The sequence below is a fragment of the Oryx dammah genome, unplaced genomic scaffold, assembly GCF_014754425.2.
Source record: "Oryx dammah isolate SB20612 unplaced genomic scaffold, SCBI_Odam_1.1 HiC_scaffold_11077, whole genome shotgun sequence".
Classification (NCBI taxonomy): Eukaryota; Metazoa; Chordata; class Mammalia; order Artiodactyla; family Bovidae; genus Oryx; species Oryx dammah.
The window spans coordinates 8,245,615-8,317,703 of NW_024080471.1; the positions used below are offsets into that span (position 1 = coordinate 8,245,615).

The 72,089-nt window shown below is 45.9% G+C and overlaps 1 protein-coding gene and 2 pseudogenes across 1 annotated transcript; 2 read left to right on the forward strand and 1 right to left on the reverse strand.

Annotated features, from left to right (window-relative positions):
- Positions 1–2,294: 2,294 nt before the first annotated feature.
- On the reverse strand, positions 2,295–19,299 carry LOC120860443 (putative thiamine transporter SLC35F3; the record flags this gene model as incomplete). The annotated part of the gene is made up of 5 exons (XM_040236242.1): positions 2,295–2,530; positions 7,465–7,554; positions 9,083–9,275; positions 11,820–11,945; positions 18,994–19,299. Coding segments are annotated over 5 exons (951 nt in total), but the record flags the coding sequence as incomplete, so codon positions are not given.
- Positions 19,300–23,729: 4,430 nt separating this feature from the next.
- On the forward strand, positions 23,730–28,381 carry LOC120860444 (annotated as a pseudogene).
- A 43,299-nt stretch (positions 28,382–71,680) lies between these two features.
- LOC120860445 overlaps positions 71,681–72,089 on the forward strand; it is an 883-nt pseudogene continuing 474 nt past the window's right edge.

Below are 72,089 nucleotides of genomic sequence, written 5' to 3' on the forward strand. Positions count from 1 at the left end.
GGTCATATGTAGTACCCTGCTTTTCCTCCTGACATGATACTTTTGCTTCAGGCGCTTCAAAAATGGCAATTGGGTTTTTTTGGTTTATTTTGTATCTTCTGTCCATAATTTTGCCCTAACTGTGCATGTGCACAGTTATTTTTAGTCCCATACAGGTGTTTTTTTTTTTTTTTTTTTTTTGCTGGAGGAGAGGTTTGTCCAGGTGCAGGCACTTCAGCAAAAGGTCTCAAGTCCAAGCCTGCCTCACAGTTCACATACCCTCTTAGAGAACATGGCCTTCTGTGGCCAGAGGATGAGAGATGTAAGACCTCAGAGCCCCTGGCTGCAGCGGCCTGGAACAGTGATACACACGTTACTTTAAATTCCTTCTAGAGCCAGGCAGAAGTCAGGTGTGGGAGCAAAGCTGAAACGACCAGGTCAATTTAGGGACTGAGGCTGCCGCTCTGAGGCTCAAGTGCAAGGAAGCCGAGGGACTGGGTTGCACAGGACACGGAGGCAGAAGCCATACCAGAGATGCACAAGGGGGGAGGCAGGTGCCCCCGGAGAGGGGCGGGTGGGGGAGGAGGATAGGAGGAAACCCTGCCTCGAGACATTTCCTTCCAGGGCTGGACCTTTGCCCTGCATTTCACTTTTGTGAAAGCAAAGTGTGTTAGTCATTCAGTTGTGTCTGACTCTTTGTGATCCCATGGACTCCAGCCCATCAGGCTCCTCTGTTCACGGAATTCTCCAGGCAAGAATAATGGGGTGGGCTGCCATGCCCTTCCCCAGGGGATCTTCCCAACCCAGGGTTGGGACCCAGGTCTTCTGCATTGCAGGCAGATTTTTTTTTTTTTTTTTTAACGGTCTGAGCCACCAGGCAAGTTGTGAAAGCAACTCTGTCTGCATTAAGAACTTTCTTTCCTTGAAGTGGCAGGATGGCTTTCTGTGCCTTGAGGGTGCAGGAGGATGGGACTTGCTGGGAGAAGAATATCAGGTGAGGAAGCCAGAAAGTCAGACCTACCTAGTGGGAAAGGAACAAAGTTGCCGCCAAGACAGCACAAAATGCTTCTTTTTTTAAATAGTTTATTCATCTGTTTGGCCAAACAGGTAATGGAAACTGAGAATAATAATTTGCTAAAAAGTTTAAGTCATGAGTACTCCTTTCCCCTAGGAAACAAAAGACTCCATGGTTACAGAGTGCACCATTGGGTTATGACAACATTTCAAAATAAGGTTTCCATTTCGATATGTAACAATGTAAACTTCAAAAATAGTAAACTCTAACCCCCTCATCCCTCTTTACAGATCTATCACAGATAGAATTTTCTGGCAGACCTATAATGTGGAAGTAAACAGCCTGGTGCTTAAAAGTTTCATAAAAAGGTTTGCAGATTCAGTAAATAGTTTTTCGGTCTTAGGAAGTAAAAGCAACCAGTGATTCATCTTCTGCGGACTCTGCCTCATATACACACCGTGACCTGCGGTCTGTGACACTGGTCATCAGCTTTGCCGTTTTTGTACATACAGACATATATATAGTATTTTGTTTGTTTCTAAAGATTTCTACATCTAAATAATAAGACGGCGCCGGTGACTTATAATGTCACCTCGCTTCACATAGGTAAAGACAAAAATTCTGTAGAAGGCACTGTAATTTCTCTTGCACGATCTTACACAGACATGTGAGGGCAAGCCAGCTGGGGCTAAGACTTAACTTCCCCTTTCTGTTACCCAGCTTGGCCTGTCCTCCTCTAATCATCACCCCCAGGTCAGCCACAGTCGATGGTTTTCCAAGTCCATTTTCCTTTTCTGCTCCAGCTCTTCACATCCCATCTACCCACCCATCCAGAAATCCATTTATCCCAGTTAACTCAGAGTGATCTTTTGGTTCATTGAAATCCCTTAAAATTAAGAGTGCAGCTCTGGTATAAAACAAAATATGACCTACCATCGCTGAGAAATAATCACAGTGTGCAATGTAATTTTTAGTTGCAAAGATTTGAAACATCTGCCCTGCCATGTCGAGAACACCTGTCATCTCAAGCAATCTAGGCAATCATTTTAAGCTGCTTTACATTCATGTAAAAAGAGCGGAGAGGTTCTTCTTTTCTCTCCCGTATTGAATCAGTACCCTTAAGTGAAAGATCTGATGTGAAAAAAGTGCAAGCAAGTTGGACATGCCAATAAATACCATATAACTTACCGCAGATTACCAAAACTGTACAGGTATGTACACCTCACTGAGGTTCCCCCTGCCAGGAAGAGATTCCGAACCCCCCTTGTGAGCGGTTGCTGCAGAGTCCTAGAGCAGATGGTCAGCGGGCGAAGGAGGGCCGGGCCCTTCTGCTCTTGCTCTGAAGCCCCAAGCCCAGGTCCGCTCCACCCTCAGCCGCCTCCTCCTTCTTCCTCACTTTGAGGCGAGTGAGCAGCTTAATCAACCAGATGTCCCACTCCTCAGGCAGGAGGAGGAGGAGGAAGCCCAGGCCGATGATGATGATGGCAATTACCCGGACGCTGTTGAAAACGATCTTACTGGTGTAGTGATCAACCACTGCAGGAGACAGAGAGCGGAGGTTACCCAGGGGCCGACAGGCCTGGGCAATCAGGAGGTGGGGTTCCTGCCAGGCCAGGGCCTGGGGCAGCCCTTTCTGCGGGGTGGACACGGTGCTCCCTTGACCAGGCAGGCAGAGCTGCCTCCAGCAAATCCCCCTTAGCTTTAGAAATGCTGGCTGGCGGGAGGCCTTGCACCGTGTCTCACTTTCCCAAACTGACTTGACCTGGTACCTTAGTTTGGACATCGATTTGGCTGAGAGACAAAACAAAACCCAAGGGGCACTTAGAGACATGTGTGTGTGCTCAGTTGCTCAGTTGCTCAGCATGTCTGACTCTTTGCCACTCGCTGGACTGTAACTGTCCAAGCTCCTCTATCCATGGAATCCTCCATGCAAGAATGCTGGAGTGGATTGCCACTTCCTACTCCAGGGGATCTTCCTGACCCAGGGATCTTGCATCCCCTGCATTGGCAGGCGGGTTTTTTTTTTTTTTTTTTTAACCACGCATGCCACCTGGGAAGCCCTGTATATATACTGGTTGGCCAAAAAATCCATTCGGGTTTCTCACACGCTCTCCTGGAAAAACCCCAGTGAACTTTCAGCCAATCCAGTATAGACCAAAATTGATTGTGGCCACCTCTGGGGTGCCAGGCCAATTAAAATGTTATTGCCTTCTTTCTACTCTTGGTGCTTTTCACATTTTAAAAAGATTTTATTCATTTTTACGTTTCTGGCTGCACCCCACGGCATGTGGGGTCCCAGCTCCCCAACCAGGCATCAAACCCGTGGCCCCTGCACTGGGAGTGCAGAGTCTTAACCACTGGACGGCCAGGGAGGTCCCATAGTTTTATGTTCTAAAGACCAAACTCAACCTGGTTCTTTGAAAGTAATAGATACAAACTTTTACTCCACTCCAGGGTATTATTAGCATGAGGCTCTAATGCCACCTATGTCATCGCTGATTATGAACATTTATTAAAGGCCAGAAGCTCATTTCTGACAGATGAGGTGAGGGAACAAAATGAGAACAGGATTCATATCAGTTCATACAAATCTGGATCATCATTCTCTTCATAACTAAAGATCAAAAGTGTTCCAAAGTTGGTTTTCTTTTCCTTTTTCTGCTTTATTTTTCTCTTTTCTTAACTAAATCAAACAAAGCAAATTTGGAGGCAGGCCTTCACATCAAATAGTTGTCTGAGGAGGCCTTACAAATAGCTGAGAAAACAAAGAGAAGTGAAAGGCAAAGGAGGAAAGGAAAGATATACCCACCTGAATGTAGAGTTCCAAAGAATAGCAAGGAGAGATAAGAAAGCCTTCCTTAGCATATTTCCAATGCAATTTTTGCATATTTTCCAATGCAAAGAAATCGATGAAAACAATAGAATGGGAAACACTAGAGATCTCATCAAGAAAATTAGAGATACCAAGGGAATATTTCATGCAAAGATGGGCACAATAAAGGACAGAAATGGTATGGACCTAACAGAAGCAGAAGATATTACAAAGAGGTGGCAAGAATACATAGAAGAACTGTACAAAAAAGATTTTAATGACCAGATAACCATGATGGTGTGATCATTCACCTAGAGCCAGATATCCTGGAATGCAAAATCAAGTGGGCCTTAGGAAGCATCACTATGAACAAAACTAGTGGTGATGGAATTCCAGCTGAACCATTTCAAATCCTGAAAGATGATGCTGTGAAAATGCTGCACTCAATATGCCAGCAAATTTGGAAAACTCAGCAGTGGCCACAGGACTGGAAAAAGTCAGTTTTCATTTCAATCCCGAAGAAAGGCAATGCCAAAGAATGCTCAAACTACTGCACAATTGCACTCATCTCACTTGCTTTATTGATTACGCTGAAGCCTTTGACTATGTGGCTCACTGTTGTGGAAAATTCTTAAAGAGAAGGGAATACCAGACTAGCTTACCTGCCTCCTGAGAAACCTATATGCAGGTCAAGAAGCAACAGTTAGAACCAGACATGGAAGAACAGACTGGTTGCAAATTTGGAGAGGACTATGTCAAGGCTGTATACTGTCACCCTGCTTATTTAACTTATATGCTGAGTACATCATGCAAAATGCTGGGCTGGATGAAGTACAAGCTTTAATCAATATTGCTGGGAGAAATATCAATAATCTCAGACATGCAGGTGATACCACCCTTATGGCAGAAAGCAAAGAGCCTCTTGATGAAAGTGAAAGAGGAGAGTGAAAAAAGCTGGCTTAAAAGTCAGCATTCAAAAAACTAAGATCATGGCATCTGGTCCCATCACTTCATGGCAAATAGGTGGGGAAAAAATGGAAACAGACCGTTTATTTTCTTGGGCTCCGAAATCACTGCAGATGGTGATTGCAGCCATGAAATTAAAAGACACTTGCTCCATGACAACCTAGGAGCTCTGACCAACCTAGACAGCATATTAAAAACCAGAGACATTACTTTGCTGACAAAGGTCCATCTAGTCAAAGCTATCATTTTTCCAGTAGTCATGAATGGATGTGAGACCATAAAGAAAGCTGAGCATAAAGAAGAATTGACGCTTTTTGAACTGTTGTGTTGGAGAAGGCTCTTAAGAGTCCCTTGGACTGCAAGGAGATCCAACCAGTCCATCCTAAAGGAAATCAGTCCTGAATATTCATTGGAAGGACTGATGCTGAAGCTGAAACTCCAATACTTTGGCCACCTGATGCAAAGAATTGACTCCTTAGAAAAGAGCCTGATGCTGGGAAAGATTGAAGGCAGGAGGAGAAGGAGACGACAGAGGATGAGATGGTTGGATGGCATCACCGACTCAATGGACATGAGTTTGAGTAAGCTCTGGGGGTTGGTGATGGACAGGGAGGCCTGGTGTGCTGCAGTTCATGGGGTCACAAAGAGTCGGACACGACTGAGCAACTGAACTGAACTGAACTGAACTCCACACAAGGGAGAATCAGGTTGCTTTTTTGAACACCTCAGTTTGTGAAAGAGTTTCTTCTGACTTGCATGTGCCCTTTTGGAAGCCTGCGTGCTGTCCCTCCCTCTGCGCCCCCTCCCCCGCCTCGTCTGCCCCACGAGGGGGCTGCTCTGTCATCCCCTTCCTGTTCCTTCAGTCCTCCTGCCCCATCCCCTTCTTCCTGCACTTCTCGCCTCCATCCAGAGGCTGGGCAGAGAGGTAAAAGACAAAGCTGAGAAAAACATTTTGTTAGCAGTTCTTTTGTAGAATTACAGCACCTCTTTTATCTTCCTCAAATTCAGAAACACTTTAATTTTTAATACCGGCAGATCCGGCAGAACAGCCTGTTAATTTACAAATGAAAGAAAGTGAAAGTGTTAGTTGCTCAGTCATGTCCGACTCCTTGCGACCCCATGGACTGTAGCCCACTAGGTTCCTCTGTCTATAGAATTCTCCAGGCAAGAATACTGGAGTGAGTTGCCATTTCCTCCTCCAGAGGATCTTCCAAACCCAGGTCTCCTACATGGCAGGCGGATTCTTTACAGTGAGCCATCAGAGCCAGTCAGCCAGTCCCACGAGCTATGCTAGAGAGAGTGTCAGAAAGCCCAGCAAGGGCTCTGCTCTGACAGGTCAGAGAACCACCGACTCCTCTGCTCCTCATACCCTGGAGAACTGACTGTCATTGCTTCCTCTGATACACTGCTGACCTTCTTACGTTGCAGAGGATTCTGATTAACCTCTCTCATACTGGCTGTATGATACAGTTCAAGTAGCTTCTATACGAGAGTCACCTGGAATATGCCTCCTTGAAATAAGAATGCTCTGTGACTATAAAGACAACCCTAAGATGCAGTGGGGGTATGCTGATGAGTTATTTTTCTGAAGCCTGTGGTGTGTGGACACAGACAAGCTGGACCACTTTTCTACCAGCTCTCCAGGTGTTTAGGGGCTTCCTGCCTTTGGAAGTTCTGCCTCATAAATCATTTCATGTGGTCCTCCTATGAACCAAGGTGATGACTCAGGGACAACCTTCATTTTTAGGGGATAAGTAAGGGCCCAGAGAGGTTATGAGAGGGGACTGGTCACCCTCCCTCTGGGCAGGTGCCGGGCCCAAGGAGTCTGGGACCAGGGTAAGACATATATAGACCGTGTGGAATGCAACGCAAGGAAGACCTCTGGAAGTTGACTGTGGTTTTACTTATGCTTCCAGGCTTATTATCACCAGACTGAACAGGATATGGGGTTGCCATTCCTTGGGAGCCTAATCCTCTAAACGCCTAGAAGTGGGCAGGTCAGGAGATGGCTTTGGCAGGAGCTGTGCCAAGATCAAGGGGGTGAGTGCTTTGGGAAGTGATTCACAAACAGATTCTACAGGGAGGTTGGGTATAACTCAGGGAGATTCTGGGAGGAAAACCCAAAGTTCATAGCAGCATGAGCCAGGAAAGGGAAGGAGGTGAGGGGCAGGTGGTGGTGTGCTTTAGAAGAATCGACTGAGTGTGCTGGTGAGTCCCCAGTGAAAAACAGAGCGGGGTCCTGAGCGGCTGGATGAAGGGCTCTCTTCTGGGACTCCGGGAGCAATGTCTACACTCCTATAGCTGTGGATGTGTCTCTATCTCATGCCTGCCATACCCTGAGCTAACTTTCTCTTCTAGAAAGCTCCTTATGAAAACTAAAAAGCTTTTTTCTGCTACCTATTCATCTCTACTTATTAATAATATTAATGGTGTTCATCTCTGATCTCCACACTGGCTCAAATAAAGGTGATTTTAGACCTTCTGTACCTTGGTGTTATAGGTGAAAACCAACCCCCTCTGAAGAAAATACTCATGTGTCGCAAACGTCAACATTTTTACCCAAGTGGTTTCTTTCTATGCAGGAGGTTAAACCTGTACACTGTACCAGGCAAGCATATGTGAGTATGTGTGTGCACGTGTGTGCCTGTGTGTGTGTGTTTACAAGCAGATACAGAGAGCCACAGAAGTTTACCTGCATTCACAGGTACGCTGAGGACGATTCCAAGAGACATCAGAGTAGGATATGTAACAGCAATTCCAAAATTTAATACAATATTGAATGCTGAAATAAAGAATAAAAAGATAGGTGTTATGCATGACCAGCCCTGACTTTCCATCCTTTCTGGCCTATCCAACCCCAGCTTCTCTGAGGAGGCTGGAGTCTGGGGGTTTTGCTCTTTATTCTGACTCAGGGGACCTGGGTTCCTGCAAGGGCTCCAGGACTGGGGATTAAGGCCAAACATCCTGATTACTTAGGTCTCTTCTCTTCCCTGAGCTCTGAAGAAGAAGAAAGAAATTTTAAAAAACTAACCAGTGAAGAAGGCACTAGAAAAGAGGATGGAACTATCCTATTTATCTGACTAACTTTGCTTTTTTCTGCTGCTGGCAGTGATTCTGGGATGACTATGATTAGGAGCTTTGGGATGCACATTTTAGATAGAAATGGGTGAGGCTCCTCCTTGGGTGCTTCCCTGCAGAGGACCAGCCTTACAGCAATTACTGGTGATGAGGATGGTGATGATAATGAAGCAATGGTGATGATGACACTACTAGTGATAATATTTACTGAACATCATCAGGCAGTGTTCTAAGAGCTCTGTGTGGATTGTTAACCAACTCGAAGCTTGTACTGCTTGCTGCACGACAGGCCAATAATTGAAAGGTCAGTTTCTGGAGCAAGGAATAATAACTTTATTCATAAAGCTGGCAAACTGAGAAGATTGTGAGTTCACGTCCCAAAGAACCATCCAATCTGGGTTAGAATTCAGGCTCCTTTTATACTAAAAGGGGAGAGAGTAGAGTCAAACACTTCCTGGTTCCCATCAGTCTCCAGAGAGGATGTGTTAATTTCTTCCTCTCTACAGTCATTCACAAGCAGGTCTAGTCAGGTTATTTCCTGTGAGCTAAGCAAAGGTATTTTAGCTTAATGCACATTACTTGGGGAGTATTATGTATAATTTAAGCTTGTAGGTATCATCCTTTTAGTGATATTAGAATACAAAAGTTTCTTCCCTATTATAGTATTAATCTACCAATTTCTAACCAGCCCTATATTCAATGGAAGGACTGATACTGAAGCTGAAGTCAATACTTTGGCCACCAGATGTGGAGAACCAGCTCACTGGAAAAGACCCTGATTCTGGGAAGGATGGAGGGCAGGAGAAGATGGGGGTGACAGAGGATGAGATGGTTGGATGGCATCACTGGCTCAATGGACATGAGTTTGCACAAACTCGGGGAGATAGTGAAGGACAGGGAAGCCTGGTGTGCTGCAGTCCATGGGGTCACAAAGAGTTGGACTGTCAGTCCTATAAGTAATGTACTATTATTACCCTTGGCCACCAGATTATTACCCTTGGCTGCACTGTTCAGAGCAGCCGTGACAATTCACCACCCCAGCGACCGAAGTCCTGGAATTAGAATTAGTGTCATCATTACACAGGCTTCCTTTGTGTGACACAATGACCCAGAAAACCATGGAGAACTTAAGGCTAATAATAGGCTTGGTTTTCTCCTTCAGGGCATGGGTTTCCGGATCCCACTGTCAGTCCCTGTTTTCTGGGGATTCTGGCAGGGTAGTCACCACTTACTCAATAAGAGGACTGAAAATCCACAAAGGTTTCCCCATGGAATGTCATCAAAAGAGCTCCAGTATTCCACTTTGGTAAAGTAGAGGATGACAGGAATACAGGTGATGAAGAGGATGTTAAACACACCCAGAATGGAAAGAAATAAGGCGGCTTCTCCAAACTTAGCACTGCCCAGGAGGAGTTTGAACAGGACCTGCCGGAGAGAGCAGAGGAGGGGTGACAGTTCGCCTCGGACTCCAACTTGCCACGGAGAAGCGAGTGCACTTGGTAAGCTGGGGCTGGACCCCGGGGCCCACGGCCATGTGATGGTAAATTCCACCTCACGTGGCCTTCAGTGAAGGGCAGTAGGATTCCTCCATGCTCAGTAGTGTGGCGATGGAGAGTTACTCCTCAGGTACACAGAGAGCATTTTCAGGAATCATGGGTTTTCACACCGCGCTTGAATCCTCTGTGCTGTATCCACGACACCACATCGCAGACTCATGGCATTGAAGATGAGAAAGGCACTTAAATTAGAAGTATCTGCCATGATTGAATGGGCTTCCAAGTGGTGCTAGTGGTAAAGAACCCGCCTGCCATGCAGGAGACCTAAGAGACCCGGGTTTGATCCCCAGGCTGGGAAGATCCCCCAGGAGGAGGGCATGGCAACCCACTCCAGTATTCATGCCTGGAGAATCCCATGGACAGAGGAGCCTGGAGGGCTGTGGTCCATAGGGTTGCAAAGAGTCAGACTTGATTGACGCAAGCCACAATTACACTTTCCTTTCAGGAACCTCTAACATTCATCCCTGAACAGTTTGAAAACCACTGCCCCACCCCGCAAAAAGGGATCTGGCTACAAAGACATTTCCTATAAACCAAATGGAGAGGTTTTACAACACTCACAGCTTACCTCTGCTCCAGTCCACCACCCACATTCCAGACATGGCATGGGGTTTCAGTGGAACACTCCCGATGGATTTCTTGCCCCTGTGTGTACACATCTCAGATGCATGAAAAGCCAGGAAAGGGACAAAGGTGGCTGGAGAAGGCGGGAAGCTGAGCTCCCAGGGGAAGCAGGCCCCGTCCAGCCTCCGAGTTTACTACATTGTTCACAGTTACAGAACTGATGGTCCAGTTTCAGCCTCTGCTCTCTGCTCCTCCTTCTTCCTCTTGCAGTCATTTCACATCTCTTTGGGGTATCTCTGGACATTTCTGGGCAGGAAGCATGCAAAGGGAAATGAAGTCAAGTCCTTTTACCCTTCTGCCCACCAGCCTGTCTGGATAAAGATCAGCCAGTGGAGGAGTTGGAAATGTAAGTCTAAATTCGTGGTGGATGGAGTATCTATCCATTCTGCTTTCCATTAGCATGCAGCTCATTGAAGAGAGCAGAGTATTTAAGTATTTTCTGTATTTGGACAGTGGCTCTGGAGTCACGAATGGGGCTAGACTATCACATCCTCTGGGTGAGATGTATTCCTCATGGGCTGTGTTTCTCTGAGGGCAAAGGGCAGGGAGCTGATGAAGGATAAGAAGGTACAGTTGGGATTTCCCTGGTGGTCCAGTGGTTAAGACTCCGAGCTTCCAATGCAGGGCGGGTTACAAGTTCGATCCCTGGTCAGGGAACTAAGATATCACAAGCCTCAGGCCAAGGCCAAAAAAAAAAAAAAAAGGTATAGTCATTTCATTTTACAAACGCATAAATGTGTTCCTCCCCATGCTGGAAAAGTTCCTTTTCTTAGAACTTTCTACAGTCGTTTATTTTCTCTGTCTGACTATCTGGATCCATAAAGGGCCATTAAAACTCAAAGCTAAAATGTAATTTTTCATTGAATCTTCCAGGTCAGTTTCCCAACATGGAGACCAGAAAATATTTGCATTCTTGACTAAGGATCCGAAGAGAAGGGGAGGCAAAGCGGGAGAGCAGCTGAGAAGTGTGATGGAGCAGAGAGGGTGAGAGATAAGTGTGGGGGAAATAACTGTCTTCTCGAGACATGCAGTTGGCACACACACACCTCCAGTGGTTCCCAGCATTTTGTCAAAAATATTTTATAATTCCATATGATAGTAATTGTGCTTGTATTTATTCAGTCTAAAGCAATACTTGAAACGCACATGGATTCATGTTGAGTCCTGGTGGCCTCAAAAACCATGTGATAAAAGATTTCAAAGCTGCAGGAGATATTCCAATTTTCATTTCCAATCTGACGGGAAATTATCTGACCAAACACAGAAGCAGGCAGTTAGGGCCCCTGATCCTTCTCTGTGCAGGGGTGCTAAGTCTCCTCAGACCTGTCAGACTTTTTGTGACCCCATGAAATGTAGCCTGCCAAGCTCCTCTGTCCATGGGATAAGGCAAGAATACTGGAGTGGGTTGCTACACCCTCCTCCAGGGGATCTTCCCCACCCAGGGATCGAACCCACGTCTTTCATATCTCCTGCACTGGCAGGCTGGTTCTTTATTACTACCATCACCCGGGAAGCCCAGTTCTCCCTTGTCGGACCAAACAAGGAAGTCACTCATTGAATTCAGTTGATCCACCTATCCTTCCACCCCTTTTATCCCAAATGCTGCAAATGTATGGCCATCGATGGAAAGGTCTGGAAAGCCAGAGCCAAGAGCTGCTGCACGTCTCCGGCACCGTCAGGCTCGCTGTGCCCGGTGCTCGTCTTCAAGCACCAGCTCCATCCAAGGTTCCCTCAAAGCACCGAGCCAGCCAGTCCAGGAGAGCCCAGAGGGCCCGCTCCCCGCGCCTACCTTGTAGAGGGCGGACATGGATGCCGAGCCCACCACCAGGGCTATGCCGATGACGGAGTGGCTGTGGAAGCCATCCGCGTAGGTCATCATCACGATCCCAGCGATGGCGAGGATGGCGGCCACGATCTGGGCGGAAGGAAGACACGGCGGTCAGAGCAGCGGCGGGGAATCGGAGCGGCCCCTACGTGCCACAGGGGTAGGAATGTCTGCGACGGTGCTGTGGAGGGAGGCAGGGCCCCCTTTCAGTCCTTCGGAGACCACGCAAAGGCTGCTCTCCTGTCTGAATGTTTGTCCCTGCTTGGAAGGGGGCACTCGGCAAAGCCTGGCGTGACCCAAGGACTGGAAGTGGTCGACGGCAAGGAGCAGAGCCGCGTCATGTCTGGGGAGGGCCGGCCATGTGACTCCTGGGGCCGCCGGAGAGGGTGGTCACAGGCGCAACGACAGGTTCTTCGGTCCTGACTATGGCCTGTTCACCACCCCCTCTCAGTTCCTTCCCAACTTTCCGGAGGTGCCTGTCTGCTGCTGCTGCTGCTGCTAAGTCGCTTCAGTCATGTCCAACTCTGTGCGACCCCATAGACGGCAGCCCACCCGGGCTCCCCCATCCCTGGGATTCTCCAGGCAAGAATACTGGAGTGGGTTGCCATTTCCTTCTCCAGTGCCTCTCAGGGTCCTGCTTTTATATATTACACATCTCAACAGTGACCACGACCACGGATCGTGGCCCTCTTTTACACACCAGCAGTAGAACCTTCTGGAAAGGCATGTGTCCCTGGCCCATCAGGGCTACATACAGTGTCTTAACCCTGGCCCTGCAGTTCCTTTCCTCAGCTACTGGAGGGCCCACCGCTCCAGCGAGCCCCCCTCACCCTCCCGCTCCCACTCCTGCCCCGGCTCCCAGCCCTGTTCTCCAAATTCCTCAGGTGGAATAAGGGCTCCAGGGATCTTTACACATTCCTGTTGTGCAAAATCAAATCGTCAGACTGCACAGGAGAGAAACTTGGGATAACATTTCCTAAAGGAGAAATGATATAGCACTGGGTAAGTACCCGTTCTAACCAGAGGTGGTCCTGGAACTACATAAAGGTCGCTGGGAGGCAAGTGGGAGGAGCTGCTGGAGGCAGAACAAACGTGGGCGGAGCAAGTTCTGACAACTGGATTTACTGGAGTTCTCCCTCTTACAGACTGTTCAAATGACCTCTGCTCTCTGCAAAAATATCGGGTGGCTAACATTTACTGAGTGATCAGGGATAAGTGTTTTCTGTGTACTTTCTCATTTAATCCTCAGACTAGGTAGATATTTCAATTTATTTCATTTTATAGACATGGGCACTTAATCTCAGTAACTTGCTGAAAGTCATAGAGCTGGGATACACATTTCAGGTTTAAGTGCAAAGTCAGTGTTTCTATATATAAATAGAAAGTAGGATTCACCTCTGAAGCCATTGCCATTTCTACTCTGATATCTGAACTGAGGTTTCGTGCAGGGTTGAACCATGTTGTGTTTAGGTTGGTGAAAGGCACTGTGTCAGGGCTCAGCAGTTTGAGCTGCAGTGCATTCCCCAGGCAGTGTAAAGACACACGCGCCCTCACACAGGGGCCCCTGAGAGGGCAGGTGGTCATCCTTTCTTGGAGAAGTGCCAGCCCTGCTCTGTCTACCAGCTCTTTCTGGTTTCCTGCTTCACTTTTTATCACTCATCATCACGTAATGCGTATGTTTTATGTTCAAATGCTACATGTACTGTGTACGGCTCTTCATTGAGAAAGAAGAAGAGGTACAAGAGGAGTAAGGGACCTTCCCCACCAGGAGAACAGGGATAAGTGAAAAGCAGGCAGGGCGGGCTTTGCTCCAGAGGGCCTGCACAGTACAAAAATGCAGCACGGGGCAGCTGGACCTGGCTAGGCAGCTGGGTAAGCAGAGAACCAACTGGAAAACGAAGGAAATGGAGTGGGCGGGGAAGAACACAGCTCCACTCCGGGCGCCGTGGCACGTCTCCAAAGGCCCCTGAGTCTTTCCAAACATAAAGGTGAAATTCAAGGAAGTGAAGGGGAGCCAGGGTTATTCTTCCCTGAAGATTTAGAGGGCAGATTTCGGACCTCCTCATTCTCCTTTCTCTATTGATCAAATCCTAAATAGCTAAACGCTTCCATCTGAGCTGTGCTGTGCAGAAGAGCTGAGGGGAGGGGCAAGAAATAGAGAGTGTGGGTGGCCGCTGGCTTCCCGGTCAACATTTGCCAAGTCCAGACCAGCGAGCTCATTCTGGCAGATGGCACTGCGGACAGTGCTCACGCCCCAGCTGCTCACATCCAGAGCCTCTCCTCTTGGAGGTCCTCTCCATGAGTCACAGGTTTAAGCAACTTGATTCCAGGGCATACTGTCTGGGCATCGGCAGCTCCCTGGGACTCCCGACCCTGAACTTGGGCTCTGACCTCCATGCCAGAGGGGAAGCTGGTGGTTTTCCTTGCGTCTGATATCCCTGAAAGCAGAGCAGAGTTGAAACGTACACTACCATCTCAGAGGAAGACCTGAGCATCCTTTCCCAAGCCTGAAATTCCTTTGACGATGCCAGATCTCTTTAAAAAAATAAGCGTGGAGTTCACACTTTGTACTCTAAAATATCTGGCTTTTGGTTTACATGTGGAAATGTTTCCCAGCCTATTTCCTGTTGTAAGAGGAACTCTCCAGTAAGGCTGGTCCTGCGTGTTCTGTGGTTTCACATAGTCATCTTCTAGATCCCAGCCTCCCTGGGGGAGAATGCTGAGTCTCAGGATGGAATAAAGTGGACATTCCTACTTCCCCTCACCCCTGCTTTCTCTTGGGGATCCAGACAAATGGCTGGCAGTGGCTTGAGATCAAGAGGAGGGGAACGGCCATCTCTACTCTGGGAAAAATGAGCCGGAGAAGAGGAAGAAGCATGGGTGTGGGAGACCCCGAGGCCAGCATGTTGCCGTTTAGCCTCTGGATGATGGTCTTGCCCGTGTGGTTATAGCCTGCCCCACCCCCAGCAGCTCCCTGATGCACCCGTACCCTCACGGGCACACTGCTCCCCATCAGACGTCAGGCCGAGAGGAAAGGGGCACCACGGAAGGCATGAGGCAGGGGCAGCCCTTGGGGGAGGCTGCATGCCTCTCCGACCAGCACTGCTTCCCACTCCCGCTAGAAATGTGATGGGCTGCATGCCCTCTGCCAAGCAGAGCCTCGTTTGTGGTGGGTTTTAGATTTGTACAGTTTGGAGAAGTTTAAAAAAGGGAAAGGACAGGCTAATTTTTACGGATATTTCTCTCAGCCCTCTCCCTCCCAAGTCCTGCACTGCCCTCACCGATGCCAAGAGAGTCTGGAGGAATTAGGAGACCCTCTAGATCACCCTGCTTGTTTCAGAGGCTGGGAAGGCGTCTGGGCCCTGAGCCCCCCACCCCACACTCCCCCACACTCTGTGTGCCCTGTGCCCTTCCCCAGCTGTGCTTGGGTGGTGGGGGACAGCCTCCCCAACAGAAGGTGGAGTAGAAGTCAGCACTAGGGGTTACCGTTCAGGGCTGGCACTGAACCAAAGGCTGCAAGGGGGCGAATTATGGAAAACATCAGCTGGGGTCAGACCGAGGTGGGGCTTGCTCTTGGAAAAGGTCCAGGCTCCCCAGGACCATGCTGCTGGGGGTTGAGTCCACTCGGATGACCCCTTGGCTGCCCTCCTTGCTGCATCTCCACTCCTCCTGGTTTGCACGCTTTAGCTGGAGTGGGTGGTTCTGAATAGCTGAGAATGCCATCTGCCCTCCCCTTTGAGATGCGGACTGGGGGTGGCATGGCCTTTATCCAGCTGCTGACCACAGCTGGGTGGCCTCTGGCTTAGGAGGGGCCATCTCTCCTACCTCCAGAATTCTACTTGCTCTCATTCTCCCGCTGCTTTTGCTGCATCCAACTGCCTTCCTAAGTGTCTGTCAGCCTCTGACACTATCACCCAAAGAAGTGGGCTGGTCCATCAAACCCCTCTACTTGAGAAGGAATAAGAAGAATAACAACAGTGAGAGAAGATAACATTTATGGGGTTTCATGTGTCAGGCATGCATCACTTTATTTTATTCTTACAACTATTCTATAAGATGAGTACTAACATTCTATTTTATTTTTTGGCCTCCCTCCATGCATGTGGGTTCCTAGTACCCTGACCAGTGATTGAACTTGTACCCCCTGCATTGGAAGGGTGGAGTCTTAACCACCAGACTACCAAGGAAGTTGCCAACAACTTTAAAATGAGGTCATTATGGCTCAGAGACGTTAAGTAACTAGCTTAACATTCAACAGCTTATGAGAGTGGACCCAAACCCTTGTCCCTCAACTCTAGGATTTAGCACCTCCTTGTTATGTTATGACCCCTGAGCCTGGAGAGCCAGGACACATGTGAAAGCAGAGTCACGGGGTGACATGGGGGCCAGATTGGGCTCCTCTCAAACACTAGCGTCTGATGCCATGTGTGGCCACAACCTGCCCAGCATTTGAAGATGAACATTTGCTCTGCCTGGTCTGTCCGCCTGACACAGACCTGCTGCTGTTTTCCAGGAACCACAAACTCTGTGGTCTCAGTCACGACCTTAATAACGCAGGCCCTCTATGTGGCCTGCTCCACAAACATCTGTTCTCTGTGTCTGGGTGACTCTCAGCCCAGTGTGCTCAGCCATCGGATGGAAATGAGTGTCCGTTCCCTTCAGTCTCTGGCGACGACCCAGCAGGTGGTGGGCAGCTAACCTAGCAGTCCGAGAGAAGTCTCAGAGAAGCGTGCGTGTTAAGCCTCATCCTGGGCTCAAATCTCCATCTGTTTCCCCAGGGTGACCCCTGTCACTCTGCCCAGCTGCTGGTACCTTACATATTGTTTTCAAGCTCTCTGAACTCCTGACGATAAGAAGAGGGTGCCCCACCTTGGCTTGGAGTGGGACAATCTTAGAGGACATGTCACTTCTAGGAGGGGTGACGATTATCAGAGAGACTTAGAACTGCATGGTGCTTTACAGGTTGGTAAATTCCATCCCCAACACCGGCTCCTGGGTCTTTCTTTCAGTGCTGGCCTCGTGCCGAAGGCCTCGATATGAAAATCTGCTCAGTCCGCAGTGGTCAGTGCAGACCAAGCAAGTGGCCAGGATGGCAGGACCGAATCACAGCTCAGGGATGTGAGGGGATCTTGCATAGCAATGAGATAGAGATCTGGGTGTGTCACTCTGTTCTCTGTGAGTCAGCATTTTCACACCTCCTTCTCTTAACCTCAAAAACATTTTCTTCTGCACGATGCACAATGAACCTTGCAGCCTCTTTCCCCAGTAATGTCCCCATCCAGAATCTGCCTTGGACTTTTACAGGCACGCCCTGAGAGTGCTCCACCATGCATTTTCTTGGCTCTTGGCCTCAAAAGAAAGCCACCATGGGCCCCAGCACATCTGAATCTTCAGTATCCAGTCAGGCAGGCTGTTGGACAGATTGCTGCTGGCTGTACCTCTTGTGGAGATGTATTCTATAGTTTATTTGCTCAAAGCTTTTCTGGGTGGTAGCACAGTGAGCTGAGTTCTTATTCCAAAATTAACACGAAGCCTCAAAACAAATTTTCCCCCTACTGCAAGCTAAAAATACAACTCAGCAGTTGACTCACGTCCCCACTGCTGTTTGAGTAACTAGGTGGGCGTGAAGCCACCATGAAGGTGATGTCATTGTTCCCAGGACAGTGAGCCAAGGACACAAGCAGAGAGCCTGGAATCTGCCCCTTTGCTAGGTGCCAGCGGGGTTCCCTTAATGGGACTGCTGTCCAAAAGGACTCAGCTTCCTGGCTTTCCTATATGTTCTGAGGGTGCAGGAAGGAGTAAGTGATGCCTTCTGACTACCAGAGATCTAGCCTGCTCAAATCCTTTCTGTCCCTGTTTGTGACCAAGTGATAGTGCGGCAGTGGTAGCTTCTGGCCACCAGAGGGCGACAAGCAGAAGGCAACAGGATTCTGTCCCAAGGCCTGCCTGCTCAGTTCCTTAGTCCTGTCTGACTCTGCACCCCATGGACTGTAGCCTGCCAGGCTCCTCTACCCATGAAATTGTCCAGACGAGAATACTGGAGTGGGTTGCCATTTTCCAAGGCTACATGTCGCCTATTCCTTTCTTTTTATTTATTTATTTAAAATTTTATTTATTTATTTATTTATTTTTTATTTTACTTTACAATTCTGTATTGGTTTTGCCATACATTGACATGAATCCACCACGGGTGTACATGCATTCCAATCCTGGGTGGACTCCTCTATCTGTAGGCTCATGTTTCATACCAGATTTATCATATTTCACATAATTGTTCTAAAATATGACTAGCTAAGTTTGACTCTATTTTAAGGGAATTTACTCAGTCTCAGAGGTGACAATGAGAGGTAATTCAGGGGGTATCATTTCATTCTCCCTTCCTCTGGGGTTAAAGCAAGTGAAACTGTCCCTCCAAAATTTGAACTGAGCTTTAGTGGGTCTTAAGCGTGTTCAGAATTTGAACTGGGCCTCCCTGGTGGCTCACTTGGTAAAGAACCCACCTGCAATGCAGGAGACCTGGGTTTGATCCCTGGGTGGGGAAGATACCCTGGAGGAAGGCATGGCAACCCATTCCAGTATCCTTGCCTGGAGAATCCCCATGAACAGAGGAGCCTGGCAGGCTACAGTCCATGGGGTCGCAAAGAGTCAGACACGACTAAGCAACTTTCACTTTCTAAGTGTGTCTGGCCCACTTGGGCATTGAATGCAGTGTCCAGATAAATGGCCCACCAAGAGGGCACGTCCATGTGGATGAGGACATTGAGTTTTAGATATCAGTGTTATGGCAGTGTTAGCTGAGGGCTCTGGGCTGCAGGGACTGTGAGAGGCAGGCTGAATACACCACCCCTTCCCTAAGGGGGGACCCCAACCGGCACACACTTTAGGGAATGCTTGTTGAAATGCTTGAAATGAAAGGTGCTTTAATGAATGCTTGTCTAGAATGGTTCGCAAGCAAGAAGGTTTGCAAGGCACCCCAAGAGCCTGGCCCTTGGCTGGGCTCCTTTTCTGCTGCAAATCAGAAGGAGAGTGGTTAGCAGCTTAGGCTGAACGGTCCAGCACATGGAGATAAGCAAGCCGATGGGCAGGTTTTGGCTGGCATGACTGAGTGAGGGAGGAAGACAGAGAATAAGGAACTTACCCTCACTCCCATGAACCTGTCCCTGAGAACGATCCATGAGAGCAAGAACACAAAAGCTTTGTTGCAGCAGAACAATACGGAGACATCCGTAGTGTTTATTTTCTTTATTGCATGTAAGTACAGGTAGTTTGTGAGAGTCCAAAGAACACCAAAGGGTGCTGCCTTGGTAAAAAACACCTTCAAAGTCAAGCCATTGTCTCCAAAAAATCGACAGCACTCCCTAAAACAAGGAAAGAGAGGCAGTGTTATTATCTTCTTGGTTTGAGACAGATCATTTTTATCCCCCTCTACCCAGTTTTTTTCTGTTTGTTTTTAGCAGATGCAGTAACGTCCTCCTACCAAAGCCCTTCAATCTAGTCCACTGAAGAAAGCACTGCATGAGACTCTCAGCACCGGGATTGGCCACTGTGGTTTATTCCTTTGGTCCGTGGTGGGTATGGAATGGTTGGTTTCGGAGAAGGTCATGGTGGGTCCATTTGATCTGAAGAAGCCCCAGTTCCACGGTGATCACCTAAGGGATTCTGCTACTTGGTTAGTAAAAGAAGGAGGTCTCTAGACCAGGACGTCTCTAGGCCTTTCTTCTCAGGGGCCTGGACACTCAAAGAGAACCCCCAAAACATATTTTTTTAAAATTTGCCTCCAAATGAAGTTGTCTCTGGGATCAGGCAGTGGCATTCATTTCTTGGGCACATCTAATACATTTTGACTATTTTATCAATGGTGTTAACTGTACATTTTCTCCATGAGGGCCTTTTTAGCTGGTCATTTCACATGTGGAAGGTCCTGTCCCCACGTCATCTGAGAGGTGATCACAAGAAGGATGAGCAGATCCAAGAGCTCAGCGGCTTAAGAGAGAAGGAGCTGAGGAAACACCTGCAGACAAATGTTTTCCAACATCACCTTTCCAGAATCTAGGGGAAGGATCACTGGTATTTGAAAAACTGCTTGAGGAAAAGAAAGCCAACCTTGCTCAGGCAGAAGAGGATGGAGGGGAGGAGGTGGAGGGGCAGAGGGTGTGACCAGAGGACTAAGTGGCTGGCTCTGCAGACAGCTGCCCACTGCCCTGCCCAGGAGCAGAAAGCATCATTCTGCTGGGCTGGATGAGCCAGGCCAAGGAGAGGGACGTGAGAGGACATGCCGCCATAGCCGTCACAGCCCAAGCTCACAGCAGGGCCCAGTGTGGCCCAGACACCAGCAAGTGAGCAGGGGAGAAAAGAAGGAACTAGAACAAGTCAAATACACCAAGGTGGAGAACAGCCACAGCCCAAGCCACCTATTAATAACATGAAAATGCCACAATCAAGGAAAAAAATGAAAACAGGAGTCAAAGGGGATTGGCTGCAATTGTAAATTTAATTTGATTGTTCTCTCCATCAATCTAAAATGCAACTTGCCTTTGTTCATTAAATCCATAGAAGAAACGGAAAACTCATCGCTGTTTGCTGAACTCTATGCTGCTTCTAAACCAGCAACAGGCAAAACAGTCAAATCACTAAATTTACCAAGAAACTGATTCAACTGAATTGACTCCATTTTGGCTTTCTATGAATGGATCTTTCATCTAACTGACTTGATATTTCTGTTTGCCCTTTAATTTTCATACAATAGTTCAGTTGCACTTTCCATGCACTTTTCTCCAGCCCCTATTTGCAAAAGAGTCTTCCCTTCTTTCCAGAGAAGAGCAAGGAAAGATAAGGCCTTCTTCAATGAACAATGCAAAGAAATAGAAAAAACAACAGAATGGGAAAGACTAGAGATCTCTTTAAGAAAATTAGAGATACCAAGGGAATATTCCATGCAAGAATGGACACAATACAGAGCAGAAATGGTAAGGACCTAACAGAGGCAGACGAGGTTAAGAAGAGATGGCGGGAATACACAGAACTATACAAAAAAGATCTTAACCCAGAGAACTATGATGGTGTGGTCACTCATCTAGAGCCAGCCAGACATTCTGGAGTTCAAAGTCAAGTGGGGCTCAGGAAACATCACTACAGACAAAGCCAGTGGAGGTGATGGTAATTCCAGCTGAGCTATTTCAAATCCTAAAAGATGATGCATTAAAGTGCTGCACTCAATATGCCAGCAAATTTGGAAAAACTTAGCAGACCACAGGACTGGAAAAGTCAGTTTTCATTCCAATTCCAAAGAAAGGCAGTGACAAAGAATGTTCAAATTACTGGACAATTGTGCTCATTTCACATGCTAGTTAGGTTATGCTCAAAATCCTTCAAGCTAGCCTTCAGCAGAATATGAAAAGAGAACTTCCAGATGTACAAGCTGGGTTTAGAAAAGGCAGAGAAACCAGAGATCAAATTGCCAACATCCACTGGATTACGGAGAAAGCAAGGGAATTTCAGGAAAACATCTGCTTCATTCATTATGCTAAAGCCTTTGACCGTGTGGATCATAATAAACTGTGGGAAATTTTTAAAGAGATGGGAATACCAGACCACCTTACCTGTCTCTTGAGAAACGGGTATGCAGGTCAAGAGGCAACAGTTAGAACCAGACATAGAACAACAGACTGGTTCCAAATTGGGAAAGGAGTACGTCAAGGCTGTATCAGTTCAGTTCAGTCACTCAGCTGTGTCCGACTCTTTGTGACCCCATGAATCACAGCACGCCAGGCCTCCCTGTCCATCACCAACTCCCGGAGTTCACACAAACTCATGTCCATCGAGTCGGTGATGCCATCCAGCCATCTCATCCTCTGTCGTCCCCTTCTCCTCCTGCCCCTAATCCCTCCCAGCAGCAGTGTCTTTTCCAAAGTCAACTCTTCACATGAGGTGGCCAAAGTGTTGGAATTTCAGCTTCAGCATCAGTCCTTTCAATGAACACCCAGGAATGATCTCCTTTAGGATGGACTGGTTGGATCTCCTTGAAGTCCAAGGGACTCTCAAGAGTCTTCTCCAACACCACAATTCAAAAGCATCAATTCTTTGGCGCTCAGCTTTCTTCACAGTCCAACTCTCACATCCATACATGACCACAGGAAAAACCATAGCCTTGACTAGACGGACCTTTGTTGGCAGAGTAATGTCTCTGCTTTTTAATTTGCTGTCTAGGTTGGTCATAACTTTCCTTCCAAGGAGTAAGCGTCTTTTAATTTCATGGCTGCAGTCACCATCTGCAGTGATTTTGGAGCCCCCCAAAATAAAGTCTGACACTGTTTCCACTGTTTCCCCATCTATTTCCCGTGAAGTGATGGGACCAGATGCTATGATCTTAGTTTTCTGAATGTTGAGCTTTAGGCCAACTTTTTCACTCTCCCCTTTCACTTTCATCAAGAGGCTTTTTAGTTCCTCTTCATTTTCTGCCATAAGGGTGGTGTCATCTGCATATCTGAGGTTATTGAGATTTCTCCCATATTGTCACCCTATTTATTTAACTTATATGCAGAGTACATTATGCGAAATGCTGGACTGGATAAAGCACAAGTTGGAATCAAGATTGCTGGGAGAAATATCAAACACTTCAGATATGCAGATGACACCACCCTTATGGCAGAAAGTGAACAGGAACTAAAGAGCCTCTTGATAAGGGTGAAAGAGGAGAGTTAAAAAGCTGGCTTAAAACTCAACATTCAAAAAACTAAGATCATGGCATCCAGTTCCATCTCTTCATGAAAAATAAAAGGGGAAAAAGTGGAATCAGTGACAGATTTTATTTTCTTGGGCTCCAAAATCACTGCAGACGGTGACTGCAGCCATGAAATTAAAAGACCTTTGTTTCTTGAAAGGAAACCTATGACAAAAAGCAAAGATATCACTCTGCTGACAAAGATCTATATAATCAAAACTATGGCTTTTCCAGTAGTCTTGTACCAATGTGAGTGTTGGACCATGAAGGAGGCTGAGTGCCGAAGAATTGATGCTTTTGAACTGAGGTGCTGGAGAAGACTCTTGAGGGTCCCTTGCACTGCAAGGAGATAAACCAGTCAATTCTAAAGGAAATCAACGTGAAGATTCATTGGAAGGACTGATGCTGAAGCTGAAGCACAAGTACTTTGGCTACCTGATGCAAAGAGTTGACTCATTGAAAAAGACTCTGATGCTGAGAAAGACTGAAGGCAAAAGGAGAAGAGGGTGGCAGAGGATGAGATGGGTTAGATAGCATCACCAACTCAATGGACATGAATATGAGCAAACTCCAGGAGATAGTGAAGGACAGGGAAGCCTGGTGTGAGGTAGGCATGGGAGTGCCCAGAGATGGACATGACTGAGAGATTTAACAACCACCTCCTTTTTGGGGGGATGGTGACCAGGGCTAGCTTCCTTCATGTTTGTGATCATGAAGGCTCACAAAACAGTGATTATCAGTCCCTTGAGTATGATCAGTAGGAAAGACAAGTACTTAATGTTATTTATATCAGTGGGCTTCCCAGGTGGCACACTGGTAAAGAATCTGCCTCCTAACACAGGAGATTCAAGAGTTGCTGGTTTGATCCCTGGGTCAGGAAGATCTCCTGGAATAGGAAATGGCAACCCATTCCAATATTCTTGCCTGGGAAATTCTATAGTCAGAGGAGCCTGGTGAGATACAGTCCATGGGGTTGCCAAGAGTTGGACACAACTGAGCACACACACCTTGAAATTAAACGTAGAGGTTAGCTTTCCAAAGGGAATGTAACACAAGGAGGACTTCCAAGTTTCCCCTGAATATTATAAAAAATGATTCATGTTGTGGCAGGGGGCCATACAAAGTCAACTCAGATATCTCCTCTCTGAGAATCGATGTTTGGCTCATCCGAAGTGCAATGGCTGTCTAAGTGGCAGATGGGGAACAAGTATGGCTGGGTAATGAACAGTGCAGGTTGCCAATCGGAAGTAGGGAGGAGAGAATGCCCAGATGGCATGTTGGTAAAGAATCTGCCTGCTAGTGCCGGAGGTGCAAGAGATGCCAGTTCGATCCCTGGGTTGGGAAGATTCCCTGTAGTAGGAAACAGCAACCCACTCCAGTATTCTTGCCAGGAAAATCCCAAGGACAGAGAAGACTTCTGGGCTACAGTCAATGGAGTTGCAAAGAGTCAGACATGACTAAGCACACACTCAGAGTGGGACTACATCCCAGAGATGGAAAAGGCATGATTTCTAGGCCAAGCATAGCTCTGTTGGCCCTTTGAGGATTCATGGTCGGGGGATTACAGATCAGGTGGGTAGATTTTGGTTCTAATGAGCCTAAGATGATTGGCCCCTGAGTCAGTAAACCTGAGTTGTTTTCAGATCAAAGACTATGTACTAAGCCATGTCAGCTGGCTTGGGTATATGACCCACATACACCCTTGATAGGAAAGGGACCCAAGACAGATGATGAGCACAAATCCATTTCTGCCAAAGACCTCTTCTTGGTACACCAAGAATAGAGGATAGTAGACACTCTCTTGACTGCTTCCACTTGGCTGACACGACAGTCTAACACCATTCATTCCCGGCAGGACAAAGGCCTGAAGCTGGCAAGTTACTCCCTAGCACACCCAAGCCCTTCAGGTCCTACCACCCTGAATCATGTTGGGAAAGATTTCAGTGTGTTTGCTTCCAATCCTGCTTGTGTCCATTGTTCTTGGTTGTTTCAAGTGCATAATTCAATTAAATATTTCCTAAATCAATGAAGCATGACTGAGAAAAGAAAGTTGTGCTTTGCCTTTGAAATTTATGTTGAGAGCCTCAGGGAACACTTAATAAAAGGAACTCACTAAAATATCACTGCTGAATTATGTGTAGCGGAAACAACATTCAGAAAACTAAGATCATGGCATCTGGTCCCATCAATTCATGGCAAATAGATAGGGAAGCAGTGACTGACTTCATTTTTTTGGGCTCCAAAATCACTGCAGATGGTGACTGTAGCCATGAAATTAAAAGGTGCTTACTCCTAAGTTATGACCAACCTAGACAGCATATTAAAAAGCAGAGACATTACTTTGTCAACAAAGGTCTGTCTAGTCAAAGCTATGGTTTTTCCAGTGGTCATGTATGGATGTGAGAGTTGGACTATAAAGAAAGCTGAGTGCAGAAGAATTGATGCTTTTGACCTGTGGTGTTGGAGAAGACTCTTGAGAGTCCCTTGGACTGCAAGGAGATCCAACCAGTCCATTCTAAAGGAGATCAGTCCTGGGTATTCATTGGAAGGACTGATGTTAAAGCCAAAACTCCAGTATTTTGGCCATCTGATGTGAAGAGCTGACTCATCTGAAAAGACCCTGATATTGGGAAAGATTGAAGGTGGGAGGAGAAGGGGACGACAGAGGATGAGATGGCTAGATGGCATCACCGACTCATTGGACATGAGTTTGGGTAAACTCCGGGAGTTGGTGATGGACAGGGAGGCCTGGCATGCTGCAGTCCATGGGGTCGCAAAGAGTTGGACATGACTGAGCAACTGAACTGAACTGAAACACCGTGAAAGACAGGGAAAGCTATAAAAATCTGTAAGTTCTACACTTACATAATTTTAAAAATACTTATGTTCTTGGTGCTCTTTAAAGAACTCTCACTGGGATGGGTTGGTTTGGTGGGATAAGGATGGCTTATCATTTAGTTCAAATCAATAAGCACCTGTTTATCACTTGTTATAGTCACAATTCTAGACAAGGCACTGTAGCTAATGCAAAACAAGTAAATAGTCCCTCTTTCTGAAAGATTACGGTAAAATTGGGGAGATAAGACTGATTCCCAAAAGGAAGTAATGCAAGTTTAAATAAAATTACCTATTAAGTAGTTTGGAATATAATAGTGCTATAGAATTCCTATCTAGTGGCAAGAGTTGGACTGATTGGAGAAGGTCTAATAAAAGATAAGGTTTTGAGTTGAACCTTGAAGGATAGTTGACATTCCAGGTGGTTCAGTGATCATGAATCTGTCTACCAAGCGGGAGATGTAGGTTTGATCCCTGGGCCGGGAAGAGCCCCTGGATTAGGATTTCCTACTCCAGTATTCTTTCCTGGGAAATCCCATGCATAGAAAAGCCTGGAAGGCTATAGTCCAGGGAGTCACAAAGAGCTGGACATGACTTAGCAACTAAATAACAGCAACAACAAAATTGAAGGATAGTTCGGGTTAGGGAGGTGGTAACATCCTTAGAGAAGAGAAGAAATTGCATCCATGACACAATAATAAATGGTTATAAAAATGGCAGTAATTTTTCAAATTAAATATAGAGCAGCCACATTTAAAAAATTAACAGAAGGGTTAGAATATAAAGTTGATTAATCTCAAGGAGGGGGAGAGAGTGAGAGAGAAAAACAAAGAAAAAAAAAGATAAAATGAGAAGGTCAAGCTAGAAGGTCTAATATTGAACTGAAAAGAACATTAGAAAGAGAAAATGGAAGAAATGAAATGGAGGAAATTACAAAATAAATAATTCAAGAAAGTTTTTGGAACTATAGGATGTGAGTCTTCATAATGAAAAGGCTGATCAAGTACCAAGCAAAATGAATGGAAAACCACGACAAGGCATATACTCGTGGCAAAAAAGGGATAAAGATAAGACTTAAGTCTCCCTAGAGAAATAAAACTGGCCAAAGGATGTGCTCAGTTGCTCAGTCGTGTCTGACTCTTTGAGACCCCATGGACTGTAGCTCACCAGGCTCCTCTGTTCATGGAATTTTCTAGGCAAGAATACTGGAGTGGGTTGCCATTTCCTTCTCCAGGGGATCTTCCAGACCCAGGGATAGAACCAAAGTCTCTTGTGTCTCCTGCACTAGGAGGTGGATTCTTTACCACTGTGCCTCCTGGGAAGCCCATATGCCTGAAACTAATACAGCATTCCAGAATACTGGAGTGGGTAGCTGTTCCCTTCTCCAGGAGATCTTTCCAACCCAGGGATAGAACCCAGGTCTTCCACATTGAAGGTGAATTCTTTACCAGCTGAGCCACAAGGGAAGCCCAAGAATACTGGAGTGGGTAGCCTATCCCTTCTCTAGGGGAACTTCTCAACCCAGGAATTGAACCGGGGTCTCCTGCATTAAAGGAGGATTCGTTACCAACTGAGCTATCAGGGAAGCCCTGGGGCTAAAGGATAGGAAATCATAATAGTATCAGACATCTCAACAATAAAAACAGAAGCCAGGCAATAGTGGCCTTAACAATTTTTCAAGGAAAATACTCTTCAAGTCAGAAGTCTCAAATCAGCCAACCATCCATCCATCAAATGTGAGAGTGAAATAGACATATCCTCAGTTGGGCAGTGCTCGAAACACAGTCTCGCAAGCTACAGGAGGATGGGTTACATTAAAACCAGGGTGCAAACCAAGCAAGAGGAAGACAGGGCAGCCGGGGACAGGCTCCAACACAGGCAGGACTGGGCACTGGTCCTGGGATGGCAGACCAGGGAGACACAGAGGCCCTGGGAGGGGAGGCTCCTCGTTCAATCAGCACAGGGAACACGCTGACAGGTTTTTGAGGTGGTGGAACATTTTCAAAAAATAGCAAGCATTAATGGAAATCAAGGTAAAGGCAACAAAAAGAGGCAAATACTGCTGGCAGGAGAAACGGGAGTTCCTGGTAAAAGGAGACAGTCGATGAGTTAAATTTGCCCACTTATAATTAGCCAAAAACTGGGATAGCATTATGAGAGAACAGACTCAGGTGAAGAGGGCATGGGGTCTAACAGAAATCAGTGCATCTAATGATCATAAATATCCATAAGAACTGGGAGTGACTGAGAGTGAGCAGGTGTGGAGCAGGAGTTGTTATTTTTATGATAATTCTTTTACTGTTATTTTGCTTTTCCAAGATATGTACACATATCAGTATTAAGTTGCTAAAAAATAAAAACTGTTTGAAAACACACGAGAGGTTGCTGTGGCTGAAGCTGCCCCGATGAGTGCCCTGAGACAGCTTTGAGGGGTGCAGTTTGAAAACCATAGATAGAGAGAAAACCTACCCTATTCTTTGACTGAACTCAGAAAATTTAGAGCTCCTCAAGAGTGCTGAACGAGGATGGGTACTCCTTTACCATCAGGGACAAGATCCTCACGGATGACGTAAAGCCTGGTTGAAGGCAGGGCACACGTATCACCTTTGAGAAGGAAGGGGACCAGAATCCCAACATCATCTCAGCTGACATCATCTTCATCATAAAGGAGAAACTGCACCCTTGCTTCCACAGGGAGAACGACAACCTCTTCTTTGTGATGTCCATCTCCTTGAGCAAGGCTCTGACCCACTACTCCAAGGAGGTGAAGACCCTAGACGACTCTCTGCTCAACATCCCCACCAGTAACACTGTCCACCCCAAGGACTACAAGAAGGTGCCAGGTAAGGAGATGGTGTTGCCAGAAAACCCCATCAAGAAGGGGGATGTCTTCATTTTCTGCACCAGCCAGTTCCCTACCTGTCTCACACCCCAGCAGAAGGAGATGCTATGCCAGGCAATGCTGACATGACTCTGGTAGGCTGGGGCCTGGAGCAGGGGAGGTGAAGGCCAGCTGGGCCTGACCAGCTCAGCCTCAGGGTGTGCGGTGGAGCCAGCCCACTGCACAGACATGACATGAGGATGGGATGGCATGGAACTTTTAAACTGACACAATGATGTTTTTGTTTTTGTTCAGTTGCTAAGTCATGCTCGACTCTGCGACCTCACGGACTGCAGCATGCCAGGCCTCTCTGTCCCTTTATATTTAAGGAAATAAAGTGGTTTTTTTTTTTTTTTCCTTTTTAAAAAAAGATGCTCTAACTCAGACAGATTAAGTGATGCTCTCAAGTTCAAGTTTGACTGAACTGCAGCCTGGGCTCACTCTTCAGTGAACACTCCCAATGACCCCTTTTCTCTTCTGGATCCTTTCCATCACCATTAAACATATCTAAGCCTCACCAAGCTTAATACTAACAAAATGCTCGCCCCCACCCAAAGCAAGAGCAAGCATCTCATCAACCCCTTTTCCTCTCTCCAGCCCTCTTTCAGAGCCAAGCTTTTAGAAGAGTCCTGGCACTCACGTCCCCCGTGACCACCTCTCTCACCCTCACCTCACCCTGATTCAATGTCTGCTCCCACCACTCACCCAAACCCCTAGATCAGTTACCAGCGACCTTCTGTTGTTAAATCCAATAGGCACTTTCAGGTCTCGATCTTACTTTTGGAAACCATCACTGACTGTTCCTCCCTGAAACACCCTTTTTGACTTCCAACTCAGCACACTCCTCTGGGCTTCTTCCCACCTATCCACACCCTCCCAAGGCATCCTTGGTATCTTCCAGGGTTCTCTTCTAGTCCACTCTCTTATTACCCTGCAAACAATGACTGAGGCAATCTCATCTACAATCAAGGTTTCAAAGGCCAGCCAGTCACTGTCTAGTGAAGAAACTTCTCCAATCTGGTACCATCCTCATTCTGGATGCCAGAAACTGAATATTCAGCCTTTCCTAATGAATGCCCTATCTTTCCCCTCAATGCTCAATCACCATAGTCAGTTCAGTTCAGTCACTTAGTCGTGTCCAACTCTTTGCAAACCCAAGGACTGCATCACTCCAGGCCTCCCTGTCCATCACAAACTCCCGGAGCTTGCTCAAACTCATGTCCATCACATCGGTGATGCCATCCAACCATCTCATCCTCTGTTATCTCCTTTTTCTTCCCCCTTCAATCTTTCCCCAAATCAGGGTCTTTTCAAATGAGTCGGTGCTTCGCATCAGGTGGCCCAAGTATTGGAGTTTCAGCTTCAGCATCAGTCCTTTCAATGAATATTCAGGACTGATTTCCTTTAGGATGGACTGGTTGGATCTTCTTGAAGTCCAAGGGACTCTCAAGAGTCTTCTTTAACACCACAGTTCAAAAGCATCAATTCTTCAGTGCTCTGTTTTCTTTACAGTCCAACTCTCACATCCATACATGACTACTGGAAAAACCATAGCTTTGACTAGACAGACCATTGTTGGTAAAGTAATGTCTCTGCTTTTTAATATGCTGTCTAGGTTGGTCAGAGCTTTTCTCCCAAGGAGCAAGCATCTTTTAATTTCCTGGCTGAAGTCACCATCTGCAGTGATTTTGGATCCCCCCAAAATAAAGTCTGTCACTGTTTCCATTGTTTCCCTATCTATTTGCCATGAAGTGATGGGACCGGATGCCATGATCTTCATTTTCTGAATGTTGAGTTTTAAGCCAACTTTTTCACTCTCCTCTTTCACTTTCATCATGAGGCTCTTTAGTTCTTCTTCACTTTCTGCCATAAGGGTGGTGTCATCTGCATATCTGAGGTTATTGATATTTTTCCTGGCAATCTTGATTCCAGCTTTTGCTTCATCCAGCCCAGCATTTCACATGATGTACTCTGCATAGAAGTTAAATAAGCAGGGTGACAATATACAGCCTTGATGTACTCCTTTCCTGGTTTGGAATCCATCTGTTGTCCTATGTTCAATTCTAACTCTTGCTTCTTGACCTGCATACAGATTTCTCAGGAGGCAGGTTAGGTGGTCTGGTATTCCCATATCTTTAAAAATTTTCCACAGTTTATTATGATCCACACAGTCAAAAGCTTTGGTGTAGTCAATAAAGCAAAAGTAGATGTTTTTCTGGTTGGCAATTTGATCTCTTGTTCCTCTGCCTTTTCTAAATCCAGCTTGAACATACTGTTAAAGCCTAGCTTGGAAAATTTTGAGCATTACTTTGCTAGCTTGTGAGATGAGTGTAATTGTACGGTAGTTTTAACATTCTTTGGCATTGCCTTTCTTTGGGATTGGAATGAAAATTGACCTTTTCCAGTCCTATGGCCACTGCTGAGTTTTCCAAATTTGCTGGCATATTGAGTGCAGCACTTTCACAGCATCATCTTTCAGGCTTTGAAATAGCTCAACTGGAATTCCATCACCTCCACTAGCTTTGTTCATAGTGATGCTTCCTAAGGCCCACTTGACTTCCCATTCCAGGATGTCTGGCTCTAGGTAAGTGACCACACCATCATGGTTATCTAGGTCATAAAGATCTTTTTTGTACAGTTTTTCTGTGTCTTCTTGCCCCCATTTCTTAATATCTTCTGCTTCTGTCAGGTCCCTACCATTTCTGTCCTTTATTGTGCTCATCTTTGCATGAAATGTTCCCTTGGTATCTCTAAGTTTCTTGAAGAGATTGCTAGACTTTTCCATTGTATGGTTTTCATTTATTTATTTGCATTGATTGCTGAGGAAGGCTTTGCTATCTCTCCTTGCTATTTTTTGGAACTCTGCATTCAAATGGGCATTTCTTTTCTCCTGTGCCTTTCATTTCTCTTCTTTTCTCAGCTATTTCTAAGACCTTCTCAGACAACCATTTTGCCTTTTTGCATTTCCTTTTTGGGGGGATGGTCTTGATTACTGCCTTCTGTACAATGTCACGAACCTCTGTCCATAGTTCTTCAGGTACTCTTATCAGATCTAATCCCTTGAATCTGTTTGTCACTTCCACTGTATAATCACCATAAAGAAAGTGAAAGTGAAAGAAAGTGAAGTCACTAGGTCATGTCTGCTCTTTGCAATCCTGGGGACTGCAGCCCGCCAGGCTCCTCTGTCCATGGGATTCTCCAGGCAAGAATACTGAAATGGGTTGCCATTTCCTTCTCCAGGGGATCTTCCCAACCCAGAGATTGAACCCGGGTCTCCTGCATTGCAGGCATACACTTTATTCTCTGAGCCACAGGGAAGCCCAACAGGTACCACAATTGCTAGACACTTGGGAATCGCTCTTCACATCTCCTTTTCCCCTTTCACATCTAATTCATCACCAAGGTTTATTTCTCCCAAGTTTCTTATTGTTGTGACCACACTTGCCTCTGTTCCTTCTCACCTGGACCACGGCTGCTGGGAGCTTCCCTTCACAGTTGCCTCTCCTCCAATTCAACCCATTCCATACTCCATGCTACAATCAGAGAGAGATCCTTCTTTTCCCTCACTTTCATTTAGGATGAGGGCCAAGCTCCCCACAGGCTTACCAGGTGCATCCTGAACTGGCCTCTGCCCATCCCATAGCTTTACCCATCACTTCTCCTTCACTACTCGGAATTTAAGCCACTTTGAACATGTTTCGGTCACTTGGCTTCAATGCTCTTTATTCTGCTCTGGGTCTCATTGGATTCTCTATTCCCTCAAAATACTCTTCCTCCTTCTTTAGGTGGTTTTTTTCCAACCACTGGGTAGCAGCTCATACATCCTCTTCAATGAAGTGCCTCACGTATGCTTCCAATGACCTGGAAGCCTCATCATAGGTGTAGGACCCTTTATTGTAACTGCTTATTTAATCACCTGACTTCTTCACTAGAACGCAAGATCCACGTGGTCATTATATTTCTGCTTCATTTTATATCCCTAGAACGTAGCCCATAATATGTGTAAATAATTTTTTTTTAACAGAATGAATGTGTTTATTCCTTTCTGGGGACTTCCCTGGTAGCTCAGACGGTAAAGCATCTGTCTACAATGTGGGTGACCTGGGTTCGATCCCTGGGTCGGGAAGATTCCCTGGAGAAGGAAATGGCAACCCACTCCACTGGTTTTCAAGCACTGATGCACACACTATCAGTCTTAGAAATCTCAGGGAGCTTTTAAAAATACAAATTGCTTGGATTCGTCTAAGGTCCATCTAGTCAAGGCTATGGTTTTTCCTGTGGTCATGTATGGATGTGAGAGTTGGACTGTGAAGAAGGCTGAGTGCCAAAGAATCGATGCTTTTGAAGTGTGGTGTTGGAGAAGAGTCTTGAGAGTCCCTTGGACTGCAAGGAGATCCAACCAGTCCATTCTGAAGGAGATCAACCCTGGGATTTCTTTGGAAGGAATGATGCTAAAGCTGAAACTCCAGTACTTTGGCCACCTCATGTGAAGAGTTGACTCACTGGAAAAGACTCTGATGTTGGGAGGGATTGGGGGCAGGAGGAGAAGGGGACGACAGAGGATGAAATGGCTGGATGGAATCATGGACTCAATGGATGTGAGTCTAAGTGAACTCTGGGAGTTGGTGATGGACAGGGAGGCCTGGCGTGCTGCAATTCATGGGGATGCAGAGTCGGACAAGACTGAGCGACTGAACTGAACTGAACTGGATTCGTCTCTAAACATATCCAATCATACTGTTCCTCGAGGGGCCTAGGATTCAGTCGAGAATGGTGCAGTTTAATGAGAGTGACATTTCTGACAGCATTCCATAATGCAAAATGTATATTTCTTGATGTATTTCCCACAGTAGCACTGTGTTTCTGTCTGCAACTCATGTTAACACTGCCACCTGGCATTTATAGTTCCCTCCGAGTTGAAACTGTGATTCTTGTTTAACTGTTAAAATCTCAAGGAGTCACATTATTTGAAATTTTATGCATAAATGAAACATTAGTCATACCTGTATTTTGTTACTGCAAATTTGCATTAAAATGAGACTGTGCTGTATTTAAAAATTTCCAAATGATTCTCAGGTGCAGCTAAGTTTGGATCCCAAGCTTCATGCTGTCTGTCTGTCTGTCTGTCTCTCTCCCTCCTCTGTTTGCTTTATTTCTTAAAAAAATTTTAAAAATCATGGTAAAATCCAGATAACAAAAGGCACCATCTTAACCGTTTCCCCTCCTTTTTCCCCATATGAATTTTTTTCCCTCGTTGAATTTTGATCACATCTATGCACTAGATTCTTTATAAAAGTATTTATTTGGCTGCAGCAGGTCCTAGCTGCAGCATGTGGGATCGAGTTCCCTGAACAGGGACTGACCCCGAGTCCCCTGCATTAGGAGTGTGAAGTCTTAGCCACGGACCATCAGGGAAGTTCCCCATCTTAACTATGTTTAATTATTTAGTTCAGTGGCGTTAAAAACATTCACATTGTTAGCTAACCGATCTCTAGAACCCTTTTTATCTTACAAAACTGAAACATTGTACTCTAAATGACCACTACTCATTCCGTCTCCTACAGCTGCTGGCAACTGCCATTCTACTTTCTGTCTCTGTGAACTGTCTATTGTATTAATAGGTACGACAAGTAAGGAGGGTCATACAGTATTGATCCTTTTGTAACCTGCTTATTTCACTCAGCGTAATGCCCTCAAGGTTGATCCATGTTGTGGCATGTGTCAAAATTTCCTTCCATTTAAGGCTGAATAATATTCCTTTGTGTAAAAAAATATTCCTTTGTGTGTATACATCACATGCTGTTTATCCACTCATCTATTGATGGACACTTCGGTTGCTTCCACCTCTTAGCTATTGTGAATAATGCTGCTATGGACATCGATATACAAATACCTCTTTGAGACCCTGACTTCAATATCCTTTTTTACATATACCCCAAAGCAGTATATAACCCAGAAGTTGGACCGTAAAGAAATCTGCGTGCCAAAGAATTGATGCTTTTGGACTGTGGTGCTGGAGAAGACTCTTGAGAGTCCCCATGGACAGCAAGTAGATCAAACCAGTCAATCCTAAAGGAAATCCACCCTGAATACTCATTGGAAGGACTGATGCTGAAGTTCAGGCTCGAGTTCCAATATTTTGCCCACATGATGCGAAGAGCCAACTCGTTGGGAAAGACCCTGATGCTGGGAAAGATTGAAGGCAAAAGGAGAAGGGGGCGGCAGAGGATGAGATGGTTGTATAATGTCACTAACTCAATGGACATGAACTTGAGCAAACTCCAGGACATAGTGAAAGATAGGGAAGCCTGGTGTGCTGCAGTCCATGGGATCACAAAAAGTCAGACACAACTTAGCGACTGAACAAAGACAACAAGTCCGAAGTAGAATTACTAGATACTATAATTCTACTTTTTTTTTTTTTTTTTTGAGGAATTATCACACTGTTTTGCCTAGTGGTCATATCATTTTACATTCCACCAAAAGTGCACAAGGGCCCCATTTTTTTCACATCCTTGTCAACACTGGTTGGATATAAGGTGATAGCTCATTGTGCTTTTGATTTGCATTTCCATCATAATTAGTGCTGTTGAGCATCTGTTCATAAGCTTGTTTGCTATTTGGAGAATGTCTATTCAAGCCCTTTACGCATTTTTTCATTGTTTATTTTTGTTGTTTAGTTGTAGGAGTTCATATGTTCTGGATATTAACCCCTTATCAGATAAATGATTTGTAATTTTTTTCCATTACATAGATTGCCTTTTCTTTCTGTTGATTGTGTCCTTTGATGCAAAAGAATGTTAAATTTCGACGGCGTCCGATTTTTACTTTTGTTGCCTGTGTTTTCAGTGTCATACCCAAGAAATCTTTTCCAAATATAATGCCAAAAAAGGCCCTTGTCCTTTTTTGAAGAGTTTTATAGTGCTACCTCTTGGAAATTTGATTCATTTAGAATTAATTTTTGTATAGTGTAAGAAGTTAGGACCTAACTTCTTTCTTTTGCATGTCAATATTCAGCTTTCCTAGCAGTATTTGTAGAAAAGACTGTCCTTTTCCTATTGGATGGTCTTGGCACCTGTGCAAACATCGTTGCCCATATATGTGAGTGTTTATTTCTGGGTTCCCTATTCTATTCTGTTGGTGTGTACGTCTATCTTCATGCCGGTACCACATTTCAAGCCAATTTTAATGACTATGCTTTATAAGTTTTGTAATCAGGAAGTGTGAGACCGCCAACCTTGCTCTCATTTTTCAAGATTGTTTTGGCTATTTTGTATCCCTTGAGATTCCGTATAAATTTTAGGGTAGATTTTCTTATTTCTGAGAAAACATGCTGTTGGGATTTTGATAGGGATTGCATTAAATTTGTAGATAGCTTTGGGCATCAGTGATATCTTATCAATATTAAGTCTTCCATCCATGAACACTGGATGTCTTTCCATTTGTTTGTGTCATCTTAAATTTTTTTCTTGTATATTTTGTAATTTTCTACATGTAAGTCTTTCACCTCCTTAGTCATGTTTACTCCTAAATACTTTATTCTTTTTGACAATATTGTAAATAAAATGTTTTAGTTTTTTTTTAGAAAAATCTTTAAAAATATATAACATATATTTAAGTGCACAGAAACATACAGTTTAATTTTTATAAAGTAAAACACATATGTTACACCATCTCTACCAAGATACAGAATATATACCCACACCCCAGAAGCTTCCCCTGAGCCCTCTCCTAGTCATTATCTACCCCCTTAAGTATTATACAATCAGTATGGAAAGTTTTATCTCCATATTTATTTTTTTCATCTTAATAAAGTTGGAACTATACATTATGTACTCTTTAGTGTTTGGTTTCTTTTACTCAGTATTATGTCTGAGAGATCATATCCAGACTGTTGTAAGTACCAGTAATTCACTTGCTATGTAGCATCTAACTTTATTTATTCATCCTACAGCTGAAAGACATTGAGTGGTGTGGATTATGAGCCATGTTGCTATGAACGTTTACATATATTTGGTGCACATTTGTAAGCATTTATGTTGGATATATATCACAGAGTGGAAATGAAGTTTCCAAGGATATCTATATACTTGTATATAGATACACTCCTCCCAGATGGCGCTAGAGGTAAAGAACCCACTTGTCAATGGAGGATGTGGTTTGATCCCTTGGTCGGGAAGATCCCCTGGAGGAGGGCATGGCAACCCAGTTCAGTGATCTTGCCTGGAGAATCCCACGGACAAAGAAGCCAGGCAGGCTACAGTCCACAGGGTTGCAAAGGGTCGGACAAGACTGAAGTGACTTAACATACATACACATAGATACACACACATACGAATAATGGTTTTCAAAATTAGTTGTGCCAGTTTATACTTCCACAAATCTTTTAATCAAGACTTTAATTTATTTACATTTAGTGTAATTAATGCTCCATTTAGTTTTAATTCTGTCATCTTACTATTTTCCATTAAAAATATGGTGATGTGTTATTTCTGGGAGGACACGCAGGACACCCCCAGCTGATACCAGGCAGAGATCCCCCACATTGAGCGCAGTGTGGTGCCAGGGGGATGCAACTCAGTGCCAGGGCAGGGAGCTCAGGACATAGCTTAGATCCCTAGGAGTGAATCCAGTGTTGAGCGCTAGGAAGAAGACTACTGATTTTCTTCTTGGATCTGTCTATATTGAGAGGTTCTGGTGTGCTTTTGTACTTGCGGCTCAAATCTCTGTACTAGGTTCTTTCTTATCAGAGTCATTCGAATAATTCCACCAGACAACGTTTTTGATCCCAACCACCCCTGTTCACCCCCGCCCTCCTTGTGGTTCAGCTGGTAAAGAATTTGCTTGCAATTTAAGAGTCAGACACGACTGAGTGACTTTCAGTTCACTTCACTTCATTCCTGTCCACAGTCTGTATTAAATAAGCTTGCTTTCATGTTAATATATATTGATGGTGATAAAATGTTATCCAGTTTCAGAGAAACACACATACACACATAGTAGAAGATCAAAAATATATAGATTTGGGTAGGTCAATAGATTGGAGGAGGAAATGGCACCCCACTCCAGTACTCTTGCCCAGAAAATCCCATGGACAGAGGAGCCTGGTAGGCTACAGTCCATGGGGTTGCTAAGAGTTGGCACAACTGAGCGACTTCACTTTCACTTTTCACTTTCATGCACTGGAAAAAGTTAGCTTAAAGCTCAACATTCAGAAAACTAAGATCATGGCATCCAGTCCCATCACTTCATGGCAAATAGGTGGGGAAACAGTGGAAACAGTGACAGACTTTATTTGTGGGGGCTCTAAAATCACTGCGGATGGTGACTGCAGCCATGAAATTAAAAGACACTTGCTCCTTGAAAGAAAAGTTATGACCAACCTAGACAGCATATTAAAAAGAGAGACATTACTTTGCCAACAAAGGTCCATTTAGTCAAAGCAATGGTTTTTCCAGTAGTCATGTATGGATGTGAGAGTTGGACTATAAAGAAAGCTGAGTGTCAAAGAATTGAACTGTGGTGTTGGAGGAGCTCCAATACTTTGGCCACCTGATTCGAAGAACTGATCATTGGAAAAGACCCTGACGCTGGGAAAGATTGAAGGCGGGAGAAGGGAATGACAGAGGATGAAATGGTCGGATGGCATCACCGACTCAATGGACATGAGTTTGAGTGAACTCCGGGAGTTGGTCATGGACAGGGAGGCCTGGAGTGCTGCAGTCCATGGGGTCACAAAGAGTCAGAGACGACTGAGCAACTGAACTGAATTGAACTGGACTGTAGCCCACCAAGCTCCTCTGTCCATGGGATTCTCCAGGCAAGAGTACTGAGTGGGTTGCCATTCCCTTCTCCAGGGGATCTTCCTGACCCAGGGATGGAACTTAGGTGTCCTGTATCACAGGCAGATTCTTTATCGTCTGATCTCTCATGCCACAGTGTAACTAAGCTGGATTGTCATAACGAAGATCCCGCATGCTGTAACTAAGACACAACATAGCTGGGTCTTAGTTATTATTTAAGTAACTAAGTAAGTAAATAAATAAATATTTTAAAAAGAAAGAAAATAAATCCTTTCTACCAGGCAAAAGTCAGAGTAGCATCCACTACAAGTCACGAACTACTGGGTAAATGTTTATTTCCCACCCTCGACCTTTTTTTTTTTTCCTGCGTTTGCCTTCACTTAGAGCTTTAAGCTGACAGAGGCAGTAAAGACCATTTAACCAAACTTATGAATTAGGCTTTAGTTTAGTTTTAACATTTTAAGACATCTTTGGGGAAGTTTTAAGTAAAATGGATTTTACTATGAGCCACTATGGCTCATAAGTAGGTTAAAATGTGTTTGCATTTCCCAGGAGTGTGTTTTAATGTTACACATTTCACAGCAGATCCAGCTTTAGCCAAGTATCCTCAGAATCAATTTATAAAGATTTGCTTAAACAATTTAAAAGATTAACTTTTTATAGCACGACAAAAATACTGAAGTATTAGTTTGGTTTTCTACACTAGTTTTTCTGAGCAACTAGTACAGTGCTCTGTTAGCTGTAAGTCCAGAAACTGAGTCTGTCTATAATTGCATGCATCTGTATCTATCTATATATCATCTATCTATCTACCAATGTATCATCCATCTTGCTACTGATCTGTTCCTAAAACACATGCCTGAGACAGTTAGAGGCAGAAAAAGATAGGTCTTTCAAGATGTTAGTGGTGAGGACTCTTGGAAAGGGTCTGAGAGAAACGAAAGGCATTCATTGTGTACAGAGAATTCTGAGAGATCTTCCCCTAGGAATGAACAAGCCTTAACCACGTCCTGGAGAGGGAACATTTAAGAAGCACAGATTGCATATGTGTCCCACTAACTAGGAATTTCACAGCCTCCTCCACAGGGATCTGTTCACTGTTTAGGGTTCAGCGGGTTTCGCATGTACAATCCGACAGCATGAGTGTCTGTAAAGTGCTGGGAGACTGCCTGCCCCCTGTCCACAGGGCTCCTGGCCAAACTGCCAGTCACTGTGAAGCAACTCTGTGTCCCCTCCGAAGGCGAAGACAGAAGCAGTAAAGACAGGGTGGTATTCAAAAATACAACGACTTATTTCTTTGCCAGCTCTCCCCAAATAACAGACATCTCCCAGAGGAGCCATCATCCCTGCCCTGCCAGGCAAGAGCAGGAGGATAGACCCTCACCTCATGTGCATTTCATGAAAAGCATTAAGTCCTTCTGGTATCACATTGAGGATATGAACGAAGAAGTACATGAATAGTTCAGGCCACAAGGTTGATTTCTACCAGCTACCACCAGCATCAAAATTGGGTTCTAATACACTGAATGAGGGGCTCCCCTGATGGGTCAGATGGTAAAGAATCTTCCTGGAATGCAGGAGACCTGGGTTCAATTCCTGGGTGGGCAAGATTCCACAGCTTATATGTGGAGACTAAAGCACCAGCTGAAGTCCTCTGGCCACTTAGGAAGGACAGGCCCCCAGAATTGGTAAGCATTTCCTTCCAGTCTGAAACAGCCTCTCAATATCAGAAACCACTCTGCCTGTTGTAGGAGTTCATTCAAATAATCTGTGCCCAGAAGAAAGCTGCTCTGGGAACCTTGGCTTGTGGTCCACTTAACCCAGTGAGACTGGACACGTGGTTTCCTGTAGCAGGAAGACATCACAGGACCATCTGTTGTAGCATAGGATGCCTCTCCTGAGCTGGTAGGAGACAAGCTGGAGATGGGCTCTGAAGAGAGCTGTTAGCCCTGAGATAGGACCAGCGCTTCAGGAAGAGTCCGTGTACTGCATTAATGAAGCACATCCCGCTGTGAAGCTGAGGGATACAGCATCCAGCCCTTGATAAACGGGTCTCAAAAAATCACAGCTGCTGAGCGTTTTAAAATTTTTAAAGATTTATTTTTGGCTGCACTGGGTCTTCACTGCTGTGCGCGGGCTTTCTCTGGTTGCAGCGAGCGGCGGCTACTCCCTAGTGGTGGCGCGTGGCTTCTCCCTGCAGCGGCTTGTCTTGCTGCGGAGCCCAGGCTCTAGGGTGCTCAGGCTTCAGTTAGCTGCAGCTCACAGGCTCTAGAGCACAAGCTCAGTAGTTGTGGCGCATGAGCTTAGTTGCTCCGAGGCGTGTGAGATCTGCCAGAACCAGGGATCGAACCCTGGTCTATCTATCTATCTACGTGTCCCCGGTGTTGGCAGGTGGATTCTCAACCACTGGACCACCAGAGAAGCCCCTGAGCTTTTGCATCTATTTTTCTGCCTTTCAGTAAAGATTCATTTTGAGTCTCACTAAGCTGTCAAGACTTAAACCAGAAATATATTTTTATAACACCTGACTCAACAGCACTTTTATCACAGTGGAGAAGCCGTGGCAGATCTGTGGACATTTCCTTGCTCATCAAAAAGAAGGTGAGACGTAAACTTCATGAGGGTGGGCTGATATAGATCTGATGGTGCCTGCTGGACTCCTGAGCTGGGCCCCACAGTTGTAATCGACGCCTGCATTCACCTGCTGGCTGGACTGGCTTTCCTCCCAGTGGGTGGCTATTTGTCTGGGACTTTGGAGAGGGCCCATTTAGTTCATCTCAAGGAAGAAGTTTATAAAAACTGTCCAACAAGAAAAAAGCCTTGTTCAACAATGGAACCTGTGTGCTCACTTCTGTTCTTCCACACCACCTTTCAGGGACCTAGGATTCTATCCATGTGGAGAGAGGACTGGCAGATGCTCCCCAAATCTAACGGAATTTCCTGAAGACCTTGGGTGAGCATCTCTCCCTCTGGCCCTGGCTGTCTCCCATCTTGGCATTGGAAAGTCAAAGGCTTGAGACCGGGGTACCAATGACTGGGGTGCTCTCTGCTTCTGTCACAATGAAAGGCAATGGCATTTGGTCAGTGGCCAGAATGGCAATCTTCAGTGTCCGAGCTTTGAAGGAACTAATCCAATGTATGGTGAGCTATTGCAAACAGATGTTTCACAGATCTGTCCACAGATATGCAACAATGGTATAATGGGACCATTATATTATGCTATGGAATTCCAAAAGACCCTTAGCTTGACCTTAGTCCCTTTGTTGCTCCTGTTGTATCTTCTGATGTCCTGGATCTTTCTCAGAGGCGGATAAACAATATCTTGTCCTGATGGTCTGTCTTTGAAAGATGGCTGCAGCAAGTCATACCTAGGACCTGGCCAGGACAGCAGAGCTCAGAGGCAGGGTGCTGCCTTGTTAGGAATCAAAGCATTTCTCTGTACTGCACTGAACTTGGTTCTTATAGGCTTCAGAAATTCAGAGACATCCTGCCACTGCTATCCCCTTTACAGAGCTGCCAGGCATCTCCTCACCCGAGGCTTCCTCTTCCACCTCCAGCTCCACCCAGCACACTGCAAATCTGCCCCCACAAGATTCTGTGTCAGCTCCCCCATGTCTCCCCAAGGTTTTTAACTTCTGTTTTCGAAGATCCCCTGGAGAAGGAAATGACAACTCGCTCCAGTATTCTTACCTGGAGAATCCCATGGACAGAGGAGCCTGGCAGGCTACAGTCCATGGGATTTCAAGAGTTGGACACGACTTAGCGACTAAACCACCACCACCTCTTCCAACTGACTGCTGCTTTCTTCCTAGATGAAGGAACCTGGCTTCCCTGGTAGCTCAGCTGGTAAAGAATCTGCCGACAAAGTGGGAGACCTGGGTTCGACCTCTGGGTTGGGAAGATCCCCTGGAGAAGGGAAAGGCTACCCATTCCAGTATTCTGGCCTAGAGAATTCCATGAACTAAGTCCATGGGGTCGCAAAGAGTCGGACACAACTGAGCGACTTTCACTTTCACTAGTCACATTTCTATCTGTCAGGGCCTAGGACAGTGCCTGACTCAAAATATACTGGTAAATAAATGACCACAACTCAGTTCTTGATATTTAAGCGTATTTGGCAACATTAGCACGTTTATGCTGCTACAAAGTTTAGCAAATGGATATTCTAAAACTGGACTGTCTACGCTGGTAGGGACACTGGAAATCTGACTTTCTTTTGTAAAGGTAGGCAACCTCAGGCACAGAGGTGATGAGTTCTGTCCAGGGCTGCAAAGCTGGTTAATAGCAGGGCTCAGTTTAACTAGGGGCTCCCAATTCACTCCGCCATGCTCCGCATTTATTTTGGTGACACCTTCGTGGTGGCCGATGTACCAGGTAAACTGGCTTATCTTTACCACCCACTCCGCTGGCCTGGACAGAATAAGAAAACCAAGCCCAGCCTGTTGCAGCGGTTCCCTTGCCACTTGCTGCTCAGTGACTGTGGAAGGGGCCTGTGTGGAATGCTGACCGTAAGAAATCTGCTTCTCTGCATTTTGTAGAAATGGGTATGTGGATTAAGGGTATATTCCTTGCAACTAATTATGCAGATGTGTGGGCAATGCTCTTTGCTAATTTCAGGAGCTGTGCCCAAACTATTTAAAAGCAAGGGCGTGCTTTGTCTTCAGAAAGAAAAATTCAGGGAAGTTATCCTAAAGGCTCTACCTCTGACTTGTCAATGGGTTTTTTTGCTTTTAAAAAATAGCTTCCTTCAAACTGAAGAGTTTAAAGGTTTTTATAATTCAGTGACAGATGAACAGTCTGTGTTTTCCTGATCTCGAACTGGGAGTTAAAACAAAGATGCCACAAACTCAATGGGGGCTGAAAAGTCAGGGTTGTTACTAAGGAGAACAATTTTACAAAGGATGAAATTCTGTTGTATCTCGAGGACAGAAGGGTTTTGGACAAGGTCAATTTCATAACGTGCCATTTTGGATGGGATTGATTTACATTAACTGTAAAGCTTTTCAAGGCTGGTACCAGGAGACTGGTGTGTGGATCTGTGTCCGCTGATTTTTGCAGGCAGTTTTCCTCTGTCTCTCTGTCCCTTACACACACAGCTAGAACTGCCTCTGTCCAAATGAACAGCATTGACTTTTTCAGAGTTGGATGGATTTCCATGGCACAAACCAACAGCTCCTTTAGAAATAGATTGGACCTGAGGAATTGTTGAAATACATACGACTTGGTCCTGACTATTGACTGTAGAAATGCACTGTACACCTTGAAGAAGACTCTGGTGATTCCTTGAGGTTCAAGGATTCAAAAATGGCTGAGAGACAATATGGATGGACCTAGAGAGTGTCATACTGAGCAAAGTAAGTCAGACAGAGAAGGAGAAACATCGTATGACATCCCCAAATGTGGAATCTAAAAGGAAATGATACAAATGAATTTACTTACAAAACAGAGACTCAAAGACTTAGAAAATGAACTTATGGTTGTCTGGGGAGGGGTTAGTTAGGGAGTATGGGATTGACATGTATACACTGCTGTATCTAAAATGGATAACCAACAAGGACCTACTGTATAGCACATAGAACTCTCAAAGTTGTGTGGCAGCCTGGATGGGAGGGGTTTGGGGTAGAATGCATATATATATGTATGGCTGAGTCCTTTTGCTGTTCACCTGAAACTATCACAACATTGTTTGCTAACTGGCTATATCCCAATACAAAATAAAAGTTAAAAAAAAAAAAGGAGTAGTAACAAATAAAATGGCTGAGCGAGAGCTGCCTTTACTTTGGGGTGTTTCTCTGGCTTAGTGAGAACTTCAAGGTTTACCTGAATTCCTGCTCTCATTTCATCCCATCCTAGACTTTGGCCTGCACCCCAGGAAGTGTTGTTCTCAGGGGTCCTGTTTACTCCAGGAGCTTCCTGATGGGCCTTCCTATTTCCCATATTCTTTCTGTTCACCCAGAATCTAAAAATATCCAGAACATCCAAGTGGTTGTGAGAGAGGCTGTCTATGTTTTCTAGGAAAGTGGAGGCTTCCAAAGTAAAGTGACCCCATCTGCCTGGGGGCAGCAGAGGTATCTGGAAGCAAGATCTCACTTAAGTGCCCTTTTAGGGAATCTGATAATGAATGTAAGAGTCTTCAGTCTAACAGTGAATTAGCTGTATGTCTCCAGGCCTCAGTTTTTTCATCTATGAAATGCAGGATCAGTTCAAGATCCATTTACAGTCAATCATCTATGAATCTGTGATTCATATTCTGTTGTGTTCTGTCCTTGCTCAGTCATGTCCAACTCTTTTTGACCCCCTAGACTGTAGCTCACCAGGTTCCTCTGTCCATGGAATTCTCCAGTTGCGAATTCTGGAGTGGGTTGCCATTTCCTTCTCCAGGGGATCTTTCAGACCCAGGGATCAAACCCGCATCTCTTGAGCCTCCTGCCCTGGCAAGTGAATTCTTTACCAGTGTGCCTCTGTGCAGTGCTAATTCATATTCTAATGGCTTAGACGTCTAAGTAACGCCCTGGAGCAGAGGCTGGACCCAGGGCTCTGGTCTGGCAGGAGGAGAGGTTGAGCCTGCTCTGCGGCTTCCCCTCTGTTCACAGGGGCCACCCAACCAGCCATGGCCCCTCACTCTGAGCCTGTGAAGACAACAGGTCCTACTCTACAGTACAGAGCACTATACTCAATATCCTATGATAAACCATAATGGAAAAGAATATAGAAGAAAAGAACGTATATATGTTCATAACTAAAATAATTTTGCTATACAGCAGAAATTAGCACAACACTGTAAAGCAACTGTACTTCAATTAAAAAAAAAAAGACACCAGCCCAGTGTGGGCCCGGGGCCCCACAGTACAAGCTTGCAGGGCCCTTTCCCATCCAAGGCAGGGTTTTGGGAGTGTCAGGATTCTAGGTGTATTCTAGCCTCCCAGAATTCTCCATCAAGCATCACAATTATTTTAATCATTTCTCGGTAACATTTCAGAAAGCAGATGACTTAGGGAAACAGAATCTTCCCCATGTTCTGTATGAAAGCCCAGAACGGTGACCCCACTGGCCTGTAGAGGCCCACAGGTGAGAAGCCAAATGGTTCTTCAGCTGTCCTCAGCGAAACCCGGAAGAGATCAATTGCTTCAACTGTTATTATGCCAAGTGGTCAAAACTCAGCACAAAAGGCAGTTGACAGGCATCAGAACCACACTTACAGGGAGTCGAATTAAATCAAGGCCTTACAAATCTCTGCCCACTTCATCCTGAAACATACAAGCCTAAGCCGTCAGACGTGCAGCCAAGCCCAGACGCGTGTATCCGAGCTATGGTTACCCTGGAGCCAGGACAGCCGAGCATCGCTCTCTGCCTCTCAACCTCATGCTTTCCTGTGACTCTTATCCCACCTCAGAGCTCAGTGCTTCTTTTCTGTCCTCCATACATCAAGGACTTTCACCAGCTTCTGATGGTTTTGCCTTTTGCCTTTACATGTATTTGGAAAACACCAGGTACCAACTGTAGTTTTTTTTTTTTTTTTTTGCCTTCTGAATGCAAGAACACCTTGATTGGGATGAACACAAATGATGGTGGTTTCTTTTAACTACAAAAGTCCCTTTAAGTGGGCAGCTCTGTGCTAACTCTCTATTTTTTGGGGAAACTGTTCCTCTTCCTGGTGGACCCCTAGCCAAGGTCCAAGCTCTAGCCAAGGTCCTCGTGGGGTGGTCCAGGGACCAGAAGCATCAGCATCGGCTGGGAGACTGTTAAGAATGTAGAATCTCAGACTTCACTCCAGAGCGTCACCTTGAGACCAGAATCTGCAGAGAACAAGTTCTGCTGGTGATCTGTGTGCAGTTCTGCTTTTGAGAAGTGACCTCCAGCCATCTGGATTGAATTGCAGGTGCCTTTCTGGTCCCAGTGATTAGTGTGTGTGTGGGCAGGCGGCAGGGGATGGGGGTGGGGAAGGGGAAGGCAGAGGGTCAGGCATGTGACTCAAGCTGGGCTCTCGGCCCTCACCCACAACAGCTATAGTAATCCCGTGCCTTTTTTGAATCTCTGGTGAAGAGTCTGTTCTTCCTTAGTAGAACATGTGAAGTTCAAGACTATATCTTGACATTTCTCCCATCAACTTGGTCTGCATGTTGACTGGAAGATCTGACGACAAAGGCCCCCTAGGGCTTACCTGGTGCCTCAGTTGGTAAAGAATCCGCCTGCAATGCGGGATACCTGGGTTTGACCCCTGGGTTGGGAAGATCCCCTGGAGGAGGGCATGGCAACCCACTCCAGTATTCTTGCCTGGAGAATCCCATGGACAGGAGAGCCTAGTGGACTGCAGTCCACAGGGTCACAAAGAATCAGACATGACTGAGCAACTAAGCACAGCATAGGACCCCAGAGAGGGCAGTCCTCTCCCATGGAAGCTTAATACAATGTCATTCACTGGACACCCGTTAATTAGCCTTTCAAGGTTCTGGGCACCATGTCTGACTTACAGAATTGTGCTTATCATACATATACTTTCTCCTTCCCCATTTTCCCTCTGAGTTGTACTGTGATGCTTATAATTCTCTGGCCAAACAACTGGGGAAGCCAGAGGCTTCTGGTGACCTTCAGAGGAAGCGATCACATCTGAAATGGGCAGCACCACAGTTATGGTCAATGAAACCAAGGCCTTCGGTTCCTAGAGCCTTGATCAGAAGGCAGCATGGGTCAGTGTATGAAACAATAACTTTTGAATCCAGAGAGATAAAGATGAAACACTGCTTCACTGCTTATACTGGTGGGGTCATAAATAACTTGTGGAACCTTTGGGATCCTTAATTTCTTCATCAGGAAAATGGGCAACCTTGGAGGATTAAGGTAGTAGCTAAATGAGAGAAAACAGTTCAGTAATCACCAAAGCAGCTGCCATGGTAGGAATACCTTATATATTACCCTCGTCACCCTTCCCATTCCTTCCTTTTGAAAGGACAGGCTTTGGAAGCAACCTAAATGTTCACCAATGGAGGAGTGGATAAAAAAGATGTGGTACATAGACACAATGGAATATTACTCAGCTACAAAAAGGGATGAAACTGGGTCATCTGTAGAGACATGGATGGACCCAGGGGCTCTCATACAGAGGGAAGTAAGTCAGAAAGAGAAAAAACAAATACCATATATGAACGTATATATGTGGAATCTAGAAAAGTGGTATAGATAACCCTATATGCAAAGGAGAAATAGAGACACGGACATACAGAAAAAATGTGGGAAAGCAGTGGGGTTGGGGGAACTGCGAGATTGGGATTGACATAGATACACTATTGATACTGTGCATAAAATAGACAACTAATGGGGACATACTGCATGGCACACTGCACTGCAGTGACCTAAACGGGAAGGAGTACAAACCGAGTGGACATATGTGTACGCACGGCCCATTCACTTTTCTGTGCAGTAAAAGGAAACCCAGAATTGTGACGCAACTATACCACTATCAAAAACTAATCAATACAAAATAAATAAAAGGACAGACTTCAATTTAAAGAAAATACTTTGAGGCTTGAGCCTAATCTCTCATGTTGTCAACAGAATAAACTAAAAACGGCCTTAGCATTTTGTACCAAATCACAGTAGGCACAAGGATTAGTCTGACTGCATTTCAGAAACTTTTATTAATAACTGCTACACTGCAAGAATCAGAAGTGTTTTTTTTTTAAAGAACTAAATGTATAATGATTTATATTTTGAGCATTTAATTAAAGTTCTACCAAATTCTAGATTGCATTCAATGATCTCAGTTACCGAAGGCTGTGAGATTTACTGCTTTGTTTTCACGGGGGCGGTGCCCTGGTTTGGAGGCAGGGAGTTGACGCTGTGGGGTAGACACTGCCCTTGACCACCTGGGTAACAAAGGCTGGCCCAACACCATCCTCAACATTGAGGCCACTGTCTTTCAACCCAAAGTCAACACAAATGAAGGAAATGGAATTTAAGCTTGGAGTCAAAGTAAATAATCCCATTCAGATTTTGAAGTCTCATATCCTTGGGCACAAGTTTTTATGACATTGCAATGCCCTTCAGTGATGCTGGGAACCAAGTTAAAAATGTGGTTAAAAACACAAGCTCAAGAGCCTGAGTCCGAGCACTGTGTAGGATGGTTACCTGGGCCAGTTCCACAGATGCCCTGCCCATGTGCCTCAGCTTCATCATCTGTGAAATGGGAACAGCAGTAACATCCACCTCACACGGCTGTTAAATGAACTGCCTTGTATAAAGTACTTATGATTAGTGCCTGCACAAAGTAAGCACTCAGTGAACCTTACCTCTTATTACTATTATTATTTATATATTTGGCTGTGCTGGGTCTTAGTTGCCTTCTTGAAGCATGCAGACTCTTACTTGTGGCATGTGGGATCTACCTCCCTGACCAGGGATGGAATCTTGGCCCCTGCATTGGGAGTGGTGAGTCTTAGCCACTGGACCACCAGGGAAGTCTCATTCTTGTCTTTCTCAAAGTATGGCCGCATACAACATTACTAGTATAACCTGATCACTGCAGAAAGGGACACAGCTGTCAGTTACTAATTTCAAATTATTGCAGTTCATCATATAACCTGCTGCTGCTGCTGCTAAGTCACTTCAGTCATGTCCGACTCTGTGTGACCCCATAGACGGCAGCCCACCAGGCTCCCCCGTCCCTGGGATTCTCCAGGCAAGAACACTGGAGTGGGTTGCCATTTCCTTCTCCAGTGCATGAAAGTGAAAAGTGAAAGGGAAGTCGCTCAGTCGTGTCCAACTCTTAGCGACCCCATGGACTGTAGCCCACCAGGCTCCTCCGTCCACGGGATTTGCCAGGCAAGATTAAACAAAATTCTTTGACGGCCTCACCATGCAAATAACTCATTTTACAGTCATAGTCAACTGAAGTCCTTTTCACATATGTGTGGTTGTCGAGCTGCGCCTCCCCTCCGTCCAGCTTGCTCCTTGTTTTGTGGATTTATGTGGACACTTTACACATACTCCTATTACATTTCTTACTGAATCTGGCCCTGCTTTCTAGCCAGCCAGATCTTTTTGGGTCCTGGTTTCACCATGTGCTGTGCTGTGCTTACTCACTTGGACATGTCCGACTCTTTGCGACCCCACGGGACTGTGTCCGTGGGGATTCTCCAGATAAGAATACGGGAGTGGGTTGCCATGCCCTCCTCCAGGGGATCTTCCCGATCCAGGTATCAAACACAGGTCTCCTGCATTGCAGGCAGACTGTTTACCATCTGAGCCACCATGGACGCCCCCAAGACATCATTAATCCTCCTAGAGTGAGTCATTTACAATTTTAACAAATGTAACTTTCTTGATTTTACCAAAATCACTGATAAACATATCTACCGGCCTAAGCCCACGGTCCAGAGTTTGTCTGTTTCAATGGTGGCCCACATTATGGAATCCATTCACTCTCACAATTATTAGGATTTCTCTAAGGGACAGCTAGTCCAATCTAGTTTTCTTGTGGACCCTAGTACTATTTTGTTTTCCCCAGTGCTTTTTTGTGTCTTAATTTTTTAAAATTTATTTTTGGCTGTACCGAGTCTTTGTTGCTGGGCGTGCGCTTCCTCTGATTGCAGCCAGCGGGGACTACCCTTTTTTGTGGTGCATGGGGCTCTCACGCAGTGGCTTTTCTTGTTGCGGAGCATGGAATCTGGGCATGTGGGCTCAGCAGCTGTGGCACATGGTCTGTTTGACCCGTGGCATGTGAAATCTTCCCAGACTGGGACTGAACCCATGCTCCCTGCACTGGCAGGCAGATTCTTAACCACTGGACCACTAGGGAAGTCCTCCCCAGTGTTTTCAATGAAGCTTCAAGTGGACCTAAGCTCCTGGCTACTAATTAGCCACAAATTGCGAAATTGTAGACTACTTGTGAGAAACTGACAGTAATTAGCAGAAAATACCTGTCCTTTGTGTTTTAAGAATATTTGCTGGATAAAGTGTAAGAAAGTGAGATCATCTATTCCAAAGAGTTCCTGCAAAATCCAGGTTTGGCTTGTAATCATGTGCAGTTGGGCATGGGCCAGCCTGATGGGAGAGGGCTGTGGCAGGAGGGGCCCTGGGAAGGCTCTGTTCTAGGCCATGGAGAGGGGCAGCGGTGAGAGAACCACCAGCTCCAATCCCACCTGAATCATGAATTAAAGGCCCAGTAGAACTCGTCAGGCTTATGGACCAGATGAGCATCTGAGGCTGCAGTCCTGGTTAATATCAGGGACTATGCATCAGGGCCTCCCAAGATGGCATTCGTGGTAAAGAACCTGCCTGCCAGTGCAGGGAACATAAGAGACGCAGGTTCGATCCCTGAGTTGGGAAGACCCCCTGGAGGAGGGCTTGACACCCCACTCCAGTATTCTTGCCTGGAGAATCCCATGGACAGAGGAGCCTGGTGGGCTACAGTCCACAGGGTCACAAAGAGTCGGACACAACCAAAGAACTTAATACGCACACACGTGCATCAGTGTGGTGGGTCCTTTGATCTCCCCCTCCGCCCCTTCTCCAGAACTGAGCATAGCAGAGACTGCCTGGTGAAGGATTTAGGGCTGCTTCTTTCCTTTAGAGAGTGGCTGTGTGCATCCTGGCACCACAATGTCAAAAGGCGTTGGGAGGGCCCTTTGTAGTGCCTGGCAGCTCGCTGCACAGGGCTGTGAGGCTGGGATCCTCCTGTCCACCCTGCACCAGGGCAAACAGATGCTCCGGAAAAAGGGCAAAGAGCCTGGCTCAGCTGCAGCGGGCAGTTCCAGCCTGCTCCTTGCTTCTCGGGCAGGGCGGCCGCTCTGACAGTAATTTGACATGATGCATAATAGATGAGGAAGTGGTTGGCTGGGCCTTCACAATGTGTTGTAATCCTGAGACAAAATACACAGAGATCTTCACACAAGCTGGAGATGACTGATTCCCAGGAGCTGATAACGTAGGGCGTCTTCTTCCAAGCGAAAGGTCGAACCATTTCAAAGGTTCCCTTGGAGGCATGGGATATGTGACCACTTATGGACCTATTTCCAGTTCAAGAGAAAAACTGAGCTTCCTGCTTTGTTTATATATACGGATTATTTGATATAAGTCTAAAGATCCTATTTTAAACTGTTGTTATGATTAAACTACCAGCTATTTTTTGGGTCAGAAGCATTAAAAAAGTCTGTTTTAACACCTCATCGAATCTCTGTTTTTCCAGAGATTGATGCAGATTGACTCTATGTCCTTCCTCTTCTTTGCGAACTGGGAACGAAGAGGAAACAGAAGCCTCTGCTGTAACACGGCACCACTGGCTGGGTGGCTGAGACAACAGATGTTTATGTCTTCAGAGTTCCGGGGACTGGAAGTCCAAGATCAGGGTAGTAGCAGGGCTGGTTCCTTCTGAGGCCTCTCTCCTGGGCTGGCTGGCTCTTCCCTGTGTCCTCACGGGCTTCTCTCTTTGTGTCTGTGTCCTAATCTCCTCTTCCACTTGTCAGACTGGATTAGACCATCCTAATGATCTCATTTGAACTTAAGCTTTGAACTCTTTCAAGGGCTTCCCTGGTGGCTGAGACCGTAAAGACCCTGCCTGCAATGCAGGAGACCCAGGTTCGATCCCTGGGTGGGAAGATCCCCTAGAGAACAGAATGGCAACGCACTCTAGTATTCGTGCCTGGAAACTCCCAGAGACAGAGGAGTCTGGCCGACTACAGTCCATGGAGTCGCAAAAGAGTGGGACGTGACTGAGTGACTAACACACACACACACCTCTTTCAAAGCCACGTCTCAAAAAAAAAAAAAAACAAAAACCACATTCTGAAGTTCTGGAGGTTTAGGATTTCAGCATATGTACTTTAGGGGTACACAACTCAGCCGATTAAACTCAAGTAAGGACACAGTTGCCTGGAAAAGCACTTGCTGTCCCCACGCTGACTGCTGCCTTCAGGAGGACATTTCGCACTGACCACGGCTGCTGATGCTGAAGCTACAGGCAATCATCTGGAGGTCCCAGGACCCAGCCAGAGCAGACAGGATGAGGATGCTGTCAGCGAGGCAGCATCTGTGTTTTCCTGGCCACACCATATGACACGCAGGATCTTAGCTCCCCGCCCAGGGATTGAACCTGTGCCCTCTCCAATGGAAGTGCGGAGTCCCAGACACTGGACTGCTGGGCAAATTCCAGCAAGGCTGCATCTGGAGGCACTTTGGGTTCAGATCCTGCCTGTGATACCTGACAAGTTAGTCAACCTCTCTGAGGCTCATCTTTATAGAGGATATGGCCATAATACTTACCTCCTAGAATGACTATGCTGTAGAAATAACATACAGTAGGTATGCGTGCTTGGCACCCTGCTGGCAACTGGGGAGTTGTTTGAGAAATGGGGCTGTTGATAATAACAAGCAAAGTCAAGTGACTGTCCTGGCCTAGGGAGAGTTCGCCAGGCTATCTAGGGTCCAGCCACCCTGCTTCCTGTCTGTCTAATTCAGTACTACCCAGCTATTTTTCTGTTCCACCCTCTCCCTTCTCAGAAAGCACAGGGGCTCAGTGAATACTGTGCTGTGACTTCCTGGCCTCGGGGCATTCCAAGTTATCCTCCTCTCCACTGGTCTCCAATAAACAGACTGGCAAAGCGAATTTCAGTTCATTTAAGGATGAAATCTCAGTAGAAGGGTTAAAACACAACCATCAGCTTATTCTAATTATAGCCCCTCCGTACTGCAAACATGCTCAGACATCTGAAAGTAGGTGGTGAATAGGGACAAGGAGATAAAATGTGGGCTGTCTAGGAGGGAGTCCATTTGGTACCCACAGCGATGTAGCCGGCATCCTCATTTGGGGTGAAGCCTTGAGCTGAAAATGAAGCAGGAACCATCTCCACTAAGAGTACATGGGAAGGAACTTCACTGGTGGTCCAGTGGCTAAGACGCCACACTCCCAATGTAGGGGGCCCGGGTCTGATCCCTGGTCAGGGAAATAGATCCCCCATCCTGCAACTAAAGATTCTGTGTGCTGAAACCAAGACCTGGAGCAGTCAAATAAATAAATAAATAAATGTGTTTTTTAAATAGTACACAGGAAAATGAAGATTCTTTGCCATTGAGATGCTAAGATATTCTATTAAGGAAAGTGGCCCCTGGTGAATAAATGTGGGGCTCTTCCTGCCCCTAGTGATCAGAGCTGGGTGAGGAGCAGACCTCTCCAGCCACAAGAACCACCAGGCCAGTTAATGGGCCCGTTGCCGGACACCGTTAATGAAGCAGGGATGGCCTGGGTAATGGTGCCCGACATGCCAGCAAATCCAGGAAAGTCTTAACTCAGGCACTGCAAGATACACATCCATTGCTTACTTACATAATGGAGCAAAGCCAACTTCTGGTAACACAACTGTAAGTGGAACTAATTCCCAAATTAGAATTTTTAGTCTGTTGTTCTCAGTCAGGAGACTGTCTTTGGCTGTAACTGTTTTTCCCTGTTCTAGACCTAGCCTGTAGGGAAGCTGACCCCAGGCCCACTCCATGAGTAGCCTGGCTATTTCCCCCATCTCCTGACCACTGGCACTTCCGTGTCAGGCTCCTGGCCTTCCTGACCCTATGCTCTGCTCCCCATCCTGAAGAGACCCTGCCTGTGGTCTCTGGGTGCCCCACAATTGCTCTGCTGGGACCTGCTGGCCCCGCCTGCCCACCTGGCTCTCAGGCCCCCAGCCTAACAGGGACTTGAAAGCTGGAAGCCCCTTACTCCTCTCCTCTCTGTCTTCCCATTTCTTTTTTAAAAACCACAAGAGTCAGGACTTTGCTGGTGGTCCAGTGGTTAAGAATCTGCTTTCCAATGCGGGGGATGTGGGTTCGATTCCTGGACAGGGAACTAAGATCCCACATGCCATGAGTCATCTAAGTCCGGGCACCACAACCAGAAAGAAGCCTGTGAGCTGCAACTAGGGAGGCCCGCGTGCGGCAACAAAGATCTCACCTGCTACAATTAAGACCCGACGCAACCAAATACATAAATAAATATTTTTAAAAACCACGTGAGTTTAAGCAAGTCTGCATAAAGTTATCTTGGGAGAAAAATACTCAAACAACAGCATTCTAGCTTTGGTTCCCTCTCTCCTAAATGATGTAGCGTCCACCTTTTAGAGTTGATAACTCTTTTCTCAGCTATTCCTGCTCTCAGGCTTCAGTGTCTCTGCCTTCCAGAAACCCACTTTAGAAGCATAAATCTTGTTCGTCCTCCTTCCTAGCCAGGGTCTACCACTGTCTGTTTTAGGAGGCCACAATCACTTGATGAAAAGAATAAGAGGAATCTGCAATGAAGGGGCTTCGGGAGGATGAGGGGAGACCCTCTGTTGTTTCCTCTTTAGAAAAATGAGATCAGCATTTATAAGGCTTCAGGCAAGAACACAAACCCAGGCCAAAGACGGTAATTTAGAAGGGTATCAAAGGGCCCTAAGTGTAGACACTTCCTACTTGCTGCTACTACTGCTGCTAAGTTGCTTCAGTCGTCTCCGACTCTGTGTGACCCCACAGACGGCAGCCCACCAGGCTCCCCCGTCCCTGGGATTCTCCAGGCAAGAAAACTGGAGTGGGTTGCCATTTCCTTCTCCAATCTACTTACGCAGGACTGATGTAAATTCAGCTCAGAGGTCCTATGTGTCTGGGTGTAAGGGACCCGCCCTTTGCCTAAAGATTCTGGTTAAAGCACAAAGTCCTTGCCTCCACGTTCAGTGTCTCACCCAACCTTCTCTTCTCTCTACAAAATCACAATAAGACAGAACGAAGCTGTTGGGTGAGCCGCTCTTGCTCTAAAGCTCCCTAATCAGACAACAACATCTGAAACTGTGCTTCAAAAAGCCTCCAAACCAGACGGGAAGGAGTCTCGTCCCTGCTTTGCTGACTTTTCTGCCCACTGGCCCCACCAAGACCCTCATCCACAGGGACAAGACAGTCCTCCTACAGAGACCAAGATCCCGGAATAGAGGGCTTTCTTCTTCTGTTTTCTGCTACACTACCCAGCCCTGACTGCAGTATGGAGACCCACAGGTGGCTATTAAAAGTGCCTTTGAAATCCCCATATATTTAAGTGCACCAGCTCTCTACCAAACAGATTTGTTACATGGGACATGTACAGATTTGGGTACATGGTGCATGTCACGCAACACAAGTCAACTTAACTTCACCGAAAATCTCTTCCCAAAGTCCCTAGTTTTATGCTCCTCCTTTGGCCAGATCTTAGGCAGGGTCTGTTCTTCCTGCTGGTTCATCTTTACCGCCATCTCCTCTGTATCACATAAGAGGCATCTTCTTTAATTCCTCGATCGTTGAGAAAGCAGGTGACTTTCTTTTTGGATCCCCAGTCCTGGGAATACAGGTCCAAATTACTCTCCTATATCTTTGTTTTGTTTTTGTTTTTTAAAGAAAGTATTGAAGTACAGTTGATTTACATTGTACTAATTTCTGCTGTACAGCAAGGTGACTCAGTTATGCATACATATATTCTTTGGCATTTATCAAAGGATAGTGAATATAGAATATACAGATGATACTTCTCTAATGGTAGAAAGTCATGTACGGATGTGAGAGTTGGACCATAAAGAAGTCTGAGCACAGAAGAATTGACGCTTTTGAATTGTGGTGCTGGAGAAGACTCTTAGTCCCTTGGACTGCACGGAGATCAAACCAGCCAATCCTAAAGGAAATCAACCCTGAATATTCATTGGAAGGACTGAGGCTGAAGCTCCAATATTTCGGCCACCTGCTGTGAAGAGCTGACTCTGATGCTGGGAAAGATTGAGGGCAAAAGGAGAAAAAGGTGGCAGAGGATGAGATGGTTAGACAGCATCACTGACTCAATGGACATGAATCTGAGCAAACTCTGGGAAATAGTGGAGGACAGGGGAGCCTGGCATGCTCCCATGGGGCCCATGGGGTCGCAGCGTCAGACACGACTTAGCAACTGAACACATAGACAGCCCACTGAATAGAGTTCTGTGCTATACAGTAGGACCTCATTTCTTCCTATAGCTTTCTGGCCTTGGTTTAGTGCTATCTGTTGTTCAGTTGCTAAGTGGGCTGGACTCTTTGTGACCCAGTGGACTGCAGCAAGCCAGTTCCCCTGTCCTTCACCATCTCCCGGAGTTTGCTCAAATTGCTGTCTGTAGATTTGCCCATCAAGATCCCAGGATCTCTTTCGCTGGAGGCACCAACAATCCTGAGTTACTCCTCTGTTTCTGCACATCCGCCCCCCGGACTCTTCTCTGCTGGCACCTGCTCCCACCTCGGAGAATTCCACCTGGATAGGTCCCCACCCATGGCTGCTCTCAGACCTTTTCAGCCATAAGTATCACTGCTCTTAAGGGACATCTGGGGTGACCTGCCTCTCATCCTACCCTCTTTCACCTCCAGCAGCACTTGCTGGAGTTCCAGAAGCTCTGGGAGCCGAGGGGAAGGCCGAGCCATTGCTGCACAGCTCCAGGACTGAGACACTCCATCTTTATCGTGTCTTTGTATAGCAACAACATAGTGTTAACATTCACAGCCCTTGTTTATGGGAGCCACGGTCTATGAAGTGGTGGAGCAGGATTTGAACTCAAGAAATTAGGCTGCAGGATTAGCAGACACAAGTTACTAAATAAAATAAATAACAAGGTCCTACTGTATAGCATAGGGAACTATATTCAATATCTTGTGATAAACCATAATGGAGAAAATATGGAAAGAATACACACACACACACACACACACATATACAATCATTGTGTGCAGTCATGTGCGACTCTTTGTGACCCCATGGACTATAGCCCGCCAGAATCCTCTGTTCATGGAATTTGCCAGGCAAGAATACTGGAGGGGGATTTCCTTCTCCAGGGGATCTTCCTGACCCAGGGATTGAACTCACGTCTCTTGTATTTCCTGCACTGGCAAGAAGGTTCTTTACCAGTTGAACCACTGGGGAAGCCATATATATATATATATATATATATATGAATATTTAAAATATATTTACATACATGAATATATATTTAAATATACTCATATATATAAATGAATCACCTTGCTGTAAACCTGAAATGAACACAGTATAAATCCACCATACTTTAATAAAAATGAAAAATAATGAAAAAAGAAATCAGACTCCACTGTCTTCACTATATTCACAGTCATCAAAAGTCATGTCCAGCCTTCTTGAAGACTTCTAATTTTGCCCTCTAAAGCAACTTTAAAAATAGTAAAAGTGTAACCACCTTTGTCCATGACAGCATCTCAACATATTTGAAAACACTGAAAAGATACCCTTCTTCTAACCTTTTCAAGTTAAGCATTTTAAATTCCTCCTAAAGCTAGATTGTACAATATGGCTAAAGCACAAGTTGTTTTTTTTTTTAAATATAAATTAACACAATGAAAGAAAACTAAACATCCAGTATATAGGTCAAATTAGCCATATTCCAAGCATGCAGTTGTCAGAAAATGGGTGCTGACTGGGGTACTTGCTGGACAGGGTAGGCGGGCCTATCCTCCACGGCAGGGAGTTCTCCCAACAGCGCTGCTTGGGGACCTTCAAAGTGCATATTCTAGATGCATCACCATCCCTCTTTGTGCAAAATTTCAAGGGGCAGCGAATAGACCCCAGGCCACACAGAGATCCTGTCCCTCTAGTGCAGAATTCCCATCACTCTTCTAGACGCACTAGCATCTCTCCTCACCTACTGTGATTATCCCTGTGACTCACAGCGGAGGCCACAAGAACCATGATGAACAGAATCAACATACCCTTCAGGATCTGGGGCTTTTGTTGGGAATCATATTTTGTTGCTGCTTTTTTAAAAGTTTTTTTTTGTGGCCGCACTGGGTCTCAGTGGCTGCATGCGGGATCTCTGACTCTCCTTGTGGCGTGCAGAATCTTCAGTGGCAGTATGTGAACTCTTCCTTATTCGTGGTTTGGGGAAGCCAGTTCCAGACTCTGCATCTTACCAAGCTCCCAAGTGATGTGCTGCAGGTGGACCACTTGTCATATTGTGAGACCCTCCCACTTCCTTCAAAGGACAAGCTCCCCCAAAGTGTTCCCTTGAAAAGCATGAGGTTCCTAAAGACTTTCCAGAAACATGCCTGCAGGACTGTCATCACTTTGCCAGTTTCCTCTTTTTGCCTGGGTCACCCCAGGAGCTTAGCAGCTTTCTCAGCACCTCCAGATTCCCCTGGGGAGGGATTCCTGGAACATGGGAGTGGGGAGCTGCAGCAGCTGCTGGGTCAGGACAATGACAGAGAACTCTCTGCCACTTAACACCTGTCTGGGGAATGCAGCTGGCTGAGAGGCTTCCATTTACCCTGGCGGGAAGATGGGCTGGGTCCACTGGGGAGAGCAGCACGGGGCACCCTTGGTGAGGGGCTCTCCAGCTGGGGAAGTGGGTGGCCGTAGGGGTGGAGGGAACCGAAGCAGGGGAGAGCAGACTGGCTGGTGGCTGGAGGAGCGTGGGGTAGGAGTGGGGATGAACCAGCCATTCCCACAGGAGCAAAGGAGTGTGCAGTGAAAGAACCCCGGTGGGACTGTGGAGGCTGGTGGCTCCCAGGAATGCTGAAATGACTTGGATTTTATTTCCCCATCATTAAAACAGGGAATGGGATTGGAGATAGGGTCTCTAAAGTAACATGCTATGAAAGGCTGACAAGGTCACACAGAGCTCCGCAACCCCTCCTCTCCCCACAGCCTCATGTCGGCACCCCCACCCCACAACCAAAGCTCTAATAAAATGTGAGCTCCATATACACGACTGATGTGCGTGCAGGCCATGTCACTTCAATTGTGTTCGACTCTGCAATCCTATGGACCGCAGCCCACCAGGCTCCTCTCTTCATGGGATTCTCCAGGGAAGAATACTGCAGTGGGTTGCCATGCCCTCCTTCAGGGGATCTTTCCGACGCAGGGATCAAACCTGTGTCTCTGCAGGGATTGAACCAGTGTCCTTTACATTTCCTGCACTGGCTTTTTACCACTAGCGCCACCTGGGAAGCCTGTGCACTATTGATAGTATGTGTAGAATAGACAATTGATGAGAACATCACAGAGAACTCTACTCAATGCACGGTGGTGACCTGAATGGGAAGGAAATCCAAAAGGGAGGGGATATATGTATACATATGGCTGATTCATTTTGCTGTGCAGAAGCTAACACAACATTGTAAAGCATACTGCAATAAAAACTAAATAATAAAAGAGATCCATAAGACATTATCATTAAGTGAAACAAGCAAGCCATCAAGTAAAATGTATTCCTTGATAGTATACAAACACGTATACATTGTATATTCATTTATTCATTTAACAATAGCAAAATTAGCACCTACTACATGGCAGGAATTACTCTAGTCAGTGGAGATAAAGTGGTGACCAGACAGACAAAGGCCCTCCTAAAGCTGACACTCAAGTGGGCAGGCAAACAATGAACAAACAAACCAATTAATAATCAGAATGAAAGAAGAAACCCGAGCTCCTTCCCACAGCTGTTGCGGCGATGTTCTTTCCCTCACTTCCACCCTGGCTCCCCATACATCTCACTGCTTTGGTCTTACTCACTTTTGTGCTTCTCATCACACCAAAGTCTTTTAAAATAATTTTCTTCAGTGGACCCACATCATTTGAAACTGCATTAATGGTATACTATATGTGCACACACATATCTTTATATATGTCATATATGCTTGCACTTATTTGAGCACATACATATGTGCATGTGTGTGCCCCTGTATGTGAATGTGCGTGTGTGCGCCCCTGTATGTGACTGTGCGTGTGTGCCCCCATATATGACTGCGCGTGTGTGCACCCCCGTATATGACTGTGCATGTGCGTCCCCCATATATGACTGTGCGTGTGCGTGCCCCCGTATATGACTATGCGTGTGTGTGCCCCCGTATGTGACTGTGCGTGTGTGTGCCCCCGTATGTGACTGTGCACGTGTGTGCCCCTGTATATGAATGTGTGCGTGTGTGCCCCATATATGACTGTGCGTGTGTGCAACCGTATATGACTGTGCGTGTGTGCGCCCCCGTATATGACTGTGCGTGTGTGTGCCCCTGTATATGAATGTGCGTGTGTGTGCCCCTGTATATGAATGTGCGTGCATGTATGTGTTCACCGCCTGCTGCCTTCCCAAGAACGCACGCCCCCATGAGATCAGGCACTGGGTCTTGCTGGCTATGCGATCACTATGTTTGCTGAAGAAATGAGTAAGTTATGTGTCAATAATATCTTAATAAAACTGAGGGCAGGGAGAATAAGCAAGTGGTTGAATAAATCAACGATCACAAGATAAAGCAGAAAAGAGACAAGGCAGGTGTTAAGAATCTCCTCCCACTTTGCAGATGCAGCAGCTGGATAAAAGGAGGACTGAGTGATTTGCTCAGGATTACAGAAAAGCCAGTAAAGATCAGGGGAAAGAAAAGCCCCAAGCCAGGTACTTCCCTGGTGGTCCAGTGGCTAAGACTTCACGCTTCCAGTGCAGGGGGCCAGGGTTCCACCTCTGGTCAGAGGCTAGATACCCCACAGCACAACTAAGTTCATCCCACGTGCTGCAAGTAAGATCCGGTGCAGCCAGATAAATATATATTTAGCAGAAAGAAAAGAAAATCCCCAACCCAGGCTCTTTTGTCTCTTCCTCCCTCTGCAGCCGTGGTGGGTGGCGTTTGGACCAAGTTCTGGATCCAGGGGTGGTATAAGGCCACTATGTGGGATACATTACTGCGCTGAACAGAACTTTTTTTATAACAAGGGATCACTTTCAAGTTTATGCTTAGTTACCTCCTCTTTCCTAAGAAGATACTGCCCTCAACATGCACAAGTACTGTGGTTGTGCCCCTTATATGAACCCTCCCAGCCATGGCATCCCATCAGTTGGACTGAGGCTCCTCTTGTTGGACTGTGTATGACAATGGATTCTGTAAAGGCCTTCCACCCTCCTCTCGGGTGATGTCAGAGACAGAGGCACAGTCCCTATCAGAATGCCTCTAGCCTTTCTCCTTTTCCTCCCAAGCAACTGAGAAATGGCTGTTTTAAGTCCCTGGTGGAGAGACGCCCTGAAGCTGCCCTGGCGGTCCACACGGGCCCCTCTGTACTCCCTACCTGCCTTCACCATGGTTGTTGGTGGTAAATGGCCAGATGTCAGCCTTTGTGGGCACCAAGTATTATTTATAACAAGGCCTGAGCTGGAGCCACTAACATCCAAGTCAAGATTTGTCCTCATTTTTCATTTTTAATTCAAGCATAATTCCTACCTACTATTCTGCATGATCCTTTTTTCGTTTCCTTCAGGCCTGCAGATCATTATAAAATAGAGCCCCAGAAAGTGACCTGTCTCAAGAAAGATTCTACCAGGAGGAGAGTTGCCACTGATGTGGCCTAGGGTTCTTTCCACCTGGTCTTGTGCACAGGCCCACTGTGTTTCTAGTGATCTCCCATCTCAGGTTAGGGTTCGGGTTCTCCCAACTCAGGCCCTGGGCTAGGACCTCATGAGTATTTAGGTCAACAGGAAGGGGCCCTGCCTTCATGGAGGTGCCCCCTGGGTTGTTTAGAGAGCAGATACTGTAGGCTGTGACGTAATGTCCCTCAGGCAAGGTGGACACAGATCCACAGAGATGCTGTGTGCGTGTGCGGCCCTGGCACCACCCCCAGGACCCCACCACCCACTGTCTCCTCTGCCCTGAGGCCCTGCTCTGAGCACGCAGATTCTGGGGGTCGTGTCTCAGGGTAGATGAAGAAAGACAGGCCTGGAGGGCTCAGCGCCAGTCCAAGGCCAGGCCGTGCCAGAGAACCTTGAATACATGCTGTGTTTCAGTGCTTCTGAAATAGAAGAGACTTGGACCGTCTGTATGTGGATCGTCACCGACTCCTGATGAATAAAAATATTCCACTCATCGGCTGTGAAGAAGGAGTGGAAAAATGCTAAGTCAGTGACCGTGACCTCTCCCAGGAGCCACCTCGCCCAGCGCTGCCTCAGGGAGGCAATTCCTACGTAAGCATGGGTTCTGAGCTGAGGCCTCCAAGGAGACCCTGAGTCTTCATTTCACAGATGTGTGTCTTGGGCAGGTGAGTGATGAAACCCGCCAGCGCCTCAGCCTCACATGGAAAATGAGGACGATCCCATCACTACTCCCCCAGTAGGGGCTCCGACTGGGTTTATAATATTTAGTAGAGACGCGGTGCTGAGAAGAGTATGTGGCACATACTGAACGTAGCAAAGGCTGAATCAGTGTTACTTATCCACATCATCTTTTGTGTGTATATATCTCTATCTCTGGGGCTTCCCTGGGGCCTCAGCAGTAAAGAATGTGCCTGCTGATGCAGGAGGCACAGGAGATGCGGGTTCAATCCCTGGGTTGGGAAGATCCCCTGGAGAAGGAAATGGCAACCCACTCCAGTACTCTTGCCTGGGAAAACCCATGGACAGAGGAGCCTGGTGGGATATAGTCCATGCGGTTGCACTGAGCACACTCACATATATAAATGTATACGCTGTCTGTGCTGCGCTTAGTCGCTCAGTGGTGCCCGACTCTTAGGGACCCCATGGACTGACGCCTGCCAGGCTCCTCTGTCCATGGGGATTCTCCAGGCAAGAATACTGGAGGGGGTTGCCATGCTCCAGGGGATCTTCTCAATCCAGGGATCAAACCCAGGTCTCCTACATTACAGATGGATTCTTTATCATCTGAGCCACCAGGGAAGCCCATAAGTGTATATACACATACTCAGATATATATGTACCACAGATATCAGTCCATCTAACTGTCCATCCATCCGTCCACCTATCTACCATCTACATATATCTATATATGTGTCCATGTACCTAGGTATGTGTACATGTATATACATTTAATGTTCATAGGCATTTTAAACACCCTTCTGCCTCCACAATATTGAAAAAAGCGTCTGTGTCCCCTTAACTAGGGATGACATAAAATGAGAAGTGCCGGGAAATGCGATTGGCATCTTACTAAAATAAGGAGATGTGAAATGCAGAATTCTCGGTCTTCCATCTGCAGCACTGACGGTGCACGTCTGTGAGGACAGGATAGATGATGACTTGAGGCCAAGCCACTGGCCAGGGAGCTCCTCCTCCTCTGGGAACACTGTCTGCACCATCACACTTGCCTCTTCTGGGGCAGCTCTTCACCGCTGGTTAGGAGATGTGCAGAGCAGGGCGGCACTGGCAGTCAGCAGGGGGCCCCGAGGTCTCACGCCTCCACCTGGGCGTGTTCACACCCGTGTCCCCTCTCCTGAAATGACTGCCTAGCTCCCTCACTTGGCAGCTGATTATGTGCTGTCTCTTGTGAAGCTTCCTGGGTTCTTTTTTAACATGTCATGTGTAGTTGTTCCAAATGAAACATAATTTCCCCAGAAATACCAGACCATGTCTTTTTTTTGTATCTATTCCCATTTTCCTGATTCCTCCACCAATGCCTCTATCTGTCATAGCTCATATTAAGCCTTTATTAAGATTTTTGCCTCTCATAACAGGACCAAACTTCCAACAAGATACTTTTAATTAGAAAAAAATATTCTTCTGAAAACAATCAGAATTTTACTGCCAACTAGTCTAAGTGTTGAGCTAGTTCATAAGTTGCTTATTTCATCTCTACAGCAAGTCCCCTACATACCAATGAGGTTCATTCCAAGAGAACATTTGTAAGTCCAGCTTGTTCGTAAGTACAACAAAGTTAGCCTAGGTACCCAACTAACACAGTTGGCTATATAGTAATTACTGAATTAGGTTTATAATACTTTTCACACAAATAATACATAAAAAGCAAAAACAAAAAAAAAAGAAAACATTTTAAATCTTATAGTACAGTACCTTGAAAAGTACAGTCGTACCAGCTACATCATTGCTGCTTTTATGCTTGCTTTCAGACACCCTGGGCTAGAAATTAAGATGCTTACTACTGTACTCTGTACAGTGCTGCATAGAAAAATACACAAATCACGATCATTGGTAGAGGAAGCACGTGTGTGACAAAGTACTACAGACATGTGGATTAACTTATGTGACTGGATATCTGAACATACATTTGCATCTTTGAAAATTTGCAACTTGAAGGTTTGTATGTAGGGGAATATATATATATATATACTTAAATGTAAACAAATAAAATTTTAACCAAAATACTATGTCCTAGAGAATGGCCTACTTGGTACACCAATGTTACTAAGTGGTATGTGATGAGAAAGAAAGGTTCAAAAACTGTCCTACCCATCAGTCTATACTTTTCCTTGACTTGGAAACCCCCCAGAGCTGTTTCCTGGCACCCCTGGGCTAGTGGGAACTTCCCAGACTGCTATTTATTTTCCCCATACCTCCAGCACCTCCAGATTTCATTTCATCAGTTTGCCATCCTTCACCAAGGTCCCACAGGTTCTTTTATCCCCCAGACCCATTCCTACCTGATTCCAGACCCTCACACTTTGATACGCAACCACCTATGCAAAGGGTAGAAAAAATGTGTAAAGATATATCGGAAGTCAGATGTTTGGTTTTGGGTGTGAGTCAAATAAAAATCAGTGCATTGATATCACTGTTGGGCATGTACCTGGGAAAGATGAAAACTCTAATTTGAAAAGAAACATGCACCCAATGTTCACAGCAGCACAGCTCACAATAGCCAAGACATGGACGCAACCTAAACGTCCATCGACAGATGAATGGATAAGGAAGATGTGGCACACGTCTACAGTGGAATATTACTCAGCCATAAAAAGAGTGAAACACAGCCGTTTGCAGCAACGTGGATGGACCTAGGGAATATCAGGCGTAGTGAAATGTCAGAGAAAGACAAACACATATCACTTATATGTGGAATCTAAGAAATGATGTGAATGAACATATTTATGAACAGAAATAGATTCATAGAAATAGATTCATAGATTCATGGAAGATAAACTTGCAGTTCCCAAAGGGAAAAGGGTGGGAGGGATAAATTAGGAATTCGGGATTAACAGATACACATTAATAAATATAAAACAGATAAACAACAACAGATACAGCAAAGGGAACTATATTCAATATCTTGTAATAACCTATAATGGAAAAGAACTTGAAAAAGAACACTATATATATAATGTGTGCGTATGTATGTGTGTGTACACACTCTCTCTCTTGTTATAACAAATATATATACATATAATATATATATATGTAAAACCAAACCACTTTCTACACGCCTGAAACATCGTAAATTAACTATAAAAGTGAAAGTGACAGAGTCGCTCAGTCGTGTCTGACTCTGCGATCCCACGGACTGCAGCCCACCAGGCTCCTCTGTCCACGGGATTCTCCAGGCAACAATACTGCAGTGGGCAGCCATGCCCTTCTCCAGGGGATCTTTCCTACCCAGGGAATGAACTCGTGTCTCCTGCACTGCAGGCAGATTCTTTACCATCTGGTAAAAGTATACCACCAGGGTATACTTCAGCTTAAAAAATTAATGCATTGAAGGAGGGACTTTCACCTACAGATAAAAGGACAGGACAACTAGAGTGAGCCAGTATCGGTGGGGCTCCAGCGCACAGGAGGTATCAGATGGTAACATTATGTTCACATGATTACATAATAGATGGAGGCGCAGAGAAGAGGCTGAAGGAAGAGTGCGTCTGGTAAATGCTGACTCCACAGTGACTTCACACCATGGGGTCTAGGCTCAGACCCTTCCTGTTAATGAATTCCAGAGGCTGCTGCCATCCTATTGAAAACGAGCAGGATCTTACGGTCCTGCCCATTCCCTCATGTCCTCTGCTTGCCTTTTGTCTGTGGGAAAATGTAGCCAAAGATAAGTTTAATCAGAGAAGTGAGAAAATGCAGAAACAAAGGAAAACAGTCAAGTAGGAGTGAAAGTCGCTTAGTCATGTCAGACTCTTTGTGACTCCATAGACTATACAGTCCACGGAATTCTCCAGGTCAGAATACTGGAGTGGGTAGCCATTCCCTTCTCCAGGGGATCTTCCTAAACCAGGAATCGAACCCAGGTCTCCTGCATTGCACGTGGATTCTTTACCAGCTGAGGAACCAGGGAAGCCTGAAAATAGTCCAAGAGACCAAACGGTAACACTTTAGTCATTAAGCATAGTCAGGGTCCTCTTGTTCCTTCTCAAGGGCAACAGAAAATATTCTGAGCCATGTCCTGTGAACTGTTCTGCAGATGCTGAAATCCCATCAGGTGAGGAAGTTAACTACATGATGTCCAGACTGTAGACGACATAAATTACAGTTCCGAGAACTGGCCTCAAAAAACAAGGAAACAAATCAACCCTGGAACTGCAGGTTAACTGTACTTCAAATGATCAAGATGATGCTGGTCAGGTCACTGATGACCCATTCCAAGACGACTGTCAAGAGCTGAATATGCTGTTCCTAGCTGTAGCCCACTGATTGTTGGAGCAGGGGAGCTGGCCTTTGGACTGCAGTCTGTCCTCTCCCCATCCATGGCTGCCAGCATCCAAAATAAAGCAAATTTTCCAGCTTTTTGAGCAGCAAGCAGCCAGACCCTACTTTCCGTTAATTCTGAAGACTTCAAAATCCATCTGACACTTCTCATACCATGCTGATCCCCGTGACTCACTAGGGGTGTCTTTACTGTCCAAACCAATAGAATGAGAGGCAGCCACTAGGCAAGAAAAACGACAGACAGGGGCAGGCAATCAGGTCCCACCAAGACAGCACATGGAACTAGTCAATGTTTCATTCGGAAAGCAAATCTACAAAGCAGTGGTCACCATGACAACAGAGGTGGGGGGAAGATAGGAAAACGGGTGGGATTTAAGAAAGATTTGACACTGCTTTTACACATCTTCAGAAAAAGCAATAAAGCTCTGATGAAGTTGCAGGACACATACTCTCAAGGGGTGAAAAAGCTCTTAAGAGCACCAAGTCTGACTTTACATCCATCTCCTGACTTCCTTCACGGTCCATCTGATGGTGATTGGATCGGCCAATGCTTGCACCACACGCTCAGCCCACCTTCCTGCTGTCTCAGGACAGATTCAGATGCAAGGGAGGACCATAAATAAAGAGGCCACAGGTTGAACAGTGTTCCAGCAGCTAGGTATGCTAAAGAGAAAGTGTTCAGTTCAGTTCAGTTCAGTCGCTCAGTCGTGTCCGACTCTGCGACTCCATGAATCACAGCACACCAGGCCTCCCTGTCCATCACCAACTCCCGGAGTTCACTCAGACTCACGTCCATCGAGTCCGTGATGCCATCCAGCCATCTCATCCTCTGTCGTCCCCTTCTCCTCCTGCCCCCAATCCCTCCCAGCATCAGAGTCTTTTCCAATGAGTCAACTCTTCTCATGAGGTGGCCAAAGTACTGGAGCTTCAGCTTTAGCATCATTCCTTCCAAAGAAATCCCAGGACTGATCTCCTTCAGAATGGACTGGTTGGATCTCCTTGCAGTCCAAGGGACTCTCAAGAGTCTTCTCCAACACCACACTTCAAAAGCATCAACTCTTCGGCGCTCAGCCTTCTTCACAGTCCAACTCTCCCATCCATACATGACCACAGGAAAAACCATAGCCTTGATTAGACGGACCTTAGTCGGCAAGGTAATGTCTCTGCTTTTGAATATGCTATCTAGGTTGGTTATAACTTTTCTTCCAAGGAGTAAGCGTCTTTTAATTTCATGGCTGCAGTCACCATCTGCAGTGATTTTGGAGCGAAACTGTTAGCCACTCTGAAAGTGTTAGTTGCTCAGTTGTGTCTGACTCCTTCCGACCCATGGACTGTAGCCCGCCAGGCTCTTCTCTCCATAGAACTCTCTAGGCAAGAATTCTGCAGTGGGCTGTCATTCCCTTCTCCAGGGGATCTGCCCTACCCAGGGATGGAACCTGGGTCTCCTGCACTGCAGGCAGATCCTTAAGTCTGGGCCACCAAGAAAGCCAAGATATGGAAAGGAAATGGTAAGGATGTCCTTGACGTGCAACTTCTTAACCTTCCCGATCCTGCGGTCCATGGCTGACATGAATTATTCTGCTTCTAGAACCTTTACGTCCTATTTCCTATCTTCTTAAAAAAAAGTTTCATTGATAGAGATTCACTGCTTTTTTTTTTTTTTAATTTTTATCTATTTTTGGCTGTGCTGGGTCTTTGCTGCAACACACGGGCTTCTTGTGGTGGTGGCTTCCCTTTTTGCAGAGCACAGGCTCCAGGGCACCCAGGCTCAGCAGTTGTGGCACATGGTCTTAGTTGCCATGTGGCATGCAGGATTTTAGTTCCCAGCCCAAGGATCGAACCCATGTCCCCCGCATTGGCAGGTGGATTCTGAACCACTGTTCCACCAGGGAAGTCCCCCACTGCTCCTTTGTCATCCTACTTTTCATACTCTGGCAAATTTATACACAGTTTCAGAATATTCCAATAAGATGACCAGCCCATGATCTTTAAATACAACGGGTTTCACCCTCTCTTTGCTTGTGGTCCAGGCATATTTATTAAGGAGAGCTCAATCCTCAAATTAATTGAAGGTCAAGGCATTATCACTTATTCACTGGGATGATGACATCAGATCAATTCATTGGTGATATTTTAGTCTTTCTTTGCAAGCAAAGTCTATTAATGCTATGATAGAGCTTGAGACTCAAATCTCTGCTGAATGAGATTTTTGATTTAGTCAGATTTTATTTGAAAGAATACACTTTAAATTGTATAGCATTTTTATGGGTCTCAAAGGACCTCTCACACACCTGTAGAATATAAAAAAAGAAGGAAGTATGTTTCCATGTTGCAAAAGAAAGAAGTTCTGATTCAGAGAAGGTAATTATTATTTACTAATAATTCCAGGAATGAATCTATTCATCAAGACCAGACTCGAGATGTTTTTAGTTTCTGTACTGATTGTCTTCACAAGATTTCCACAACAAGTATTTCAAGAACTTTTTTTTTTTAACGATCTGTAAAGAATAAAGAATAACGCATCAACGGTTGGTGGTCTATGAAAGTGTTAGTCACTCAGTTGTGTCAGACTCTCTGTGACCGCATGGACTGCAGGCCACCAGGCTCCTCTGTCCGTGGAATTCTCCATACAAGAATACTGCAGTGGGTCGCCATTCCCTTCTCCAGGGATCTTCCCTACCCAGGGATGGAACCTGGTCTCCCGTGTTGCAGGCAGATCCTTCACCTATTCTGTCCCTGTCTGAGCCACCAGGTTGGTGGTCTGTACATGGTAGTAAATAGAAGTTGCCTCTCAGCCCTGTGTCTGTCCAGGACTTCTGCCCAATAGGAGAGATAAGCTCAGATCAAAAACCTACCCCAGCAGACTTCACTGGTGGTCCAGTGGTTGAGAGTCTGCCTGTCAATGCAGGAGACAATGCCTGGTCTGGGAAGATCCCATGTGCCACAGAGCAATTAAGCCCATGCGCCACAACTCCTGAGACCAAGCTCAAAGAGAAGAGCTTTGCAACAAGAGAAGCCTGCATGCCCCAACTAGAGAAGGCTTCTGTACCGTAACAAAGACCCAGCAAAGGCAAACAAACAAACAAACAAAAAAGTATCTTTTGGTGATGAATACCAGAGTCACTCAATGGATTAAATCAACTCATATTTCTCCACATCTTTAAATTTACAGCTAGTCTCCTACTATAATAGGAAGTTTATGATTTGAACTTCATTAAATTTTAAATTTTGCAATAAAATTCCAATGGTATAAAGAAACCAAAGAGTACATAGGCTATTGCTTCCAAATAAACTGTCCTGCCATCTGAGCCTTGCTGCTGGACTGCCAAGGAAGCCTCCTCCTGAGGGTGGTTTTCTGACTAAGTGGCAGAAGCACAAGGCCGGTGAGATGGTTTCTTGGATCGGATTGGTATGAGTTGAGGGGTGCCCCAAAGTCTGCACAACCGAAAGTAACTGAAACATGTCCATACATACAAATGAAGGTATTCATTGGGAGGTCTTACACGCTAATTGCGCTTCCCTGGTGGCTCAGGCATGAAGAATCCGCCTGCAATGCAGGAGACACAGGAGATGTGGGTTCGATCCCTGGGTGGGGAAGATCCCCTGAAGGAGGGCTCGGCAACCCACTCCAGCATTCTTGCCTGGAGAATCCCATGGACAGAGGAGCCTGGTGGGCTACAGTCCATGGGGTTGCAAAGAGTCAGATAGGACTGAAGTGACTGAGCATGCAAGCACATTAATTGGGATTTAAAAGACCAAGACAACACTTGTTACTCAATTTGTCCTAGAGCATAAGTGAAAATAGGCACAGGGTTTTACACTTCAAGAAGTGAAAGTTAGAGATGCTGTGCTCTGCCGCTTACCAGATTGTGCCAGGAATGCCAAGGGCAGCATGGCAGGCCTGGAGAGATGAATGGGGGTCGGGACAAATAAGACTGGAGGGACTCAAGGCAGAGTGGTCTGCAGCAACACATTTGGGCCTAGAGACTGTCATACTGAGTCGTGTCCGACTCTGCAGATAAAGAAGGGGAGATACAAAACAGGAACAGACTCCCAGGCTTAGAGAACGAGCTTACGGTTGCCAGCAGGGAAGGATGATGGGAAGAGACAGGGAGTTTGGGATCGACTTGTACACGCTGCTATATTTAAAATGTAAAACCAACAAGGACCTACTGTGTAGCACAGGGAACTCTGCTCGATGTCATGTGGCAGCCTGGATGGGAGTTTGGGGGAGAATGGATACATGGGTATGTATGGCTAAGTCCTTTTGCTGTCTACCTGAAACAATGACAACATTGTTAATCGGCTACACTCCAATATAAAATAACAAGTTAAAAAGAGAGAATTCTGTGTAGTCAGCCTGGGCCAGCCCTGCACTTGACTACGGGGTCACTGAAGAACGTGCCACCTGGTGGATCTGGTGGATATATTCTGCTCCATTCTGGTTTCCTCCCACTTTGTAGGATCCTCTCCAAATGTTGCCTCTCGGCGATCACGACTTTGAGGATCTCCTCTAAGACAGTGCTAACCAGTTATAGGCAGGGTAGGAGAATCGGACTACTCCTATTCACAGTTTTATACCAGGGAACAGTTCTGTCACATGTGTGGGTGCTAAGTCGCTTCAGTCGTGTCCGACTCTGCAACACTATGGATGGTAGCCTGCCAGGCTCCTCTGTCCCTGGGGTTCTCCAGGCAAGAATACTGGAGTGGGTGGCCATGTCCTCCTCCAGGCGATCTTCCTGACCCAGGGACTGAACCTTGTGTCTCTTATGTCTCCTGCACTGACAAGCAGGTTCTTTACTAACTAGTGTCACCTGGGAAGCCCCTTCTGGTATATAGCTCTATCCATTTTTTTTTTTTTTTACAGCTGGATTCTAGTTCTTTAAAGCTTACAGTAATTTAACATTAGATGTGAAGAAGCAAACATTTACATCATGTATCAAGCAAAACAAAAGGATGCTCAACAATCAGCTTAAGATCTAGAACATTTCCAGGTAAAGCAGGGTTGATTTCAACTCTCTGTCAGGAGCACAACTAGCGGTTTCTTCTATGTCTTATCATTGACAGGAACTGGAATAGGAGATTTAGTACATCACAGGAGCATGGGTGCTGGCTGAAGACAACTCAGACAGAGAGCTCCTGCCTGGAAGTGATTGCTCTAACCTGGTGCAAACCTTGTAAGAGGGAACTAGCAGGATGCCATGAACCAGAGATTGAAGAAAAGGGAAAAGACACTTGGGCAGAAAGGCCTGGGTAGAAGAACCGTCAGTGGGGACAAGGTACCACCAGCCCAGCAGGAACCTCCGGAGACAACATGGACCTTATGTGATGGAGATGTGTTCTATGAGGCTAGTGTTCAGGTTGCTGAAGAGGATTCCTTCTCCGACTCTTACATAGAATGCATAATAAGAAGTGAGTTTTCTGAACCTATCACGGACGAAGACTCACTTCTTAAGTCCTTTGTCTGAAAGAAGGACTGGAACAAGAGCTTTCTCAACAGGTTCTTATGGCAAGCGCCCTTCTTGAATGTTCCTCGGAATACATGAAAAAAAAAAAAAAGGCAAAACAAGAACTTCCTCAACAGATTGTTGGACAGAATCCACTTCTTGA